This window comes from Oryx dammah, unplaced genomic scaffold (assembly GCF_014754425.2).
Source record: "Oryx dammah isolate SB20612 unplaced genomic scaffold, SCBI_Odam_1.1 HiC_scaffold_1, whole genome shotgun sequence".
Lineage (NCBI taxonomy): Eukaryota > Metazoa > Chordata > Mammalia > Artiodactyla > Bovidae > Oryx > Oryx dammah.
In genome coordinates this window covers 68,213,386-68,271,957 of record NW_024070185.1, presented here as the reverse complement: position 1 = coordinate 68,271,957, position 58,572 = coordinate 68,213,386, and the positions used below count along the sequence as shown (strand labels likewise).

At 46.5% G+C, this 58,572-nt stretch overlaps 1 protein-coding gene across 2 annotated transcripts; it reads right to left on the bottom strand.

Moving 5' to 3' along the window:
• Window positions 1–5,557: 5,557 nt before the first annotated feature.
• On the bottom strand, window positions 5,558–56,801 carry SLC39A14 (solute carrier family 39 member 14). 2 transcript variants are annotated; one of them, XM_040242793.1, is made up of 9 exons: window positions 56,647–56,801; window positions 22,164–22,441; window positions 18,666–18,852; window positions 17,714–17,883; window positions 13,109–13,231; window positions 12,203–12,391; window positions 11,845–12,052; window positions 10,580–10,764; window positions 5,558–8,675 (listed from the first exon to the last, which is right to left on the bottom strand). In XM_040242793.1, exons 2-9 carry the CDS (start codon window positions 22,425–22,427, stop codon window positions 8,529–8,531), a joined length of 1,473 nt encoding a protein of 490 aa, XP_040098727.1. In that variant the 5' UTR covers window positions 22,428–22,441; window positions 56,647–56,801; the 3' UTR covers window positions 5,558–8,528. The 2 variants fall into 2 exon arrangements, with proteins under 2 accessions (XP_040098727.1, XP_040098720.1); XM_040242786.1 differs by lacking the exon at window positions 17,714–17,883 and adding an exon at window positions 15,167–15,336.
• Between the last annotated feature and the right edge of the window lie 1,771 nt (window positions 56,802–58,572).

The window sequence follows — 58,572 nt, the reverse complement described above, 5'->3', positions numbered from 1 at the left end:
TTTTCAATATGCTATTTGAGATTCCTTGTTTCAAAGAGACTCAGCACATGTTTCTGGGCTCCCTATGGGGGGAAAAATTGTAAAAGGTGTATAAAAGGAATGATCATGGCTCACAAGAAATGGCAAAGAAAACAAAAGAAAAACCTACAAAACACTTAAAATGTATGGAGACTTGTTATGTTTTTTGACGTTTTGATGTTATGCTTATGTTTGAATGTTATGATAGATGCACACTTATGCTGTTTCCAGTCATAAAAAAGGAACATTCTGAAAACAAATTTTCTTTTCAGGGGCCTCTCCTTGGAATTTCCTGATGGCTTTCTTTTAATGTGTATACTTATAAAAACCTTTGTGGATTATTTTCTGAGTTTATTCTTAGGCAACCTCAGAAGATAAGCAAACCACAGATGGAGAAAAAATATTCAGAACCTAATGGAAGAAAGAATTCCTTCTTGGCTTCTGATCGTCAGAAGTAGAGCACTTTTGGATTACTCCTTAACTATAATTGATGCCACTGTTTCAGAATCCCACCCACTGCCAGGGTCAAAGATTGTTCTTATACAGGAAGCATAGTCTGTGAACTCCCTTCCTTCTTTTAAAATAAACCTTGAAGAGACATCTGGCAAGAACTGTGATGTTGGAGAGAAAAATATTTTGGGGCTGACAGCTCTAAACATACTTAGCTGAGAGCTGATAAGGACCTATGGATCTTTTCCAACAACCTTTTCTTTTTTTTTTTTTTCTATTTAAATAGAATGGAATTCAGTTTATTTCAGAAGGATGGAAAGGATTCACTTCCTCTGGGATTTAAACCTGTCATTCTTGAGAAGTCCAGGTATATCACATTAGATCATTCAGTTCAGTCGATCAGTTGTGTCTGACTCTTTGCGACCCTATGAACCACAGCACGGCAGGTCTCCCTGTCCATCACAAACTCGCAGAGTCCCCCCAAACCCATGCATTGAGTCGGTGATGCCACCCAGCCATCTCATCCTCTGTCGTCCTCTTCTCCTCCTGCCCTCAATCTTTCCCAGCATCAGGGTCTTTTCCGATGAGTCAGCTCTTCGTATCAGGTGGTCAAAGTATTGGAGTTTCAGCTTCAGCATCAGTCCTTCCAACAAACACTCAGGACTGATCTCCTTTAGAATGGACTGGTTGGATCTCTTTGCAGTCCAAGGGACTCTCAAGAGTCTTCTCCAACACCACAGTTCAAAAGTATCAATTCTTCGGCGCTCAGCTTTCTTTATTGTCCAACTCTCACATCCATATATGACCACTGGAAAAACCATAGCCTTGACTAGACAGACCTTTGTTGACAAAGTAATGTCTCTGCCTTTCAATATGCTGTCTAGGTTGGTCATAACTTTCCTTCCAAGGAGTAAGCGTCTTTTAATTTCATGGCTGCAATCACCATCTGCAGTGATTTTGGAGCCCAGAAAAATTAAGTCAGCCACTGTTTCCACTGTTTCCCCATCTATTTGCCATGAAGTGATGGGACTGGATGCCATCTTAGTTTTCTGAATGCTGAGCTTTAAGTCAACTTTTTCACTCTCCTCTTTCACTTTCATCAAGAGGCTCTTTAGTTCTTCTTCTGTTTCTGCCATAAGGGTGGTGTCATCTGCATATCTGAGGTTATTGCTATTTCTCCCAGCAGTCTTGATTCCAGCTTGTGCTTCCTCCAGCCCAGCGTTTCTCATGATGTACTCTGCATATAAGTTAAATAAGCAGGGTGACAATATACAGCTTTGATGTACTCCTTTTCCTATTTGGAACCAGTCTGTTGTTCCATGTCCAGTTCCAACTGTTGATTCCTGACCTGCATACAGATTTCTCAAGAGGCAGGTCAGGTGGTCTGGTATTCCCATCTCTTTCAGAATTTTCCACAGTTTATTGTGATCCACAGAGTCAAAGGCTTTGGCATAGTCAATAAAGCAGAAATAGATGTTTTCCTGGAAGAGTGTGAAAATCTTTAATAAAAGAGATGAGCATTTTGTCTTCTAGTAAATCAAAAACCCTGTATTGACATTTGGTGCCCTTATTTCTCAAAACAGATTTTGTTCAAATCAGTCTCAGCATCACTGAATGGTAAAGACAAATGTGCAGAAGCAACTTGATAGAAGGGCATTCACCTTCCACCAAAAATTAACAGTATTACAAAGAGATGGCTAAGATCAAAGTTTTAATCTTTTTAGTGACCTGTTTACTTTGCTCAGCTCTATCCTAGGTTGTTGTTTCATCACTAAGCTGTGTCTGACTCTTTTTCAACCCCAGGGACTGTAGCCCACCAAGCTCCTCTGTCCATGGGATTTCCCAGGCAAGAATACTGGAGTGAGTTGCCATTTCCTTCTCCAGGGATCTTCCTGACCCAGGGATCGAATCCCTGTCTCCTTCATTGGCAGGTGGATTCTTTACCACTCACTGAGCCACCAGGGAAGCCCACTCTATTCTATCCTGGCCACAAACTCACCTCTCTCAAACTTCTCTCTCTAAAGAAGGACGAGGAAACAAGCAATTAGCAAAACCAACACCAAAGACAGTAAAAACACAACAGGAACTGCTGCCAGTGCATAAGGAGCCCTTCTATCAACACAAAGCTTGCAGGCATTCCATTTGATCTTTTCATTCATTCTTACTGTGCGGCAGGTGCTGGAATCACAAGAGAAACCAGGTAGAGCCTCTACCAGAAGGAAGCTGGTGTATAAAGAACAAGCAACTACAATGCAAGCCCAGTAACTCATAAGCACAGGGAGGCATTAATCCCACCTGGGCAGGTGACCCGGAGGAGGCACAAGCCGAGGATGGAGTGGATATCATTTTGAATAACTGCATTAGAAGCTAGTCCAATACAGCTACTTAATGCGATTTAAAATTCCAATAGAAGCCACTTAATATATTATTCTTGAGTTAAAAAAAAAAAAAAAGGACTGAGAAACAGGCATTTGGGAATTTCTATGTAGTAATAAGACAGCATCAATTCTTTTTTCCCCAAGTCTTTATTCAATTTGTTACAATATTGTTTCTGTTTTATGTTTTAATTTTTTGGCCATCTGGCATGTGGAATCTTACCTACCAGACCAGGGATTGAACCTGCAACCCCTGCATTGGAAGGCAAAGTCTTAATCACTGGACTACCAGGGAAGTCCCTAGCATCAGTTCTTTTACCCTACTGTTCATTTTTGTTGTCGAAGATAAGTAACAGACCCCTGCTCTTTTGAATAAATTGGAGAAAGAGCAGATTTAGAATTTTAAATCTCATGACAGAACTTTTCCCTGTGAGACATTCAGCAGACATGGTTTGAATGAACCAAGTATATTCTTCTGCTTCATTGACTACACTAAAGTCTTTGAGTGGATCACAACAAACTGGAAAATTCTTAGAGATGGAAATACCAGACCACCTTACCTGCCTCCTGCGAAACCTGTAGGTAGGTTAAGAAGCAACAGTTAGAACGGACATGGAACCATGGTCTGGTTCCAAATTGGGAAAGGAGTATGTCAAGACTCTATATCGTGACCCTGCTTATTTAACTTATATGCAGAGTACATCATGCGAAATGCTGTGCTGTGTCAGGAAGCATTTAACAGGAAGCTTCCTGTGTGCTGTTTTGGATCTGTCAGGAATTAAGAAGAGAGGCAAGCCTCTCCCAGGGGCTGAGGAATCCAGACATTTCCTTCATTCGTTTTTCTATACGGTAATAAGTACCCTCTTCCTTCTTGTGAACCATGCGGTAAAATGGTTGTTTACAACTCTCTGTCTTTAATATGGATCGCCTATGTTTTTTAAGTCTGGAATTTTAATGTTTATCTTTGCTGAGAATAACTACTTTGTAAGACAGTATATATCCCCACACCACGTTGATTAAAACACCTTTGTTCCATCAGAGCTCTGGTCCCCGTGTCTTTCTTTCTCTTTTTCAGGCTGATCCCTTGGAGTGCAGAGGCTCTCTGAGTTCACTTTCCTGCCTGGGCTTCTAAGACCCTCTTGAGAAGGCACTCTGCACCTTCACCCCATAGAGAGGGCACCTAAGGCCCCGTGCAGGGGCTTTATTGGCTTTCTGCGTAAACCAAGGAATATCAGCCTCTTTCTCTCTCTTTTACTTTCTCATCGGTTGACTCCAGACCACCAGGTTCCGGTCCATTAAACGACCTCAACAGTGCTGGATGAAGCACAAGTTGGAGTCAAGATTGCTGGGAGAAGTATCAATAACCTCAGATATGCAGACACCACCACCCTTATGGCAGAAAGCAAAGAGGAACTAAAAAGCCTCTTGATGAAGGTGAAAGAGAATGGAAAAGCTGGCTTAAAACTCAACATTCAAAAAACTAAGATCATGGCATCCGGCCCTATCACTTCATGGCAAATAGATGGGGAAACAATGGAAACAGTGACAGACTTTATTTTCTTGGACTCCAAAATCACTGCAGATAGTGACTGCAGCCTTGAAATTAAAAAACACTTGCTCCTTGGAAGAAAAGCTATGACAAACATAGACAGCCTATTAAAAAGCAGAAACATTACTTTGCCGGCAGAGGTCTGTATAGTCAAAGCTATGGTTTTTCCAGTGGTCACGTATGGATATGAGAGTTGGACTATAAAGAAAGCTGAGGGCTGAAGAATTGATACTTTTGAACTGTGGTGTTGGGGAAGACTCTTGAGAGTCCCTTGGACTTCAAGGAGATCAAACCAGTCAATCGCAAAGGAAATCAACCCTGAATCTTCATTGGAAGGACTGATGCTGAAGCTGAAACTCTTAATACTTTGGCCACCTGATTTGAAGAGCTGAGTAGTTAGAAAAGACCCTGATGTTGGCAAAGATAGAAGGTAGGAGGAGAAGGGGATGACAGAAGATGAGATGGTAGGATGGCATGACTGACTCAATGGACATGAGTTTGAGCAAGCTCTGGGAGATGTGAAGGACAGGGAAGCCTGGAATGCTGCAGTCCATGGAGTCGAAAAGAGTCGGACACAACTGAGCGACTGAACAACAAATATTCTCCAAGTTTCAAATCACGGATTTGTACAAGTGAAAACAGTATGACAGAAAGTTCTTTTTAGGAGACACCGTCCATCACTGATAAAGTCATGGGCTCCATTAAAAGATAAGTTAATCATTTTAAAGTGAGCATGTTATACTATCCGAGGTTCCTTCTAAAGTGAAAGTGAAAGCCGCTCACTCATGTCTGACTCTTTGCAACCCCATGGACTTTACAGTCCAAGGAATCCTCCAGGCCAGAATACTGGAGTGGGTAGCCTTTCCCTTCTCTAGGGGATCTTCCCAACCCAGGGATCGAACCTAGGTCTCTAGCATTGCAGGCAGATTCTTTACCAGCTGAGCCACAAGGGAAGTCCAAGACTACTGGAGTGGGTAGCCTATCCCTTTGCCAGCGGATCTTCCTGACCCAGGAATCAAACTGGGGTCTCCTGCATTGCAGGCAGAATCTTTACCAACTAAAAGGTGGACCAGTAAAAGGAAGCTTTATGTTAGTGAGACATCATCGCCACCTTGTGTTCAACAGTTTTCATTACACCTACCTTACTGCAAAAGATGACACAGGATTCAACAATTATAGAATATAGCTTTATTTATAGAATCTTACAAATAAAAACATTTACAGTCCACATAACTTAAGTTTATTTTATTTTCTAATTTATCTTCATAACACCTGAGTCATTTAAAAAAATACTGTGATGGAATTGCAGAACTGTAAAATAAAATATGAATAATAAAATCTAACCTCCCTCTTGCAAAAATCAGACAACCTTTTGTTTCTTTTAAAGCAGATTTCCAACATATTGCTATCTCCATATTACCATGTGGAAGAGGATTTACTAAAAACAGGTCTTAGGATACCATAAAAGAGAAGCTTTCTTTTTAAAACCCAGGGTGAAGGACCAGTGAAAGGGAGACCTAAGTTGACATGAGACACAAAAACCCTTGGAGGCAAGGACAGAAGGAGACCTCCAAGCCACGGGAGGGTGAGAGGCAGCAGAAGCCCCCCTCTGGAGTCACGGCTCCTGCACGTTCCACATACTTTCTTGGTTATTCTTGGAGAAAGGTGGTCCACAAAGGGAGAGAGGCTGAAGACGCTAATGCCAGACGTGAAATAAGTCCTCAGAACTTGCTACTCCTCAGACTTCTAATGTGTACAAATGCTTTCTTCAAAAAGAAACTGCCACATTTTCGATTCACGAGGCAAATCTGTTGCCAATAGCAACAGGTAATCCGTTGCACAATTTCAGTGTCTCTACCCCTTCTAAGCTCCAACTGGGACTGGCCTCTGGACCAATTACAGTTTGAAAAAAACTCCCCTTTGAAGAAGGTGTCTGTAAAAGCAAATTCAGTTCTTAATATGGATGTGCACGAGAAGGGAAAACACCCTACCGCTCACATTTTATTTTTTAAATTTGCTCAAGGTTACATTTTTGGGCTCTTCTCCTAAAACTAGAAACCCACTAACGCTTACTTAGGATTCTACTCCACAGATACCAGTGTCTGTAAGGAAGGACAGATCTACAGGGAATGCTAAAATTATCAAGTTAATACATCGATGTAAATTAAGGGAAGCAAAATCGTCTATGGTCCTAAGGTTTGAGTGTTATTTCCTGCTAGCTCCTGAAAGCAGTCTGAGAAAAGTGAAACAGAAGAGACAAGGATTTGTTTCAAAACAGTTAACAGCGACAATAATAATGACAGTATAAAAAAGTTAGATTCCAACATTCAAATTGGTTCTTTGGTAAAAACTGGACCGTAATCCTACCAGGAAGTCTGTCCTGACAGTTCATCTAGAATCTTGAAAACTGAGTTTTCCTCCTCCTTCCACCCATTCTCAAATCTATCCAAGTCAACAGGCAAGATGAGAAAAACTTGTAAAGCATCACCAGCGGTTTTCCTGCTCATGTTCAAGAATAGTCCCTGTTTGAGGGATGTTTCCCAAAGGAAAAAAAAAAAAGAAAAAAACCCAGAGTCAATGCTTTCAATTACTGTAGAGTGGAAAAGCTTTCCTGTCAGAATGGAAATGTGCTCGGGTGGTGGCGACGGACCAGCGCTGGTCAGCCATGCGCACCGGTCGGTCTGCGAGCACAGCCCCTGGGCTGCGACCGTGGGCACCACTGAGGAAGGCTTCTGGAGAGGTCGGCTCCCCAGAGTGGCTGAGGAATCTTGCGTTATCAATGTGATAATAATACAGCAATTCACCTAGTGAACCTGGAGACTAGCTCCCCTCACAGCCGGAGCTCTGTGGAGAGGGCTCCACAGGGCAAGCAGGTGACCTATGGTCTCCCACACACGAGTCTATCAATTCATTTTCTGAAGAGTTATTAGCATAATTCATATTCAGTTCCATACAGGATTCACCCTTTCTGGTGTAGGGTGAGGGCCGAAGGGGGACCCAGCTGGTTGCCGCAGGAACCCCTGGGTCCCCTATTCTGTGAACACCAAGGATGCTCCCCTCCCAGCTCAGTTCTATCATGTGTACTGTTACTTGTGGCATTAGTGAGTCCTAAATGTTGCCTGCACTGACTGCACCTCCGATTACCCTTGTCAAGAAGACCCCAAGCGGCACTCCAGTTCTGAAAGTCAACTTGTCACTTGGCAGCACGAGTTGTTGTCCAGGGAGGTGAATTTGTGCGGTCTCCCCTCCAACACGGGTGTCGTCACTGTGCTTAAGAGTGTGCTGCCGGGGAGGCAGTGGAAATGTCTCTCAGGAGATGGGGGTGGGGGCTGAGGCGTGGGAATTGTAGCAAAACCACTGGATTTCTCAAAGGTCTCTTCTCTGCCCTCCCGTGTCTGCCAGTGTTCATCTGAAAGGAGGGGAGGTTCAGGTACCACAAACTACTTGCTGCTCACCTGGACAACCACAAAACACCAGGTGCAGAACCAATTTTGGCCCAGGGTCCCAGTGGGAGTAAGTGACCATCCTGACAAGACACACTCCCCTCGCCCACACACAAGGATCCTTGCCTCTCTTCCAGCCCTACTCATCTGATTCCAGCTTTGACTTCTCTTTGACAGAACAGGCAACTGAACAGACTTTGAAAATATAAGAGAGATTCCTGTCCTTTGTACTTTTTCTGTAAAAGAAACAGGCAAATTCACTTAAAAATGGGTCACCCTGAGGCCCAGGAAACACACTGAGATTTTATGAGCCCCAAACTGTAGGTTCACCTCCTACTATTACTCACCAAGCTGTGAGCCCTGGCTCTCTTTCTGTGTCACCTGGTCAAGGATTCAGAATGTCTCAGTGCTGGTTGGGAGAGAAAGTGGCCAAGGTAACCAGAGGGAAAAGTTAGGCTTGTCTTTTGAGCTGCGTTGAGAAGAGGAAGGGACAGAGGCACTACCGAGAGGCTGGTTACCAGGGCAGCTTATTCCTTGGATAGAGCATTTTTAAAACCAGCTGACATTTGAATGTAGGAATAGAGTCCGTGTCACAGTTTTTAATAGAACTGCCTCTTCCGAAGCGCTTCCTGGATGAGGCATCCTTGGGCAGCCCAGGGCCGACTGCCAACCCCGCCGGCTCCTGGCGGGGCCCTATCCGATCTGGATATGTCCCGAGTACATGGTGAGGACTAGCATGATGCCAAAACCAGTCAAGAGGCCCAGGTTCTGGATGACAAAGGGGATCAAGGCACTGCCCTTGCGTTCATCCTCTTGGCTCACCTCGTTCATCTCAGGGAACTGGGAAAGAAAAGGAGAGAACACGGGAGCTGCAGTTCCTTTCTTCTTGCAGCTGCTTCAAGTGCAGGACAGTTCAGTTATATACACTATCGAATAATCATTACAACGTTTATTATTATTATATTTTCACGTGAAAATAACACATCAGTGTATATAGCTATTATATATAATATTTAATCAAGATGCATGCATGTATGCTCAGTTCCTCAGATCATGTCTCACTCTGTGATCCTATGGACTATAGCCCGCCATGTCTGTAGGATTCTCCAGGCAAGAATACTGGAGTGGGTTGCCATTTCCTTCTCCAGGGGATCTTCCTGACCCAAGGATTGAGCAAAAAATATCCTAACCCAAACCCATTGGCTGAGGATGGACCGTGGTGGTCAGTACTCTCATCATCTCATCAAAAATACTACTTTTCAGGACTTCCCTGGTAGTCTAATGGTTAAGAATCCGCAGAGGAAGATCCCACATGCCTTGGAGCAACTAAGCCTGTGCTTCACAATTAATGAGTCTGTGAACCCTAGAGCCTGTGCTCCACAAGAAGTGAAGCAATGAGAAGCCCGTGAACTGCAAGGAAGAGTAGCCTCAGCTCGCCACAACTAGAGAAAGCCTGCATGTAGCAATGAAGACCCAGTGCAGCCAAAAATGAACACACACATGACTTTTTAAAAATAATACATTCCAAGGATACAGAAAATAATGCATTCAAACACACCAAAGAACATGTCATGCCCTTAAGGAAAGAAATCAACTGTTAGAGAAAAAGATGCAACAAATCAGATATTAAACTAGCAAACTCAAACAAACGTTAGTGGGCACAGTACAATGTACGCTTTCAGACACTGCTGACAACGTAAAGGAAGGTTAAGCCTTTTTAGAAAGCAACCTGGCAATATGTATTAAAACCTCAAACTAATGCAGCCTTTCTGAGCCAGTGATTCTTGTTCTGGATCGAGTACATTCTCTCACCAAATAATACCAGCAATGGAGATGACGCCTTTTTTGGTTTTGTTTTGGTGTGCCACTCTGGATCTTAGTCCCCTAAACAGGGATCATATCCACGCCCCTTGACGTGGAAGTGTGGCACTCTAACCACTGGACTGACAGGGAATTCCCTGAAAAGGATGCCTTTAAAGAATATACAGCATGAAAAACGTCTAGGATGTATTAAGTGAAAAAAGAAACTAGGATACAGAAGTGTATATTCAGTGTGTTTAAAAACAAACATGATGCATTGTGAAGAAACAAGAAATAAACCCAAGTGGTGGTGTTCTGAGGGAGAATAATTATGGGTAATTTTCTTTCCTTCCCTCCCTTCCTGCCTCCTTCTTTCTATTTATCTATGAATATCTAAAAGATACTTAGGTAAAGACCCTGGAGTTGAGATAGATCATTTTCTTCAGTGACATATGCCCAAGGAACATAGGCTTTTTATCCTTTAAAAATCTAATATCCCTTTAAAAAAAGCATTGTATACTTTAAATAGGTAAATGGTGTGGTATACAAATTTGGGCTTCTCACATGGCCGAGTGGTAGAGGATCCACCTGCCTATGCAGGAGACATATGAGATCTGGGTTTGATCCCTGGGTCGGGAAGACCTCCTGGAGGAGGGCATGGCAACCCACTCCAGTATTCTTGCCTAGAAAATCCCATGGACAGAAGAGCCTGGCAGGCTACTAGTCCATAGGGTCGCAAAGAGTTGGACACGACTGAAGCGACAGCACGTGCACACGCATGAACTGATAAGCGACTTAGCATGTGCACACACATGAACTGACTTGTTGATAAAGTTGTTATTAAAAACAAAGTAACTAATGCACCTTAGCTGTCATCCCACTCAATGAACTTAATAACCTGATCCAGTTTTGCCTACAAGGCATTAAAACTACGGAAGACTTACCATATCAGCCAGCGAAATATACAAGAACATTCCTCCAGCCAGTGCAAAGATCCAGTTGGCAGAGAAGTGGCTGCCGGCTAAGATGCCGAAGCCCAGGCCCACGTAACAGCAGCAGGCGGAGAGGAAGTTGAAGAAGAGAGCCTGCTGGAGACTCATGCCGGCGTTGAGCAGGATGACAAAGTCTCCTACAGCGGGGAGGACGAGAAGGGACGGTGTGGACACAAGAGTCATATTAGGTTGTGGGACACACAGCTTGATGAGGACAGACTGCCTAAACGTTGGATGGAGTCTGGGTGAAAAACCTGACAGCCCCAGACTAGAGCTCATAATGACAGACAAAGGCCCCCTTGACCTCCACACCAAGGATGCTTGCAAGCTTGCATCTATGAGGCTGGCCATGTGCGTCCAGCCTAGAGGCTGAACACAATGCACAGGATTTTCAAAAGAGAAAACCACCTAGCAATGGCTTCATTTCTCTTTTGATTGATGGTGAAATAGAAGGAGCTTCCTTCCTCAAAACAGTAATGCATGGTGTTTTTAGGAAACAAAATCAAGATAAGATGTTAAGTCATTTGCGCAAATTCACAAGCCAATAAATGGCAAAGCCGGGATATGACTTTGAATATCTGAGCCTCAAAAAAGTCTAGGCTTTTTACACTCTCCCTCTGATAAAACCAAGGACTTTCCTTCCAACTGGCTCATCTCTTTCTTCTACTCACCAGACCTCAAACATGCAGCTCAGCCTTTGGAATATTAATAGGATGTAAGAGATAACCAATACTGAAAACTTATGTCTAGTGAATGGCATGCCATAAGTCCTTTTCACTATTTTTTTTTTTCTTCATGTTTCTCAATGAATCAATGAGCTAGGTACCACTATTAATCTCAGTGTAGAAGTGAGGAAACTAAGCCACAGGTTATAGGACTAAAGGGAAACAAACTTGCCGGTAAAAACTCCATCATTTCCAATGATCAAATTTTTGGGTTTTTTTGGCCATACTGTGTGACACGCAGCACCTTAGTTCCCTGACCAGGGATCAAACCTGTGCCCCGTACAGTGGAAGTGCAGAGTCTTAATCACTGGACCTCCAAGGACGTCCTTATCCAATGATCGATTTTCAGTGACTGATTTGGCTGTTGAGAATCAGTGGTTTGATTTCACATAGCACATAGAATGTGTTCACTGAACATGCTGTGTTCTGAAGGGCTGCAGGGAGGCAGCACAATGGACCAGGCTGGGGTGGGGGCAGTGCCCGGGCCCCTACCAAGCTCATGTGGGAACTCCTCACACAGGATGGCCACTGACGTGCTGATTCCCTGGAAGACGGACACAGTGAAGGAGGCGCCGATAGCCAGGCCATCGATGAAGTTGTGGAGGCCGTCGCTCAGGGTGATCATCCAGGCCAGCGTGCCGATGTCTGAGTAACGTACGCCCTTCAGCCAGTGGCAGGCGCTCTGGGAAGCCTGCAGGTCCTGCCGGGAAGCCCAACCCCAAGGCCCCCAGGTCAAAGGGTGGATGACAGACCTTCAGGGAAGGCCTGAGTCATCAAGGCTGTTACCGTGCAAGCCCTTCCCACCTCCCAATCCCCACCTGCATCCCCCAGCAGAGGACGGCCTGCTGACCTGGACGGATAGGGAGCCCACGATGACCTTCTCGTCCACCACGGGGGCCTTCCCATCCAGCTCCCCGCTGCAGTGCTGAGGAATCATATGATCCAGATCCCCATTCTGCAGCTTCTCTGTCACCCCCTCTTCCTGGTCCTTCTGGGAGGGGAGCGTCTCAGAGGTGTAATGGCTGTGTCCGTGATAATGCTGGAGGCACCATTAGAGGGGGTCAAACCAGAGCAACGCTCACCAAAACCATCCACCCAGCACGTGCCACGAGCACCGGGAGGACCTCACTCCCTCTGTCTGGGAAACCATGAGCAGGCAATGGAGAGACAGAAGCTGAGGGCAAGGTAATGGAGAAAGCTGAAAGGGGCGGGGCGGGGCATGGGGCTGGCATGAGATGGATCTCAGAGCAGTGACTGAGGGGCCAGTGCTTATTCCTGGCAGGAGGCACAGCACAGGTGCTTAGAGAGGCTCCTCACAATGGCTGATTGTATCCCATTCAACAACTGTTTAGGGGGAAACTAGGAGCCAGGCACCAAAGGCAACTTCTGGGAACTACACCATAAAAACTGGTCTCACTTCCTTGCGGACATACTTCATATATGGTGCCCTTCCTACATCTCCTCAAAGGCTGAAAATTTGTTAAAGAAATAATCTAGAGTAAGATTAAAGAGGGCAAGTTGCTGCCTGGGAAGAGGCACACAGGCCAGACCTGGTTTCTGGTTCGCCCTTGCCCCTGCTTGTCCCCTTTCTGAGGTGGGTTTTATCTACTCAGGAAGTTTGTGGGTTTGAATCCATGGTGGGAGGATCCAGGTAAGCTCACTGGATCAGCACTGAGGTTAACAGCACGCCTGGGACACATTTCTGAGACAGATGCTCTCCCGAGAGGCACTTCCTTTACCAACAATTAGGCCTCACCTCATTTTTCTGTTTAAGGAGCATCTTCAAGATCTTCTCTGTGAAAAAGAAGAGATAAAAGCCCCCGAAGACCACTGCAGACTTGGAGACGTAATAGTCTTCCATGGGGTTGAAACCGAAAGCCTGTGGACCCAGGAAAACAAAATGAGTTGAACTACCCTGGTCCCCTCTCCTCTCTTTCACCACCTCCTTGACTCCAAGAAAGGAAGAGACTGGGACAACTGTGCCATCTACCTCATCTTTTTCTAGCAAAATCTAACCCTTGATGTTTTCCTCATGTCATGCCACCAGACCTGCTGGGTTCTCTCTAGCTGATTTTCTGACATCAGAAAAAAGACATCAGATCGTCTTCCGAATTTTACTTTCAGCAAGAACAGCCTCGGACAAGGCTGCAGAACATTTAACAACAACCCTGTCTTTATTTTCTCCTGGTACTTTGTAATAAGGGCAGACTCTGCCGGCAAATTCCGTATTTAAGAAGGAGACACTTGTGTTTATCTTTGTCGTTATCTAGTCTCCCTGGATGACGTGCATGTAAACACACAGGGAGATGGCATAATTAAACCTTCTAAAATGGGAAATCCTTTCCCTGATGGAACAGTAAGAATTGCAGCATCTTTCTGACCGCAGACCTCCCAGTGACCACAAAGCCAAGGGAACAGACAGTATTACTGCATGTATCCATCTGGGGAAGTTTGTTTTGGGTTCTTGAAACTTAGCTTATTCTGGCAGGAAAAAAAAAAATCCTCGGGAAAGCAGACAGGAGTAGAAGTTAGGAGAATACCATTCCCAGTGAAGCTCCTAACTTGTGTGCAGCAGGGGGGGAACTTGACAAAGTGTCTGCTGGCCTGCTCCTCAGTTTTCTAACAGAAAACGAGCCTCATGAGCAAACACCAGCCATCTCATGGATGGGCCCCAGATAAAAGTGGCCATCAGAAAGGAACTCTGGGTTGCTTAAAAACTAAGTGTTTTTTTCTTTTCTCTTTTAAAGAGACAAAATGCAGTCTCTACTCCTGTATAGTTTTCTAAGAGACATTAAAGGTCAAGTTCTAGAATAGAAATGACTCATTCAGGCCAACTTTCCAAGAGAGTCAAATCATCTTAAGGAAAAGTGGAGTGGACAGAGGCAACGAACAGTTCTCCACTAAAAGAACCAGGACTTGTGCAGGCCGGGTTCTGCATCTCTTAAACAGGCCAGACAGGCCTTGTTTCCTACACATTGCAGAAGCGATCTGAGGATCAACTCAGGAAACACAAAACCACAGCGTGGAAAACTAAGTGCTACAGGAGCGCGGGGCATCATCTTTCTGCTTCACCTCTGGCTGGTCCGGGCCTGTCAGACCACCCACAGTGAAGCACCTCATGCTTGCTTCCTGCATCAGCGGGTCTACAAGGAGACCACACGGCATCAGAAACTCCTTCTCGGCCCTGCTAAACCTCACAAGCACAGTGCTCCTCCTCTGCCATGGAGGGTGTCCTGGTTAGCCCAGGTGGAGGGGCAGTGGGGCCGTCAACACATGTGAGGCCAGATTGCTGGGTTCAGCTTACTTTCTGATGCAAAAGACAGAGGCTCTTTAGAAGTTTATGCCCTACTGAGAACTAATTTTTTTTCACTGAGACCTATTGATTCTGGTTTTAGAAATCCTTTGATTTCCAAAGCTCCAAACTGGGGGCCATCATGTGACCTAACTACACTATCTCTCTTCACCCGGTAGGTAGTGAGCACCAGGTGATTTATGAACATGAACTCATAGAACCCTCACGACCTCATCCTGAGGTCCAGCCTATTATTTTCCCCCTTTTCTGCATGGGGAAACTGCAGCACAGAGGGGTTAGGTGACTTGCCCTAGTGCACAAGTGGAGCTGGGGTCTGTACCAGCTCTCAAACCTATACCCTGCTCACTGCCTCTCCCTGCTCGTGTCTGCGTCCCGTCTTCACTTTCCAAAAGGAGAGATCTCCTCGCTACACCATCCATGGAGATGGGGGGGGTCCTCCCACTGCACCCCACAGTCCCCCAGGAGGCGGCGTGCTCCTGAGAGGGCCCTGGCTCGTCATACCTCAGGGATGAGCTGGAAGAGGGCGTTGGAGTAGAGGGTTCCAATCGCCAGAGCTATGAAGTAGAGCAGGAGCCTCTTGTAAAAAGTCTTCTTCATGAAGGGCACAACGCTGGCCCCCAGGAGGGAGCAGAGGGAGATGACGGTCACGCAGAGGAGACCATATCCCCAAACTGCCATGGAGTCGGGGAGCCAGCCCCACCCGGGACAGAGACAAGGGCCAACGCCCCAGGGAATGGCAGCCACCATTGAAGGAAGGCAGGTGGTGGTGGGGGTGGGGGAGGGAGTGGTCAGGAGGCGTTTGGTTGACAGATATTAACAAGGAGACAAAAGAGAAGAATCAGAGAGAGACAAGCAGGGAGGGAGAGAGAAACAGAACATTTGTTAGTGATTCAAGTCTGATGAAATTTCCTTCAATCAAGTTCAGGAGAAATGGGGGAGGAGCTTGAGGTGGTCTTGGAACGCTGTTTCTCTCCTGCCCCTGTTGCCTGGTGGCCGAGTCCCACCTGCCTGCTGCTGTGCCTGCCAAAGTGTCCCCACCTGCCTGCTGCTGTGCCTGGCGGACTTTGGACTCCAGGGCTGGCCAAGAGAGGAAACAAGGGCCCAGGAAGAGACTGTTGTGCTGCATGTGTTCGCACGTCTGACCCATGCTGCAGGCACATGGACACTCCTCGCACCTGGTCTGCACTGCACAGGACGCAACCAGGTCAGAAGTGCAGGGCAGAAAGGATAAACAAGTAAGGCCCGATGCCCAAAGAATTCACTCTCTTAGCAGCCCAGGTTTTCTTGCCATTTTTTCCCTCTATGTTTTTTGTTTGTTTTTTCTTTTGGCCACATAGCCTGTGGGATCTTAGTTCCCCAACAGGGGACTGAACCCAGGCCACAGCAGTGAAAGCCCAGAGCCCTAACCACTAGACAACCAGAGAACTCCCTCAGGTTTTGTTTGTTTCCATTTGCTTTGAGAGGGCTGCAGCATAGAGAACAGAGTTCCAAGATCACTCCACCAAAAAATATTTCCTCTTCCATTTCTCAGGGTCACACACTCCAGGCAGGACAAACCCGAGCCAGGACGAGGCCTCCCCTGTGAGTCCAGGGGTAGAGTATGCACCATTACTGTATTTCTATTCAATAGGCAACACAGCATGTCATTTCCGATCTTGAAAAAAAAATTAATAAATTTAATTTTCAGAGCTGAAAAAAAAATAGCCAAAGATGAGGCCTACCCTGAGAAGTGCTTGCTAGATTCAGGAGCAATTCTGACATAGCATCAAGATGGTTCACCTTAAACCAAATTTCTTCTCTCATCATGAAGCAGGAACAGTAAGGCAAGGCTGGCATCCCATAGAATTTTTTTTTTGGTTGCTAGTACAGCATATAGGATCTAGTTCCATGACCAGGAACTGAACCCAGGCCCCCTGCATTGGGAGCTCAGAGTCTTAGCCACTGGACCACCAGAGAAATCCCCATGAAGTCTTCTGATTGGGAAAGGTGGGGAGCTGCCTATGGAAGGCAAAGCCAACATTCTCAAAGTGGAGGTTGGGGGGGGGCACATGTCACCCACTGCCCCACTGCACATCCCTGCCTGAGTTGACAGGTGGGCAGACTGTTACCTTGGGCCTTTTTTTTTTTTTTTAAGCTCCTCAGTGGTGAAAATTAAAGAACAAAATTAACAAGTATTTCAAAACAGTCAAGTCAGGGTGCCAGGAAGTCATTCCTATCAGGAAGAAGTCAAGATGCAAGGTGTGAAGGGCTGCAGGTCACTTTCATTTTTGTTTCATAGTCTTGATTCTATATTTGGCTCTGTGTCCTGCAGATTGTTTTTGTTTAGTCCTAAGTAGTGTCTCTTTTGTAGCCCATGGACTGCGGCCTACCAGGTTCCTCTGTCTATGGGATTTCCCAGGCAAGAATACTGGAGTAGGTTGCCACCTCCTCCTCCAGAGGATCTCCTCGACCCAGCAATCGAACCCCTGTCTTCTGCATTGGCAGGTGGATTCTTTACCACTGAGCCACCAGGGAAGCCCATACTGTTTGGCTTAGGGCCTGCTTAAAAAAAAAGGATCTTTTTAAGCCAGTTCCACTTTTCAGTTGGTAACCTCTTTCCTTCCACCTCATTCCAGGTGGATCATCTCTTGGTGGCCACACCTGAGTACTGCCAGGGCCTCTACGTAGAATGGCAGGGGTCAGGAGGACCAAGGGTAGGGACAGCCACCACTGACCACTTTCCTTTCAAGCCCTGCCAACAGGGCTTAGGAAAGGCACTGACTGGGGAAGGAGGCTGATAGATCCCCAGCATGGTGATGGTGTGGTGGTGGTGATGGGGGTGAGTGCTAATAGCCTTGCATCTGACAACCCCTGAAAAGGCCAGAGGCCGACCTGGGTGCCCCAGGAGTGACAGGAGGCCCTGGAGATTCAGAGGCAGAAGTCATTCGGGTCCCTTGGCTAGAAGAAGAAGCCAATGTTTCAGGTGGTGGCTGTCCGGGGCCTTGGAGCACAGGTTGGGGCAGGGACGCCCCGGGGAGAGAGGACGCGCACGCTTCCGTTCTACTGCACCTCTGGGATGAGCTGGAACAGCGCGTTAGAAAGCAGCGTTCCAATGGACAGGGCGATGAAGTAAGTGAGCACACGGCTGAAAAACGCTCTCTCCGTGCAGGGCAGGACGAGGACTCCCAGGAGAGAGGCCAGGTTAATCAGTGAGACACTGAGAAAACCAAAGCCCCACACTGTGGAGGAACAAGAACAGACGAGGGCCGCCATTACTGCGGGTGGGGGTGCTCTTGCTGCTGGGGGTGCGTGCAACCCCTCATTCTGAACTCAGCCACAACCAGGGCAGACGGAGTTCCACCAGCCCATCAGTAAATGCTTGCTGAGTGTCTCTTGCTGGGTGCTGTGAAGAAGCCTGAAAACATACACCAAAGTTGCTATCCAAAGCAGCTTACCTTTCGGATGGAGGGGCAGGTGAACCCATGAAAAGCTAAAGACCAAGGGAGTTAAATAATGACGTGGGGCAGGACACAGGTGGCATGTGCCAGGTACCAAATGCTGGCAGCTCAGACCAGCAGGACAGGATTGCAGGAGCTCCATCCAGGCCCAAGGGAGCCACATGCACACACGTGAACCACTGTGGCTGGAGCAGAGGTCCAGGCAGAGGAGGAGGGTAGATGGATGAAGTGGGACGAGGGCAGACTGTGAAAGGCCTTAAATGCTAAACAAAAAACCAAGGCATTGGCCCCCTGGTAGTTTAATGAAAACCAAAAGGGAAAAGTGGTCCAAAAGCCTCATCCTGACTGCTCACCAGCCACACTGCCCAGCCTGGTGATGTGCTGGACTGGTCTCATGAGCATGGGAGATATCAGTTTAGACATTACTTCAGTTCACCCCTCCTGACGATGATAAGAAGAAGATAACCGGTTAATCATTCAGTGAGCTGCTCTATCTGATCAGCTCGGCGGTCCCTGTGCTGATAAGCATGGACACTAAGCCCTGCCTCCCCGTCCCGGCTCACCTTCCACTGAGCTGGGCCTCCCCTCTTCCGTCTGCTCGTTCTCCTCATTCTCCTGGTTCTCGGAGGAGCAGGCCCTGGAGTCCAGCTGCTGGAGGATGGTGGGGCAGAACTCCTGGAACTCACGCTCACCGATCTGCGACTGGTGGCTGAGGTTGTGGGCAGCAAAGAGTTCTCCAGAACTGAAGCACTGAAACCAAGAGGGAGGGGCAGAAAGCCTCTTAGGACCCAAAGTCACTTCTTGCCCCTGAGGAGCCCTACAAGATGAAGAATAGAAGACGGACCTGTCTAACTTTCATGGAATCTGCAGGCTAATTTCCAAGGATGAGAGCAAAGTAGTCCCTAAACTTAAAACACTGATAAGTAATCTTAAGAGATTACTTATACTTAAGAGATGGCCACCCAGACATGCCTTCCACACACCCATCTATGAATGGCTACCCAGAAGTTCTGGCAACAACTGAATTCCAATCATTATGACCAGGGTGCGGCTGCTGGAAAACATGCCTCTGTGAATACCTGAAGATGCAATTTCTCCCAGATACCCAATCTGGCTCCACATCACAATAGCCTTGGGAGCTATTATAGTAAAATGCAGATTTCAGATGCTTCTCCAGAGCCACTGAGCACAGGTGTCTACGGGGAACAGGCATCTCCTGGGCCATGTGCAGTAATGTCTGCAGCCTGAATAATGTGCTGGCAGAGACTGGGGAAGGGTGTAGGGGTACCTGAAGATTCAGGGTCTACCAGGCAGAGAGGCGTGGGCTGCCCAGTGGGCTTGGGCTCTCAGTTCCCTGGGAGGCATCAGCTAAGTGATTCTCACATACCATTCCCCTGAAACACTGCCATTTCACTTCTAATTAAACACTCACACGTCAGTCTTTCACTGAGTGTGGTTTTACGTGGGTCTGTGTCTAATGAGCCAGCCCTCTGGGAGGGCTGATGAAGGAGGGTTTCCTGGGTCTACAAAGCTGGGGGCTGGACTTGGTGACCCCCAAAATCCTTGTGCTGCACCAGAAGGCCACTGGGGTCAGGCTGCAAGAGCCCCCAACCCGGGGCAGGCTCCCCTCTGACTCAGAGGTGCACCACGCCCCCATGGTTCCACATCTATGCCACATGGTCCCCCACTTCTGGCCACCTGACCTCTCTGAACTCTGCTCTCCTTCAAGTGAAGCTCCAGAACCCCACCCACAAAGCTTCCTTGACCAGTGAGCCCATACTCACCCACTCCTGTCATTTCTGAATCTGAAAATGACTCTCCAACCCACAGCCTCTTAACACTTCATCTAAGTATCAGCTACCTCTGTCTTTGGTTGGTTGAGCTCCCCATCTGAACGGTAAACTCCCTGAAGATGACTCATTTTTTCTGTCTTTCTCACAACACTCAGCACAGGGAACAGAGGACATGTATAAAGACATTGCAGGGTGACTTATATTTGGCTGCCACACGCAGCCTCAGACTCTGATTAGCCAAGATGACATGGAAGACAGAAGAGAGAATCAGAAGCTAAAACACCCGAGTCTTAATCCCGATCCCTGCAGAACACACCGTGGGTCCCTTAGTATCCCAGTATATTGTTGTTGCTTAGTTACTCAGTCGTGTTTCACTCTTTGCAACCCCATGGACTGTAGCCTGCCAGGCTCCTCTGTCCATGGATTTTCCAGGCAAGAGTACTGGGGTGGGTTGCCATTTCCTTCTCCAGAGTATTGTCCCAACCCAGGGACTGAACCTGCATCTCCTGCACTGGCAGGTGGATTCTCTACTGTCTAAGTCACCACGGAAGCCCATCTCACTGTTCAGTTCAGTTCAGTTCAGTCGCTCAGTCATGTCCGACTCTTTGCAACCCCATGAATCGCAGCACGCCAGGCCTCCCTGTCCATCACCATCTCCTGGAGTTCACTCAGACTCAAGTCAATCGAGTCCGTGATGCCATCTAGTCATCTCATCCTCTGTCGTCCCCTTCTCCTCCTGCCCCCAATCCCTCCCAGCATCAGAGTCTTTTCCAATGAGTCAACTCTTCACATGAGGAGGCCAAAGTACTGGAGTTTCAGCTTTAGCATCATTCCTTCCAAAGAAATCCCAGGGCTGATCTCCTTCAGAATGCACTGGTTGGATCTCCCTGCTGTCCAAGGGACTCTCAAGAGTCTTCTCCAACACCACAGTTCAAAAGCATCAATTCTTTGGCGCTCAGCCTTCTTCACAGTCCAACTCTCACATCCATACATAACCACAGGAAAAACCATACCCTTGACTAGACGGACCTTAGTTGGCAAAGTAATGTCTCTGCTTTTGAATATGCTATCTAGGTTGGTCATAACTTTCCTTCCAAGGAGTAAGCGTCTTTTAACTTCATGGCTGCAGTCACCATCTGCAGTGATTTTGGAGCCCCAAAAAATAAAGTCTGACACTGTTTCCACTGTTGCCTCATCTATTTCCCATGAAGTGATGGGACTGGATGCCATGATCTTCGTTTTCTGAATGTTGAGCTTTAAGCCAACTTTCTCACTCTCCTCTTTCACTTTCATCAAGAGGCTTTTTAGCTCCTCTTCACTTTCTGCCATAAGGGTGGTGTCATCTGCATATCTGAGGTTATTGATATTTCTCCCGGCAATCTTGATTCCAGCTCGTGTTTCTTCCAGGCCAGCGTTTCTCATGATGTACTCTGCATATAAGTTAAATAAGCAGGGTGACAATATACAGCCTTGACGTACTCCTTTTCCTATTTGGAACCAGTCTGTTGTTCCACATCCAGTTCTAACTGCTGCTTCCTGACCTGCATACAGATTTCTCAAGAGGCAGGTCATGTGGTCTGATATTCCCATCTCTTTCAGAATTTTCCACAGTTTATTGTGATCCACACAGTCAAAGGCTTTGGCATAGTCAATAAAGCAGAAATAGATGTTTTTCTGGAACTCTCTTGCTTTTTCCATGATCCAGTGGATGTTGCAATTTGATCTCTGGTTCCTCTGCCTTTTCTAAAACCAGCTTGAACATCAGGAAGTTCACGGTTCACGTATTGCTGAAGCCTGGCTTGGAGAATTTTCAGCATTACTTAACTAGCATGTGAGATGAGTACAATTGTGTGGTAGTTTGAGCATTCATCTCACTGTATACAGGATATAATGAAGATCTGCCACCTGCACCTGGAGGTACTTTGAGGCTCACCCAGGATGATGGACAAAGGGCTTTGCAAAAACTCTATTAGAAACACAAGCTGACCCAGGAGCCCCAGCCTAGCAGCAGTTCCAGGAGCTCCCAGAACAGCTCTGTGGCAGGGTCTGGATGGCGGGCAGGCCCTACTGCATAGCTGTCCTGGGCTAAGGGCTTCAACACACCCATGGAGAAGGTTGTGAGGTGCAGCTGGAGTCTCAGACCAGCTGACCCAGACTGCAGGGCAAGAAGTGGCCCCTCTGCTCTGTCATCAAGGCTCACCTGGCCCCCACGTAGATTGTGAACCTTGAAAGGGTAGAGTCAGTGCCTGGTGGAGCTGAGGGCCTTACCGTCGAGAGGTTCCTTGGGCCCTGCATGGGCTGGGAGATGTTGCCCCGGCCTACTCCCACGTCCAGGCGGTTGAGCAGGGCCTTCAGCTGCTGAAGGGTAAGGCTGTCACCCTCCCCGTAGCGATGCATAAGGTTTTGCAGAAAAGAGGCTGCACTGATGGTGGGCATCCCTGTGGACACAGCACGAGCCTCAGAAGCAGCCGTCCATATGCTGAGCAGGGTCAGCAGGAAGTAGCTGGGGAGGGCTGGGCACAGCAGCTTCATGGTGACAGATGAGCCTGCAAGAACGAGGAGCCAGGTGAGAGACCCACCCTTTCCTTCCATACTAGACCCACAGGGCTGCTCCAGACAGGACGGTCTCTCCTCAGACTCTGGATCCAGTCAGTACCAAAGCTGACCCTTCACCCCTTCTCTAAGTCTCTGCTTAACTTTTGAGAACCGTCCTTCTTTTGTAACAGAAAATAAAAACAAATTCAACAGGTCTGACTAAATTTTTAAAAAGTAGGGACTTCCCTTGTGGTCCACGTGGCTAAGACTCCAGGCTTCCAATGCAGGGGGCCCAGGTTCGATCCCTGGTCAGGAAACTAGGTTCCACATGTCACAGCTTAAGAGTTCACACGCCACAACTAAGTTCACATGCTACAACAAAGACTGACGATCTCCGGTGCTGCAACCGGGACACAGCACAGTCAAATAATTATATGTAATTTTTTTAAAGGGAAAGAAAAACTATGTGTGTGTGTGTGTTTTTTAATTAACTTTTTTTTTTGGCTGTGCTGGGTCTTCCTTGCTACACATGGACTTTCTCTAGTTGCGGCAAGCAGAGGGCTACTCTCTAGTTGCCGTGCGTGGGCTTCTCATGAAGGTGGCTTCTCTTGTTGCAGAGCACAGGCTCGAGGGCGCAGGCTCAGTAGCTGTGGTGCACAGTTTACCCACTACACATGGAATCTTCCCAGAGCTGGGATGGAACCCAGGTCCCCTGCACTGGCAGGTGAACTCTGCTAGTGGACCACCAGGCAAGTCATGTGGTTATGTTTTTCTTTTAAAGTCTGTATCTTTTTAGAGATACTGAGATTATCCTGGATTAAGTATTTTACTTGGGATTTGCTTCAAAATAACAAAGGAGGGAATATTTGCATTAGAGTACAGATGAGATAAGATTAGGCATGAGCTGACAACTAGGCATGAGTTGGAACCAAGTGATGAGAATCCATTATACTACTCTCTCCACTTTTGTGTATGCTTGAAATTCTTCAAAGGAAAAATCTAAAAAAAAAAAGGAAAGTACAACTAAAAGGTGGGGGGCAGTAGACTGGGGAAAATATACACCATCAAACATGCCAAAGAGTTATTTCTATACTACCTAAATTAGGGAACCAATATGAAAACGACTAGTCTTGGAGTTCCCTGGTGGTCCGGTGGCTAAGAATCCTCCTGCCAAGACAGGGGACATGGATTTTTGATCCCTGGTCTGGGAAGATTCCACATGCCTCAAGGCAACTAAGCTGGTGATTCACAACTACTGCAGCCCGCGTGCCCTAGAGCCCATGCTCCGCAACAAGAGAAGCCACCACACCACAACTAGAGAGTAATTCCACTCGATCCCAACTAGAGAAAGCCACAAGAAGACCCAGTACAGCCAATTAAAAACAAAACCCAAAAAAACCCCAAAACTTGGTCTCCTTGGTTTAATATAAATTTAAAAGATGGAGGATGCTACTTTGCTACTTATTAAGATAGCAAAACATTTTTTTAAAAAGATATAAAATCAAATGTTAGTGAGGTTAAACAACCACTTCCACTGCTATCTAAATGACTCTGGAAAAGTTATATGATAATAAATGTATCTCAATCCTTTAATAATTCTACTTCTGCTAGAATTTACACTGATAGAAGCAATCCCAAAATAAAAAAGCCATTGGTAGAAAGATGTGTTGTGGTCAAGTGAATTATATCAATTTCACGCAACAGTATGCAGCGATTAAAAAGCAGAATCATGAGTTTAACATTAACTAAAGAAGTGGAACAATTATGTAAACAGAGTTAAGAATGAGAAAGAACAGAGAAAAACGAAACCTTCTGGTAGCACAACTGACAACTTTTCTTTAGTTAATCATTCCCCCTTTAGTTAATCATTTCCCTTAATCATTTCACATAATTTAATTTGTGAAATACCAGGAGGGGGAAGTGCACCTCCTATTTAATCTGGGGCCCAGGAACCCGGGTGCTTCAGTCACTTCCACATCTCCCTGGGCACCCAGGGCTCTGGCACAGTGCCTGGTGTGGATAGAGGCACCAGAGCAGAGTGGGTAACGGCAGGCCTGTTGGCAGCCCAACTCTGCCATTTACCAGCTGTGTGATCTTGGGCAAGTTATTTAACCAGAGTCAACATTCTAGAATCACTGTGAGCAGTGATGTAGTATACTATGGCCCTCAGAGTCAAAAGACTTCGCTTGAATTTTCATGCCGCTGATTCCCAGAAGTGACCTTGGCCAAGTTATGTAGCCTCTCTCCACACCTCGGTTTTCTCATCTGTAAAATTGGTACCCACATCATTGGACTATTGTGAAAACTTAATGACATGAGCTTTGGCAAGCGACTAGACGCAAGACAGCACTCGATAAAACAGGGCTATGATGATTATATGACTAATCATTAGCAGGGTCCCCCACTTCGATTCCCTCTCAGTCAGATACTAAGCTGCCAAAGGAAGCACTGTGGCTGGCTTTGCACCAGGCCTGCAACACACACAGGACACAAGCTCCAACTGCAAGCACAGCTGGGAGATTCTAGGCTCTAGGTCCCACACATGAGGCACACAACAGAATCTGGGACGTAAACCATTACTCCAGTGAATATATACCAGTGAATGGATTAGGCACCAGCCAAGAGGGTAGTTTATAAAAGTGCTATTTTGGGACTAAAAACTCTCAAATCTTTACCAAGCACCAAAGTTAAATCCTGGTTAGTTAGCAGGGTGGATCTTAAGTCTAAAACAGCTAAACCTCGCTGTACAAAGAAGTCTGTTCTCTGCGGGACCATAGTGGGATTTGTCTAAGGCATGTGCTGTGCTGTTAAAACGAAGTAGGGGAGGGCTGCATGGTTTAGGAAAGGGGAGGCAAATAGCTGATGAGATAAGCTGCTCGCGGTCCCGGTACTTTACTGAAGCATCTGACATTCACCAATGCCTTTAAGAGAAGGTAGAACACTTATCTCTGCCTAACAAATGAGGGCTTCCCTGGTGGCTCAGCAGTAAAGAACTTGCCTGCTAATGCAGGAGACATGAGTTTGATCCCTGGGTCGGGAAGATTCCCTGGAGAAGGAAATGGCAACCCACTCCAGTACTGTTGCCTAAAGAATACCATGGACAGAGGTTGACTAAATCACGACCAGACTTTAGCCACGACATTAAGTTGCTCCATCTTACTCAGTCTAGAGAGTTTACCTCAAGGAAATGGGAACAAACTGACCCTGGAATTGAAAATTAACTGTACTTAAAACAGTCAAGGTGACACTGATGATCAGAGCACCACATGAACATTTCAAGGTGACTGTGCCCCTCTGTATGTAGCCACCCCTCTGTACCAGTGCATTCCTGAAATTTCCCCTTTAAAATCTCTTGCTCCCTGATCAGCAAATGGGGATTTGGTTCTTTGGACCAGGAGTCCAGCCTCTCCCCAAGACTGTTGGCTTCCCCAATAAAGTTATCTTTGCTTTTGGCTCCCCCACCCCCAAAAAACCAAGCAATCCAATTAATCTGCAGCAACTTCAGAATACTTAGAAACGACAGAGACACAGGACCTCCCTGGTGGTCCAGTGGCTAAGACTCCATGCTCCCAATATAGGGGTCTGGGATTCAATCCCTGGTCAGGGAACTAGATCCCACATGCCTCAACAAAGATGGAAGACCCCATGTGCCACAACTAAGACCCAGCACAGCCAAATAAATAATAATAATTTTTTTTTAAAGAAAGAAATAAGAGACATGCAAAAACACTTCAAGGATGAGAAGCTCAAGATACTGTAATTGTACCTGGATGGGCATGGATGTGAAGGTAAGCATCTACTCAGCATCTGCTCTTTAAGGAACCCAGTAGACCCCCAACCATGGCAGCCAAGAGTGGGTGATGGCAGAGCCCTCCTGCCTGGCCCTCACGTCAGACATACCCTCCCACCCCGCTCCAATCCACCTGAGAGTCAGAGGAGAATCTATAAACAACTGGAGGGTAGTAAGAAGTCTTGGTCCAGGGATCCTGGAGTCACTAAAGACACTTCAAACCCCAGTGACCCTGGCCTTTTGGCAGACACGTGAGGGGAGCTTTCTGCTCCAATGGACACTGAAGTTATTCTAAGGTGGGGGGTGGGGAACTTTATAAGTGATTCTTAGGAGGAAACAAAGAAGAAAGGAAGAAAATATATACACTCTTGGAGTGGCTGGATGGTAAGGCTGGGCAGGGATCCTCGATGCGTGGCCCTGGCTGCAGGAAGAAGCTCAAGCCCGTTCTATTAAGGGCATGGAAATGGGCGGTCCCAGGTGGGCTGCTCCCCTCCACCGCGCCTTCCCCCCAGGGAGCTGAGCCAGCTGCCCCAGGGTCACCTTCCTTCCAGGAGGAGCAAGAAGAGCAAGTGGGGCCAGGCATTAAAAACAAGCTGCAGAGACAAAGGCTTGAGTGTGCTGTTGGCTCAGAGGACCAGGCTCCCCCTCTGAACAGAAGCTGGAGTCACTCCACCCCTTTGTTCACTTGGCTCAGGTTCAAAGAAGTAAATTACTTTTTAGTGCTTTAGGTCTGTCTTCAAGGCGCCAGACCTAACCCGCCCCCCAGCGGCGGAGGCGGGGGGAATGAGAGTCAACAGGACACAACCCTCCGTGGAAGTTCAGAAGTTCCTTCCCTCCTTGGAGGAGGCTCAGTCAGGATTTTACCTGCCCATCCATCTCCCTTCATGTGGCCCAGAAGCACCTCTTCCTGGATGCAAAGCACTCTGTCCTGTAGCATACATTGCTGTTACATTTACCATGCCACACTTTCTCCATGCCCACTCCGTCTCAGAGATGAGCAAACATTTACTTCTCCTTGTGTGGAAAGAGTAGTGCCTTGCCATGTTGCTTGGTCCAGAGGCTGGACACTGATGTGAGCAAAATGGGCAACAGAGACCTGGGGGGCCTGGGAGCCACTGGCCCTTCTAACATCCACTCCTTTCCCTGACCACGAGTTGGCCACATGGTCCACTGGTCTCCTTCTCTGATTCCTCTGGGCTGAGGAATGGAACATGGAAGATAAGATCTAGTGCTCCCAGAGACAAACTTGGCTAAGGCACAGCGATTTCCAAGGCCACCAGGCGAGCCCCAGGGAACAGGCAAAGGATGTGTTTGGGACCCTACCTGCCCTATGCCTGCTTGGTGCCCGCTAAAGCACAGGCCGTGTGGGAGCACAGTGCACCGTAAGACAGGCCAAGGGGCAGCACGTGTGCAAGGGCAGTCGGAAATGGGCTTTTACAAAGCACTTCAGTTAAAACTGGGAGAAGATGGATGGTTCATACCAAAGAAGGACCAAGGCGGTTGGAGAGATAAAAAGGAAGTGCAGGTGAGGGAGCAGGGGAAAGAGGGAGGAGACAGTGACAGGAAGGATGGCTCCCAAAGTCCTCGGCTGCACCACTGACTGGCCTAAGTGAATCATCTTTAGTCATCTCAATTGTCTCCTTCTTGTCTGAAATTCAAAGGATGTAAAGACAGGCATTGAGCAGACTTCCCCGGTGTTCCAGCGGCTAAGACTCCACATTCCCTGTGCAGGGGGCCCAGGTCTGATCTCTGATCAGGGAACTAGATCCCACATGCAGCAACTAAGACCCAACACAGCCAAATAAAATAAATACATATTTTTTAAAAAGAAGAAGAAGAAAGGCATTGAGTTCTCTTATATTCCTCTTGCAGATAAACAGTAGTCGGGGTGAGGCAGGGGGCGGTGGCGGTGCGGTCTCTGAGGTATCTGTGGCCTTAGCACATCCTCCAGGGCTGTGAGCATTAGCGACTGACTAACCATAAGACAGCTGCCACCAAACCCCCCCTTCCCGGGGGTTCTCCCCACCACTGCCCTCCACTGCCAGGTCTTTGCTATAGAAAATGGTCACATAGACTGTTCTTCCTCCAATCCCCCTCCTCACCCCATTCTAGGACTGTGGCCTGTCAGCCTAATAGGAATGTCTCCCCAGAGGACAGTCCTCACAAAAGGCTAACTATTGAGGGGTGAACAGACGCAGGTGGTCTGGGTGAGCCACAAGGACACATATACGACTATGTATGTTTTATACGCCTATACCTCAGGACAGGCGCATAAAAACCCCTGAAGCCTGCAGACCAAAGACAAAGCCAGGCTTCAGGGTGGAGGTGGAGGCTCTGAGGACTCAGAAACCCTGGCGTTTGTCTTCCGAGCCACGGGTGCTAGTAACCAGGAGAGTGCCAGCTTCAGCAACAGAAAGACCACTGGGCTTAGGGGAAGGGATCCAATATGCAGTGACCCCAAGTACCTCAAGTAAAAGGCAGAGACATCACTTTGCCAACAAAGGTCTGTCTAGTCAAAGCTATGGTTTTTCCAGTAGTTATGTCCTGATGTGAAAGCTGGACCATAAAGAAGGCTGAGTGCTGAAGAACTGACGCTTTTGAACTGTGGTGCTGGAGAAGATTCTTGATCTCCTTGAACAAAAAGGAGATCAAACCAGTCAATCCTAAAGAAAATCAACCCTGAATATTCACTATATGGACTGATGCTGAAGCTCCAATATTTTGGCCACCTGATAGGAAGAGCTGACTCACTGGAAAAGACCCTGATGCTGGGAAAGACTGAGGGCAAGAGGAGAAGGGGACAACAGAGGATGAGATGGTTAGATGGCATCACAGACTCAATGGACAGGAGTTTGAGCAAACTCCAGGAAATAATGAAGGACAGGGAAGCCTGGTGTCCTGCAGGTCATGGGGTTGCAAAGAGTCGGACACGACTGAGCAGCTGAACAAGTATCTCATTGATCTCACTAAGTCAGTTTCCTTATTCTGGACAGAGGAAAGCAAATCCAGAGCTTTGTGTATTAGGAAAGCTAATGTATGTTGAAACACTATATAAAAATAAAGATTTCTGAATTAAGATGGGGAATTGAAATGGAGTCATGATTTTTCCTCCCCCTGATAATTAACTTTTGAGTTAAAAAATAATAAATAGATAATAAATAAAGCCTCCTTCCCCACCCTCCACCAAAGTTACCAAAAGCAAGCAAACAAGGAAAGAGGCATAATCTGATATAATAACTTCCAAACCAGAGGCAAGGAAAGGAACACAGGAGGCACCACTTGTGGCTCCTCTCCCGGCCCTGGCTGGGCCCGGAGGAAGCAGGAGGATTCTAACTAACCCTCCCCAGATGCAGAGACAGGCAACCTGCCACCAAGTCTTCTTCCCCTTCCAGTGGGGAGTAGTGGGAAAAGGTGCTGGAAAACAAAGAAGCGGGTGACAGGGCAATGAGAACAATGGGCTGACTCCCCCGAAGGGAAGTAAGGGCTGCAAGGCCACAGGATGAATTGGGGAAACTGTCCAACGGCAGTGGGCCCTCTTCCTCCTTCAGCACGACGGAGCACTTCCCCAAGTAACTCAGGGTTGAACCCTGCCACTGGAGCGCCACCAAAATCCCAGAACAGAGGCCCAATCCAGCCGCCTGTCTAACTCAGGCTCCACAGAGAACACCCCACAAATACTCGGCCCCTAGTACTGCTGTCGTTGAGGAGGGGGACAAACTCGCTTCAACGTGGTGGGAAGAAAGTCACTACCTTATTTTAGAGCCAACAGAGCTGAAAAGCACTGGCATGAACACGATGAGAAGAGACAGCAGGCCAAAGATGGCAACAGAAAGGAGACCACCACTCCGGAGACAGCAATCCCTCACTACAGCCTCACTCTGTGAAATTACTCAATTAGAACACTCACGCAATAAAGCCAGGGCTCAAAGGTGGGAAGAAAACAAAAGGAGATGCAGGCTTAGCAAAAAAAAAGACCAAGAAAACATCACTGATGAACTAGTACACAGATTATAATGAATAGAGAACCAAATTCTGCCAGGAATTGCAAATGGAAATACTGACAAAAGGTTTGAGGTAAGCAAGGTGAATGTGGATGGAAAAGACAAATGAAAGCATGTAGTGACATGACACCAATGTTTGGATAACTGTTGTTCCTGATGTGCCTGAAATAGAGAACCCAAGACCACAACCGAAGATATGTTCAAAGATAAAAAACCTCAGGATTTCCCTGAAATGAGAGGAAAAACAGAATCTGATGATTGAAATAACACACAGTACTTCACAAAAAGTTTACACAGAAGGTTCAATACTGGGACTTTGCCCAGCTAAGTTACTGAACTTAAAGAAGCTTTTTCCAGGCCACCAGAAGAAACTTCCCCCTGCCCCAAGTATTTTCTTCCAAAAATTGTGAGATATACGAAAACTTAAGGGGTAGAAAATTCAGACTGCTCTCATCTTCTCCATAGTGACATTTAGTATAAGAAGTATAACAAAGTTTATAGAATTCTTAGAGAAAGAAAATACAAACCAATGAATATTATTCCCAGCTGTGATGTCCAGCATCTTACAAATTTGGTAAAAACAACAAACAGAAATTGTCAAGTATGAAATAAGTCAGAGATTTCGGTCCCCTTCCTGGGGTGGGGAGTGGGGAAATGACATGATAATGAAATGCCGCTAAATGTTGCTGCTAAACAATGACAAAAAGAAAAATTTCACTGGAGAAACAAAAATGAAGGGCTCCAGGAATACAAAAACCATAGGTAAGCTTTAAAATCCTTCAAATAAGAATTAAAAACTATGGGGATTACAGTTACAGAACAGAATCTAAATGTTATAATTATGGACAATTTAATAATAGAATTAACACAATTAAGAGATGGAAAGGAGATGGGAAAACTGTGAAAATGCTGATGCCCTCATTTTTCATAGCAGAGTCAATAAATACTGTCTAAAATGGAAACAAGTAATTATAGATATGACTCACAAGTTTTTGTGTTTAATGCCTTTTTTGGGGTCTTTTAGCAAATCATCTCTCTTGTGAAAGACACAAGACTTCACAAGTCTGTGAAGACGTTTCTTCACAGCTTAAACTAGTACAGCCATTATGGGAAACAGTGTGGAGATTCCTTAAAAAACTGGAAATAGAACTGCTTTATGACCCAGCAGTCCTACTGCTGGGCATACATACTGAGGAAACCAGAATTGAAAGAGACACGTGTACCCCAATGTTCATCGCAGCACTGTTTATAGTAGCCAGGACATGGAAGCAACCTAGATGTCCATCAGCAGATGAATGGATAAGAAAGCTGTGGTACATATACACAATGGAGTATTACTCAGCCATTAAAAAGAGTACATTTGAATCAGTTCTAATGAGGCGGATGAAACTGGAGCCTATTATACAGAGTGAAGTAAGCCAGAAAGAAAAACACCAATATAGTATACTAACACATATATATGGAATTTAAAAAGGTAGTAACAATAACCCTGTATGCGAGACAGCAAAAGAGACACAGATGTATAGAACAGTCTTTTGGACTCTGTGGGAGAGGGAGAGGGTGGGATGATTTGGGAGAATGGCATTGAAACATGTATAATATCATGTAAGAAATGAATCACCAGTCCAGGTTCGATGCCGGATACAGGATGCTTGGGGCTGGTGCACTGGGATGATTAGGATGGATGGTATGGGGAGGGAGGTGGGAGGGGAGTTCAGGATGGGGAACACGTGTATACCTGTGGCAGATTCATGTTGATATATGGCAAAACCAATACAATATTGTAAAATAAATAAATAAATAAATAAATAAACATTTACAATTAAAAAAAAAAAAAAACCACCCTGGGTAATTTGGATGCACACGGTCAGTAACCCACTCTTTGAGAAGCATTAAGATGGTTGGATATTCCTCCTACATGATAAACAGCTGTAAAAAAAAAAAATAATAATTCCTTTAAATTTACTACAGTTTCTTCGGTTTCATTCAGGAAAGTTTTAATACTCTTTTTATAGGAGTATTTTAAAAATTTATTGGAGTATCATTGACTTAATGTTGTGTTAGTTTCAGGTGTACAGCAAAGTGAATCAGTTATATCAGTTATACATTATATATAAAGAATGGATATTCTTTTTCAGATCCTTTTCCCATACAGGTTATTACAAAACACTGAGGAGAGCTCCCTCTGCTATACAGTAGGTACTTATTAGTTATGTTTTATATATAGCAGCCCATATATGTTTATCCCAGTCTCCTAACTTGTCATTTCCCCTATGTTACAGGAGCATTTATGTCTATTTCTCTATATCCATTTATCAGTAAGCATGCCTGGAAGACTGTCTGGAATAATGTTCACCTAATATTAGTTATGACTATTTCTGAGTGGTGGGACTTAAAGTGTTTGGGTTTTTCCCCTCACTTTTTAAAAATGCATCACTGATGTGTCCCAATGCGTTGTGTAGGTACAACAATACAAGAAAACATGGGTAATTATTTTTATAATCAAGGAGTTGGATCAAATTTTCTAAGTATGGCACAAAACCTAGAACCTGTAAAATTAATCATTTGACTACAAAAACTGCTCAGTGTTCTATAAATAATGAGTGTTCTCCCAGTACTCATGGTCAGGCTAATAATGATACAGTCCTCTGTGTCAGTCTCACTAGACTTCATGAAAAAAAACCCAACAGTCTCACAGCATGGTGCTCAAGACCCCTACAGGGTGTCTGGAGTTCTGAGAAAAACTACCCAGCCTGTGGTCCTTCCCACCCACCAAAAGAACATCACTCACGAAGCCGTTCCCCTCTCGGACAAGCCAAAACCCCCTCTGAAATATAGTGCAAATATCACAGCCTAAAGCCAGTCCCTGGCCTTGCCCAAGAGGCCCAGGGCTCAACAGGCCCGTTCTTCTCCAGCCTCCCCTGGCCCTCCCACGTAACCACTCTCCTATATCCCTAAAAGGATGTGCTCTCTGCTTCCAGCTCACACTCCCAGAACCTTAGCCTCAGGCTGTGGCTCAGCCAGAGGCCACCCAGGGTGGGGGATTTCCAGAGACAGTACAAGAGAGCCAGCAGGGTGGAGGTGGGGCAGGGGGTACCTAGAATTGGTGGCCCACTTACTGTCCCCATGAAACCTCATGGTGCTGGGAGAGGCAGGATGAGAAAAGTTAGAGAAAAAAAAAAGTGGTGACCCAGAAGCAGAGAACAAAATTAGAACCAGCAGCCTGCCGCGCATCGACCAATATTTACTGAGCCCCCACTGTGTCAGCGCCTGTGGGGGGAGGTTGGGTAGGGCAGAGACCGGCATCGGGGCCCTGGGCAGCCAGCACAGGCAGCTGGGATGGCTGATTTAACCACACGCTGAGCCCTGAGGGCTGGACCAGCAGAGGACTGGGACGGCCCCCCCCCCCCCCCCCCCCCGAGCCTGGCAGATGCACAGTCCTCTGCTGGTAGCCTTCCAAAACCAACGAAATGAGTCAGACAGCCGGGTAAGGAGGAGCCTGCAGGACCCCCACCCTCAGCCCCACCTCTCTTCTCATCATTCATCCATTAACATTTCCCAGACACTCCATTGCAAAATTCTGACCTGTTGTCCTCTAAGTCTACTCCTGTTTGTCAGACCACGGGGCCCAGCATGTGGCTTAGGAAACAAGGTGCTCACAATCACCGCTTACATCACCCACTTAAAGCAGAACTTCCCAACTTATTACTGAGGGTCAAATGCATAAGTAAAATGTATGTGCTGGTGGCTAGATCATCAGACAGCATGAGGAGTCGGGCAGGCCTGGGTTCAAATTTGGGGCCTGCCACTAACCTACCATGTGCCCCCAGCATGATTAGGCTATGAAATGCCCAGCCTCTCAGGGGCACTGATAGATGAGAGAGAGCTTAAAGGTCATAACACAGCATGGACTTAGGTCTCTTCCTTCTGCTCCCTGTCCTCCAAGCTCTCAGGCCAATCCCTTCACCTAGACTTGAACCTATCGAATATCAGATTACCTCTTCTTCCAGGAAGCCTTCTTGGACCACTCTCTGAGAACTCATCTCCAACTACTTTGAACTCCTAATGATCTGGTCTCTTAGGGAGCCTTCCCAACAGAGTTTTCTTCCATTAAGGCAAGGGGGTCCTCCCCTTATGCTTGACTAGTGCTGGGCATGCAAGAGGGCAGAAGTAGAAAATTTCAGCTAGAAGATGCCAAGTCCAGCCTCCCACCTAACTAATGTCAGCTTGCACCACCCTTACAGCTTGATGAACATAGAACTTAGTGCCTCCTTTCAGACATTCTAACCCCTTCCCCACCCCTACAGCCTTGGGGCCTTCATACATTATCTGAAGTCAGATGTCCAGAGCATTTATTCCTCTAGACTAAACAATTCCCATTCCTTCAATATGATTTATATTCATTGAAGAAAAAGCTAGCTACACCTGCAACTTGAAAAAACTCATTCCAACAGTTCATTCACTCAACAAATATTCATTGCCTACAGATTTCATACCAAGAATAATGTTGGAGAATGCCTGGTACCTGCCCTCACAGAGCTGCAAAGCAAACAATTCAACAACCAACTTATAAGAACAGTGATGACGAGGGTTGTGTACTGACTGGGGTTCAATTAGACAATTTAAGCAGAAAGAGATTTTGTACAACATATTAAAATGGCTCAGAGAATCATGGGAAGAGTGGAAGAAACAGACTGGACTGAGCCTCCAGGAGCTAGTTCCAAAATCACAGAGTGGAGTCAGCCCTCCAAGGAGCTGCTGCCCTGACCTGCCACCATCAGGAAGCTAATGGCACAAGGAAGCTACCATAATCTACACCAGCACGTGGACGTCCCAGGTCCATCATGAGGAAGAAGATATCCACATATTCAAGACTAGATCCAATGTGGCTCATTGGCAGAATGCAAGTCACACTGGGAATTCCAGTGGAAAGATGTCTGTAGAAAGTGTTGTTTTTTTCTCTACATTTAGTGGCTTAGACCATAATTATTATCCAAAGTAATGTACATAATAGTGAAAGAAAGTGCTGTTAGTAAATACACCAGGACCAGGGCTGCCTCAGAGTGGATTCCTGGGGAACAAGCCAATCGACACCATCCGCCACAGGTCATAATGAGGAGCAAAGGAAGCTTGAAGAACACAGCAGGATGCTCAAATCTAGCGTCAGGGGTCAGGGGAGGCCTCCAGAAAGAGACGTTATTTTAGCTGACACCTACAGGACATGTTCTCAAGGCAAGAATGCTGAAGCAGTTTACCATTCCTTCTTCCAGTGGACCACTTGTCATGAGTTTAAGCAAGCTCCGGGAGATGGTGACGGACAGGGAAATCTGGTGTGCTACAGTCCATGGGGTTGCAAAGAGTCAGACACAACTGAGTGACTGAACAGAAGGATGTGTAAAAGTGGGCCAGGTGAAAAGTGATGGGATGGGGATGGGGCGGGATGTTCCAGGAAGATGGCACATCCTTTGGAATGCTTCGGCCAAGATGCCGCATCCAAGAACTTGAGCGCGGTGTGGCCAGGGCGTACATGAGAGGATGTGGCAGGGGCCAGGACAGGGAAGGGCCTGTAGGCCATGTTAAGGTGGCTGAACCCATCTGAAGGGCAGTGGTGATCATCTTCAGCTAAGGTGCCAGCAGATCTGTGTTTTTATTATCCTGGTCAGGCTGCAGTATGGAGAACAGACCAGAGGTGGGCAAGAAGAGAGCTGGGACCCCAGGAAGGAGAACTCAGTACCCAGTCTGGTCTAAATAGCAAGACTTTGTTCTCTCAACTTCAACCCTGCCTGGGGTGCTTCCCTGCCTCGTGGGGCTGCTGGCTTGGCAGTTTCCATTAAAGACCTGAACTGTTGTTGTTGTTCAGTTGCTAAGTCGTGTCTGACTCTTTGTGACCCTGTGGACTGTAGCCCACCAGGCTCCTCTGTCTATGGGGTTTCCCAGGCCAAGAATAAACTGTCATGGGTTGCCATTTCCATCTTCCTGACCCAGGGATCAAACCCACATCTCCTGCACTGGCTGGCGGATTCTCTACCACTGAGCCACCAGGGAAGGGAAGCCTACAAAGACCAAAAAAGGCTCCGCTTTAGCAGTTACCAGGAGAGAAACAAGTCACATCACTGTCCTGGTAACCAAAGGTGCGAGTGAGTTTGAAAACAATCCTCCCCAAACCTGTCCTACACCATTTCCTCAATCAGGCTAAGACCAACTCTCTTGCTGTAGCAGGAGGGCCATTTACAAAGGCCAACTCCAACTCCTGGGCAGCATCACTTGTGGGCAGAATGTGCCACCAAGGGCCTCTCACAAGAAGTCTCCTATGTTCCCTTCTTCCCAAAATGCGTAAGAGGAGTGCTCTGAGCCCTCTGGGCAGTGAGGTGGGCTCTTCCCAGACAGTGAGCCTTCACAGGACCTGTGGCTGCAGCAGGCGGAGGTTTCAGGGCTGAGTTTCCCTGGTGCAAGGAACCTTTCTCTACTAGAAGCCAGGCCCCCGGTCAGCTCCGCTACTCGGCCTACACAAAGACTCTCTGTCCTGAAGCCAGCCCACCCTTCCTCTGACCCTCATGTCCTTGTTGTTTGTTGTTCAGTTGCTAAATCTCATCCGACTCTGTGAGCCCATGGACTATGGCAGGCCAGGCTCCTCTGTCCTCAACTTTCTCTCAGAGTTTGCTCAAATTCATGTCCATTGAGTCAGTGATGCTATTTATCTCATCCTCTGTTGCCCCTTCTCCTTTTGCCTTCAATCTTTCTCAGCATTCCTGGGCTTCCCTGGTGGCTCAGATGGTAAAGAATCTGCCTGCCAAGTGGGAGGTGTGGGTTTGAACCTTGGGTTGGGGAGATTTCCCTGGAGAAGGAAATGGCAACCCCGTCCAGTGTTCTTACCTGGAGAATCCTATGGACAGAGAAGCCTAGTGGGCCACAATCCATGGGTTGCAAGAAGTCAGACACAACGGAGCAACTAACATTTTCCAGCAGCAGGGTCTCTTCCGATGAGTTGGCTCTTCACATCATGTCCTGCTATACCACTATCTCCCCCTACCCACATCCTTAAGCCAGGGGCAAGTCCCCTCACTCTGCCTCAGAAACTCTGACTATGACAGTCTCTACAGCTGAGATGCTGAACTGGGCGTGATAATTTCTCCAGGAAAGTAGTTCTCAGAGCATGGTTCCACAACCAGCAGGCAATACCATCACTTGGGAACCTATTGAAAGTATAAATTTTCTCTCCCCTACCCTTCAGACAATTTTTTTCTTTTTTTCAGTTCAGTTCAGTCGCTCAGTCGTGTCCGACTCCTTGCGACCCCATGAATCGCAGCACGCCAGGCCTCCCTGTCCATCACCAACTCCCGGAGTTCACTCAGACTCATGTCCATCGAGTCCGTGATGCCATCCAGCCATCTCATCCTCGGCCATCCCTTTCTCCTCCTGCCCCCAATCCCTCCCAGCATCAGAGTCTTTTCCAATGAGTCAACTCTTCTCATGAGGTGGCCAAAGTACCGGAGTTTCAGCTTCAGCATCATTCCTTCCAAAGAAATCCCAGGGCTGATCTCCTTCAGAATGCACTGGTTGGATCTCCTTGCAGTCCAAGGGACTCTCAAGAGTCTTCTCCAGCACCACAGTTCAAAAGCATCAATTCTTCAGCGCTCAGCCTTCTTCACAGTCCAACTCTCACATCCATACATAACCACAGGAAAAACCATACCCTTGACTAGACAGACCTTAGTCGGCAAAATAATGTCTCTGCTTTTGAATATGCTATCCAGGTTGCTCATAACTTTTCTTCCAAGGAGTAAGTATCTTTTAATTTCATGGCTGCAGTCACCATTTGCAGTGATTTTGGAGCCCAAAAAAATAAAGTCTGACACTGTTTCCACTGTTGCCCCATCTATTTCCCATGAAGTGATGGGACTGGATGCCATGATCTTCGTTTTCTGAATGTTGAGCTTTAAGCCAACTTTCTCACTCTCCTCTTTCACTTTCATCAAGAGGCTTTTTAGCTCCTCTTCACTTTCTGCCATAAGGGTGGTGTCATCTGCATATCTGAGGTTATTGATATTTCTCCCGGCAATCTTGATTCCAGCTTGTTTCTTCCAGTCCCGCGTTTCTCATGATGTACTCTGCATATAAGTTAAATAAGCAGGGTGACAATATACAGCCTTGATGTACTCCTTTTCCTATTTGGAACCAGTCTGTTGTTCCATGTCCAGTTCTAACTGTTGCTTCCTGACCTGCATACAGGTTTCTCAAGAGGCAGGTTAGGTGGTCTGGTATTCCCATCTCTTTCAGAATTTTCCAGTTTATTGTGATCCACACTGGAAGAAAAAATTCTTAGCACCACCCAAATCTGCTGAATCAGAAACTCTAGGTGGAGCCCAGCAATCTTTGTTTTAGGAAGCTCTCCAGGGGACAACAATGTACACAGAGGTCTGAGGACCTCTACTCCCAGAGGAAGGTCATCAGGTTGCCAGTTTTCTTCCCCAAAGTGGCGTCATGAGCACATGCCCAGGGCCCCAGCAGGAAGGCCCAGGGCTCCAGCAGGAAGGCACAGGCTACACCTTGGGTCTGAGATTTCTCAGTGACCATAAACATTTGCCAGCATGAGTCACAAATGAGCCCTAATCTCTGGGGAAAGAGGGTAATTGGGAAAAAGAGGGGAAAAGTCCATATTTCTAAATCAGAGAGAAAAAGGTGATGAGACAGGGGGAAGATTGAGTAATGACATTCCTGAATCATATTCCTCCACTTTCCCGCCCACTTCCCAAATTTCCACACGGCTCATTCCCTGGTCCAAGGACACTGGCTGTCCCCATGAGATCACTGAGGTGAGAGGCCTTCTCCCATCCTTTACCTCCAGTGTGGACTCCTCTTCTTGGGATTCAGAGGAGAAACCACTGCACCAGTCTCATTGGTCCCTAACACCCGCTCCATCCCATTCCCTCCAATGATCATATCACTCTCCTGTTAAAATACCTACCTTCCATCACTCCCCCTAACCAACAGCAAAGTCCAGTCCCTCTGCCTGGCAAGCAAGGGCTTTCCTCCAACTAGGCTCCCATCGCCCCTCACCCTCTGCTCACTGCTCTCTGGCGGGGCCCTGGGCTCCACCCACAGCACCTATTACCTCCGCTCACTGCTCTCTGGCGAGACCCTGGGCTCCACCCACAGCACCTATTCCTGGTCCCTTCCACCCCTGCACCCTCCATCTCCACACTGCCCAAAGAGCCAGGCCTGGGAAGGCTAACTACCATCTGATTCTACCAAAAGTCAGAAGGCTGAACACAGTCCGCCTGTGTTCCAAGCACTTTCTCCACAAGTGTGAAGGGCTTGGATGTGTTTTTTGTTTGTTTGTTTTTTTAAAAGCATAGGGCTTCCATAATGGCTCCGTGGTAAACAATTTGCCTGCCAAGGCAGGAGACCCAGGTTCAATCCCTGGTCCAGGAAAATCCCACATGCTGCAGGGCAACTAAGCCCCTGCATAACTACTAAAGCCCAAACACTCTAGAGCCTATGCTCTGCAATGAGAGAAGCCACGGCAATGAGAAGTCCACACATTGCAACTAAACAGTCGCCCCCACTTGCTGCAACTAGAGAAAAGCCGGAGCAACAAAGATCCAGCACAGCCAAAAATAAAAAAAGGATGAACTGTAGGAAAAAGCAGCATCTCTGGACCATTCCAAATCCTTCCCAGCACAAGCCCCACCCTGCCCGTCTCTCACTCCAACCTCTCTGTCTCAGTGCTGTAACTGTCTCAGAATGACACTCCAAACACTTTCAGTTAGTTTCCTCAGCTGTTTCATAACAATCCTAGGAGGCTGGGAGGATCTGCTGCACGAAGATGTAAATACCAATGCATATGTACACAGACATCACCTCACTTCTCTAGAGAGTACAGGGTGATACACTGCACTGAAGATGCACCATCTAGGGCCAGGGGGTCGAGAGCAGGAAAGGACAAGTGTCATCTCAAAGCTCTATCTTCTCAAAGTTGAGAAGGACAGCATAAGGACTCCCATACTTTGCCCTCCTGATTCCCCATCTCTGCCCGACCAGAGCTCAAGAGAGACTGTCAAGAGTATACTCAGATGGATTCCAGAACAAAGGCAACCACATCTCTGGCTATCATCCTCAGATATGGATCAGGGCCAAAAGACCCACATGGACAAGCTCCCCCTTTTCAGGAGGCAATCTCTGGACAACCCAGTACGGTAAGTGACTTCCCTAATGTCACGATGAATTTCCACTTGCCCTCCCCAACCCCCTACCAACTGCTTCCCTATTAAAAAGGGATCAACATTCTAACCAGACTTAAAGGCTTATCCTCTACTGCCAACCCCAACCCCAGGGGGACAATCGGAATGCCACCTGGAAAGGGTTTCTGACTTTAGTTTGCTTAGATGGTAAAGAATCTGCCTGCAATGCAAGAGACCTAGGTTTGATCCCTATGTCGGGAAGACCCTCTGGAGAAGGGAATGGCAACCCACTCTAGTATTCTTGCCTGGAAAATCCCATGGACAGAATAGCCTGGCGGGCTGCAGTCCACAGGGTCGCAAAGAGTCGGACACAACTAATTGACTAACATTACTACTACAGACATCCTCTAGTTTGGGTGACTCTCAAACCCAAACAGAGAGGGGAAAAAAAAATAATAAAAGACAGATATGAGAAGTCTTGTGGTAGCACTAGTCACAATAACAAAAACTTTGGAAGCAACCCAAAAGCCCATCAGCAGGAGAGTGGATAAATAAACTAACCGACTCTCACAACAGAATAGTACATGATGTGAATGAACTACAGCGACGGTAATGCCAAGTGTATACCACAAACTTTCAATAACTGCTTTTTGAATGCCATCTGCTCAAGGACAATTCATTCTTCAGGACTTCTCCAGATGATCTGGAAGGATTGCCTGAAGCTAAAGACAGGGAATCTGAGTGAAAGACATGCCGGAATGCTGGTGGAATAAAAATACTAAAATAAAATCAAATCTCTTAACCAGATTTCAGCTTCCTCTGGGCACTGACTCCCAAACTGTCAGAGTCCCTTCTCTCTTCTTAAAGTATAACATACACACACGTAACACACCCAGGTGAAAGTGTCATTTTTTAAAAATACAAATCTGATCACAGCATTTTCTTTGCTTTGAACCCTTGATGGCCTCCCAGCACAAGTGAAACCCTATCTGGGACTTTCTTGGTGGTCTGGTAGTTAAGACTCCATGCTTACACTTCAGTGGGCATGAGTTCAACCCCTGGTCAGAGAACTAAAGTTCTGCATACCACACACTGCAGTCAAAAACCAACCAAACAAAAACAAGTGGGATCAAATCTAAGTCCCTTTTCCCGGCCTAGGAGTCACTGTGAGATCTGGCCCTGCTGACCCCACCAACCTCATCAGGATCCAGTACCCTTCTTTCTGTCCCTTTAGCACATCAAAAGCATTCTTACCCCAGGGCCTTTGCACCTGCTATTCCCTCTGCCAATAATGCCCCTCCCCTAGATTTTCATATCAAGTCTCAGCTCAGATGTCACCTCCTCAAAATGCAGGGCCACCTGGTTTAAAAAAAAAATAGCCTGCTCCCAAGGCATTCAAAGTCCCAACACTCTGTTTTATTTGCCATATATCACTATCTAACAGTTTTCTTTCGTTTTGTTTACATGTTTATTATCTGTCTCCTCCTACTGACTGTAAACTCCACAACAGTGGAGACAGACTCGGCCTATTTTCTTCCCCGAGCCCAAAGAAGCCGGTGCCTGGCACCCAGACAACCCCCAGAGAATAACTTTTTTTTTCTTTAATAACTTTTTATTTTTTTTAATTTTTGATTGGCGGATAATTGCTTTACAATATTGTGCTAGCTTCTGCCATACATCAACTTGAATCAGCCATCGCTATACGGATGTACCCCTCTCTTGAACCTCCCACCCATCTCTCTCTCCATCCCACCCCTTTAGGTTGTTACAGAGTGCCAGGTTGAGCTCCCTGTGTAATACAGCAAATTCCCACTGCTATCTGTTTTACATATGGCAATGTACACATTTCAGTGTTATTACTCTTTCAATTTGTCCCTCCCTCTCCTTTCCTCCATGGCCACAAGTCTATTCTCTATGTCTGAGTCTCCATCCCAAAGAATATCTGCTGAATGATGTGTTAATTTCCCATGCCCTTCCTTGCAGTGTCCTCAAGTTTAGAACCTTTTTGTTCTTTGGCCTCAACCTTCAGTTAAACTACTATTAGCAATTTGAAGGGAAGAGACACCCTCTTCTGCAGCATCAATAGAGCTGAAGACACCCCCAGAGAGCCAGAGAAGTCTATCTGGAGTTGGAATATTAAAAAAAAAGTAAAGTTAAAAAAAAAAAGAAAGAAAGTAGAACACTAGGTGGAACGGAGGATCCAAAAGGAAGGTGGGGGGAGAGGCGCAGACAGGCAGCCTTCCTTCCCCACCCCAGCAGCAAACGTGCCAAGCACAGGCCACCCAAGAATACCATGTTAACTTCTCTCCATGGCAGACAGAGAAAAGGAAAGGAAACCCCCAAGTACAGGCGGTTTCTAGAATTTCTCAGCTGGTCATGGAAACTCGAGTCTGGTCCCGTTGCTCACAACCTCTCTTTTTGTGCCAGCTGCACACATCCTGAAACGCAGGGGGAGGGGCTCGTGGCCACCGAAGCCAAGAAGAGGGAGTGGTGTGAGCAGCCGAGGTCAGAGGCGCAATCTGGCCAGCAGAGCCGTGCACACCACGGTTTACCCATGGTCAAGGCCTCTGCTGCAGGAGGCACCCCTGGATGTCAGGAGGCGGCTGCGGCGGGAGCAACAGGAGCTGGGACAGAATCTGCTCTGAGAGCTGGTCAGGCTGCCCCTGAGGGCACTCTGGCTAGTGGCCCGCGTCTGGAGGAGTGGGTGACTTTGTACATTTTGTGCTTTGCTGGGAACGGTGATGAGAAAACAGCTGTGGTTTGCTACCCCCTGGAAACTCCCGAGTGGCCTGGTATACTGAGGACTTGCCCAGCCTCTCCGATAGGAAATGGTCAGCGTTGAAATCTACATACACTCATCAGTATCACTGGTGTGTCTTCTGGGAGCAGGGGGTGAGGTGGGGAGGGAATCCAGGGCCTTCCACCAGGGAAAGCTGGGCCAGCTCCCCTGCCAGCCAGCACAGCTCCACCTCACCCCAAGCCTCTCATACTCTGTGCTCTGAGAAGACCAAGTCCCCAGGGCTGGCCAGGAGCCCTCTGGTTTCCAGGAAAGGAAGAGGGTAGCCGGCAGTACAGCTTGCTCCCTGGGACTTACAATGGCTTCCCCTGACTAGCAGGACACACATGCCCACCTCACTTGCTCCCACACAAACCAACTTTTCAGGCGTCCAGTAAAAATGAGAATAAAACAGTGGGTTTGGGTTCTGGTCTGCCCCCTCACCCCAGCATTGAGAGAGCAACACAGAAATTTTGGGAGTCACAGAACATGGGGTCACAAGAGTAGGATATGACTTAGTGACTAATCAAATATATCCCACTTTTCTTATAAGGTTTCTGCTTTTAGTAGCATGCTTGAAAAACCCTTTCTCACCCTGAAATTATAGAAATATATACCTGCTTTTTTCTGGCATTAAAAAAATTTACATCTCTAATTTATTTAGAATTTAATTTGACATAGTGTGAGAAAGAGAAACTCACTTAAACAACAAAAAAACGAGTTAGCCAATTACCCCAGTTGTTTTTCAATGAACAGTCTATTTTCCCAGTAAACCTCAACAGTAAAGTCTATAAAAGATAAGAAACAGGGGTGAAGTCAACGACATCCTTTGTGTAAAGAAAAGCCACAGGGGACCACTCTACCAGTGAAATCTAAGAGCATGGCTAGGGTGCCTTCTCTTTCCCTTCCTCTTTCCTGTTCAGAAATATAGGTTCAAAGATCACGAGAAGGAAGTCCTACTTGCAGAGCAGAATGATCCACTGAAGAGACCCTGGGTTCCTGCAGGCACCACTGAGCAGGAACCCAGCCTCATTCTATGGCTAATCGCCAGATGCTTTATATGCTGTTGCCTAAACTAGCCTTGTTGGACTCTGGTATTTGCATCTGAACACTCCTGTAACTCATCCACAATTCTTTCTTCCCTAATTTTATAATAATAGGAATTGCTAGGATTTCTTGTTGCCAGGCACTGTGCTAAGCAATTTGTTTTCATTAGCTCATTTAATCTTCTCAATAACCTTACTAGGATAAGATTCTGCAGTACTTCTCTAATTGTAAGTAGCAATGGCAGGTTTTCAGAGTTGAAAAAGATACTACATTAAAGGCACACATCACTGAGACACCTCCCTAGTTCAGAAACATGAAAACAGAACAAAAAGGCATTTTAAAACTGAGGAATAAAGTACACATTCAACAACAAATATCTATCAAGTACCAACTGTTGTGGACACAGGGAATACAGCAATGACCAAAAAGACAAAAATCCCTACCCTCTTGGAGCTTGCTCTAGTGCAAGGCTCGTAACAGTGAAAAATTGCAAGCAATCTAAGTATACAAAAGAAGGGAATTGCTGGGAATTCCCTGGTGGTCCAGTGGTCAGGACTCCACACTTACACTGCCAAGAGCTCAGATTCAATCCCTGGTAGAGGAACTATGATCCCACAAGCTGCACAGTACAGTCAAATTAAGGGGAAAAAAGGGAGGTGATTGCAAAAGTAAAGTAATCCACATAACAAAATATATAGTTCAACTACAGAGATTCAGAGTTTGGGCTCCAAGTGCAACAGACCTCAGTGTGGATCCTGAAACACACATTTACTAGCTTAAGGCTTTTAGTCAAGTCACAACAACAAGGACACTTCCTTCAGGAAAACAAAGCTAATAGTCTCCCTTGGAGCAAATGAGAAAACTGAATAAGATACTAAGTATAAATACAATGCTAGATATACGGTAATGGCTCAATAAATGTTAATATTCAGGGAAAAAATGACATGGAAAGACATCATATGCTAAGTGAAAAGAGAAAAAGAGGCTACAAAACTCTATGTATAGCAGAACCTGTTTTCCTTACAAAGTATGCATTCACAGAAAAAGATGAAAAATATTTAACAAATTGCTAGTTCTTGGTGGTGAATTTAATGGTGACTTCTGTTATCTTTTTTACCCTATATTTCCTACAATGAACCTGAATTACTTTAAGAAGAAGGTTCAGAGGGTTCTCTGGTGGCCTAGTGATTAGGGTTCCACACTTTCACTGCCATGGCCTGGTTCAATCTTAGATCGGAAACTCGGATGCAGCCAAAAAGAAAAAAAAGAAAATTCACTTTCGAGTTCAATTAGGAAATGGGAAAGGCTTAATGATGACCAATTGGAAGGCAGTTCTCTCCCCTTTTTTAAAGACCTTCACTTAAGAGTCTGGCAGTGGATTCCAGTCCTAATCTGCATGGGCAGGACTTCCTGTGTGTCTGGTCCCCTAACCTGGGTGCCCCCATGAGCAGATTCTCACCATGGTTCTTCTGAATCAGAGCTTCCTAGGTGAGACTCAGGTAACTGTACACACAACTCTGATAGATCAGCCTGCCTCTTGTCTCGGGTACTGGTCTGACATTCTGGTCTAGTCAGGACTACTGGACTAGACTAACTATAACATCCTGTGATTCATCTAAACTCTCTGAAGTCAGTTCCCCCTCTGGCCAACACGTACCACCATTTCTGCCGTGTCCTTCCTACAGGGAAACTAACTCTCAGTGAGAACTCCTTGTACAGAGACAAGTTGTTGGCATTACAAAGAGTCTAGAATGTAGGGACTCTGAGGCCAGAGTCCTCAGTAACTGATACCCACCTGGTTCTCAGACGTGTAGCAACGTGAGGGGAGCAGGTGACCTGAGGCTAGGCCCTGGTGTCCCCAACAGCCAGGACTGCCTTCTGTCTTTAAAAACAAATCCATCTTTTTTTTTGTAGCTCTGTGAACCAGAGTTTACAAAGGACAGTTCCCCCAGTCCTGAGTGTAGTGGGTAGATTGTGTATGCTTGGGTGTTAAGTCACTTTAGTCCTATCCGACTCTTGTGACCCAGTGGACTGCAGCCCGCCAGGCTCCCCTGTCCATGGGATTCTCCAGGCAAGAATACTGGAGTTGGTTGCTGTGCCCTTCTCCAGAGGATTTTCCAAATCCAGGGCTCAAACCTGCTGTCTCCTGCAACTCTGGCATTGCAGGCAGATTCTTCACTGCTGAGCCCCTGGGGAAGCCCAATGGGTTGAATTCAGTTCAGTTCAGTCGCTCAGTCACGTCCGACTCTTTGCGACCCCATGAGCTGCAGCACGCCAGGCCTCTCTGTCCAACACCAACTCCCAGAGCCTACCCAAACTCATGTCCATTGAGTCGGTGATGCATCCAACCATCTCATCCTCTGTCATCCCCTTCTCCTCCTGCCCTCAATCTTTCCCAGCATCAGGGTCTTTTCAGATGAGTCAGCTCTTCACATCAGGTGCCCAAAGTACTGGAGTTTCAGCTTCAACATCAGACCTTCCAATGAACACCCAGGACTGATCTCCTTTAGAATGGACTGGTTGGATCTCCCTGCTGTCCAAGGGACTCTCAAGAGTCTTCTCCAACACCACAGTTCAAAAGCACCAATTCTTCGGCGCTCAGCTTTCTTTATAGTCCAACTCTCACATTCATACATGATTACTGGAAAAACCATAGCCTTGACTAGACGGACCTTTGTTGGCAAAGTAATGTCTCTGCTTTTGAATATGCTGTCTAGCTTGGTCATAACTTTCCTTCCAAGGAGTAAGTGTCTTTTAATTTCATGGCTGCAGTCACCATCTGCAGTGATTTTGGAGCCCCCCAAAATAAAGTCTGACACTGTTTCCACTGTTGCCCCATCTATTTGCCATGAAGTGATGGGACTGGATGCCATGATCTTCGTTTTCTGAATGCTGAGCTTTAAGCCAACTTTTTCACTCTCCTCTTTCATTTTCAACAAGAGGCCCTTTAGTTCTTTACCTTCTGCCATAAGGGTAGTGTCATTCGCATATCTGAGGTTATTGATATTTCTCCCGGCAATCTTGATTCCAGCTTGTGCTTCATCCAGCCCAGCATTTCTCATGATGTACTCTGCATAGAAGTTGAATAAGCAGGGTGACAGTATACAGCCTTGACGTACTCCTTTTCCTATTTGGAACCAGTCTCTTGTTCCATGTTCAGGTCTAACTGTTGCTTCCTCACCTGCACACAGATTTCTCAAGAGGCAGGTCAGGTGGTCTGGTATTCCCATCTTTTTCAGAATTGTCCACAATTTATTGTGATCCACACAGTCAAAGGCACACTTTGGCATAGTCAATAAAGCAGAAATAGATGTTTTTCTGGAGCTCTCTTGCTTTCTCAATGATCCAGCAGATGTTGGCAATCTGATCTCTGGTTCCTCTGCCTTTTCTAAAACCAGCTTGAACATCTGGAAGTTCACAGTTCACGTATTGCTGAAGCCTGGCTTGGAGAATTTTGAGCATTACTTTACTAGCGTGTGAGATGAGTGCAACTGTGTAGTAGTTGGAGCATTCTTTGGTATTGCCTTTCTTTGGGATTGGAATGAAAACTGACCTTTTCCAGTCCTGTGGCCACTGCTGAGTTTTCCAAATTTGCTGGCATACTGAGTGCCACACTTTCACAGCATCATCTTTTAGGATTTGAAATAGCTTAACTGGAATTCCATCACCTCCACTAGCTTTGTTTGTAGTGATGCTTCCTAAGGCCTGCTTGACTTCACATTCCAGGACGTCTGGCTCTAGGTGAGTGATGACACCACTGTAATAACTGGGTCATGAAGATCTTTTTTGTACAGTTCTTCTGTGTATTCTTGCCACCTCTTCTTAATATTCTCTGCTTCTGTCAGGTCCATACCATTTCTGTCCTTTATTGAGATCTCTAGTCTTTCCCATTCTATTGGTTTCCTCTATTACTTTGCATTTATCACTGAAAAAGGCTTTCTTATTTCTCCTTGCTATTCTTTGGAACTCTGCATTCAAATGGGTATATCTTTCCTTTTCTCCTTTTCGCTTCTCTTCTTTTCACAGCTATTTGTCTGGCTTCCTCAGAGAGCCATTTTGCTTTTTTGCATTTCTTTTTCCTGGGGATGGTCTTGATCCCAAAATCCATGTCTATTCCAAAACCTCAGAATGTGACCTTATTGAGTCTTTGCAGAAATAATGATTTAAGGATCTAGAGATGAAGTCACCATGGGATTTCAGTAGTCCCTAAATCCAATGATTAGCATGTTTGACAAGATAAAGGAGAGGGAGATTTGGTCACAGACACACAGAAAAGACCATGTGGAGATGGAGGCAGAGAGGAGAGTGATGCTGCCCCAAGACAAGGAACAACTGAAGGCACCAGAAGGTGGAAGAGCCAAGGAAGCATGTACCCCAAGAGCCTCTGGAGGCAATGTGGACCTGATGACCCCTTGATTTCAATCTTCTGGCCTCCAGAACTGAGAGTAAATTTCTGTTCTTTTAAGCCACAGAGTTTGTGGTCATTTGTTAGGATGGTCATAGTAAACTAATACTTAGATGCTGGAATTAAGGCTTGATATCTTTTATCTGGGGCTTCCCTGGTGGCTCAGTGGTAAAGAATTCACCTGCCAACGTAGGAGATTTGGGTTCAATCCCTGGGTCACAAAGATCCCCTGGAGAAGGAAATGGCAACCTACTCCAGGATTCCTTGCCTGGGAAATCCCATGGACAGAGGATCCTGGTGGGCTACAGTCCATGGGGTCACACACAACAACAACAATCTTTTATTTGAAACTCTCCTGCTAGAGTTGGCAGAATTCCAAGATAGGCCTCAATGACCTTCTCCTTTGTATGTGGACAGGAGCTGAAAATATGAGATATCACTCCTGTTATTAGGTAACATTATCTGCCAAAGGGATTTTGTTGGTGTCAGCTGACCAAATCAGTTGACCTTAAGACAGGGAAATTGATCTTGTATGAGTCAGAACTAATCAGGTGAGCTCTTAAATGGGATAGGCTCCTCCTGGCCAAAGGGGTTTGAACCGCGAGAAGGATTCAACATGAGAGAATAACTTTTCCAGTGTGGAGGTCCAGCAGACACCAAGTAACCAAGTGATTCAGAAAAACATCACCATTAACACCACAAATGCCTTGATATGATGCTTTTAAAAGGATGCAAAATCATTTTTGTTGATATTCTTGCTAAAAATGTGTGACCTTATCCTAAGGGAGAAAGATATGGGATGGTTACAAACTGGAGCAGAGAAATGACAACTGAATGCAACGTGGGATGGCAGACTGGATCCTGGGACAGAAAAAAGACATCAGCAGAAACAGTGGTGAAATTTAAATGAGGCCTGCAGTTTAAAGTTTTGTGCCAATATTGATTTCCTGTTCTTGATAATTATACCACAGGGTGAGGGGATATAAAGGAACTCTGCTATATTCTTTGTGACTTTTAAGTCTAAAGTAAGTTGAAAATTAAAAGTTTACAATAAAAGGAAATAATTGAGCAGAGTAACAGAGGTTGCCTCACAGCCTCAGGATTACACTTTTTTCTCCCATACTTCTTTATCTTTTCAGTAAGTATGCATTACTCTTGATAATTAAGGACACAAGGTTGGCTGGAGTAAGTGGACTGGTGCAAAGGATGTTGATTTGGGGCCAATGGTGTTTTTCTGGAAAAGAGCAGACTGACCCCAAGACAAGGCTGAAAAGACCAGCAAGTCTTTGATAAACAGCTAATACCTACCAGAGATTATTGGTACCTTAGACCCCAGAACCCCGGTGATCCAGGAACATACATCTTAGTGCCACTACCCATGGTCTTCCTTGATGGGGAAGTAAAAGAAGTCTCTCTGCAATGCAGAAGACGTGGGTTCGATCCCTGGGTCGGGAAGATCCCCTGGAGAAGGAAATGACAACCCACTCCAGTATTCTTGCCTGAAAAATCCCACAGGCAGAGGAGACTGGGGGGCTACAGTCCATGGGGTCACAAAGTGGGACACGACTGAGCAACTAACCACACACACATCATTATTCACACAGCTCCCCTGTCAGGAACCCCCTGGCTCAATTCCACCTCTAGGAAGCCTTCCCAGATCATTCCTAACCCCCCCCCCCCCCGCCCCGTCACCTCACCTTCGACTGGCCTCTTTCAGTGTCTCTTGGCTGTTCCACTCAATGGAGCCTAAAGAATGCCACAGATAGCATGTGATGCTTCCAACATGTACTCAGCTCATCTCAACACATATTTTACAAGCCTCCTTGGAACAGAAACAGTGTTTTGCCTGTCTTCATGGAGTGGGTACTCTCTTAGCTGAGCTCTGCTGGCTGGGCCCATCCCTGCAGCAAAGAGGCCCTCTCTGTTGTCACTGTCCAGGATTCATTTACTGAGAGTCTGCTGTGCCTCTTTTCAAACTTCTTTATACCAGTTCTGTTTGGTTTAAACAGTAACTGAAACATAGATGCAGAGAGGAAAACTTTTGATTCTACAGAAATGAAACTAAGTGCTCTAGAATGGCAAATCCCAATACTGTGGTCTTAGATGACACCTGGATACACTGAGACTGCATGAGGAGGCTGGAGAGGTAAAAACTAGTTTTATTAGAAAATTAAGATGTTAAAACCTTCTTCACTCTCATTTTTCAGCAGCTATGTGAAGTATGATGAATGTAGTTTCCTGAAACTTTCGAGGTAGAAGTTTAGGGTATAAATATGTGTTTTTTCAGAGATTAACTCAGTTTGTTCTCAAGACTTCCACCGAGTATTTACCAGCAAAATTATTCTATACCTACTATAATCTGTTATATCTAATAAATCATTATTTTGAAGTCCTGAAGATATGCAAAAATGTAAAAATAATGCCACTTTTTGGACTTTTTAGAAGTTATTTTCCATAAAAACATGCATTTTATGTTACCATGTAATTATCTTATTTCTATTATTTTAAATGAATAAACAACTTTTTATATTTGCTTTAATTTTTAACATGGTAAACAGCAGGTTTAGCCAATAAGTGGAAGACTAAATTAAGGAATCCTAGGATCAAAAAGTTTGAGAACTGCTCATCTCGAAAAAATGTGTTAAAAATGGGGGAAAAAAAGATTAAATTCAGTTGAGTTCAGTCCAGTCACTCAGTCATGTCTGACTCTTTGTGACCCCATGACCTGCAGCACACCAAGCCTCCCTGTCCACCACCAACTCCCAGAGTTTACTCAAACTCATGTCCATTGAGTCAGTGATGCCATCCAACCATCTCATCCTCTGTAAATTAGGTGTGTGCATTAAAAAAGTAGGATTCTGCACATGGACTGACTTGCAAATGTCTTAAATTCTTGCTCTATCATTATTTTTTAATGGAGACTAATTAACAGATGTATATATCCTGTCACCCAGCAATCTCACTTCTGCGAATTTCTTCTGTAGTCATACACGATGGAAATGCCATTTAGTAAAGTTATTCCCTGTAGCACTGTACATAATGACAAAATATTGGAAACAACCCAAACTGGGGGAAAGAGGGAAGCAACACATGCTGGTTTAAAAACTATCGTGCTTCCCTATCCTGGAATAATATGCAGCTATAGTAAAAGTGCTCCCTGGGCTGATAGGGAAAGATCCAGAATAGTTGCTAGGTGAAAAAAGCAAAGTGCTAAACAATGCCTAAAATGCTAACTTAGAGCATTTCTAAAACTGGGATGGGGTGGGCAGAGGTGAGACTTTTTACTGTACTGGGTGGGAGTTTGTGGGGGTGCAGTTAATGTATGTGTAATTGCTTTTTAAACTTTTTTATCCTTCTAATCTTTGAACTATGGACTATATAGCATAGGAAAAATTTTTTCCTGTTAAATTTTTTTTCTTCCATTTTATTGAGACATAATTCACATATGGTTAAAAAAAATGTAATAAAAGAAACCAGAAATCACAGGTCATACATGCAGATGTGATTTTTATATACAATTTGCAAGTGTAATTAGCAGACCTAGACCCAAAGACAAAGCCTCAGCCCTAAATCAAAATTTTGGCAAATAGAAATATATATGCACACAGAGGTTGTAGAGAGGGGGAATTGGATCAAGGCAGTCAAAAGGTAGAAACTTCCAGTTATAAGATAAATAAGTACTAGGGAAGTAATGTGTAACATGCTAAATATAATTAACACTGCTACAGGTCATATTTGGGGGTTCCCTGGTAGCTCAGCAGTAAAGAATCCGCTTGCAATACAGGAGATGTAGGTTCCACCCCGGGGTCGGGAAGATCCCTTGGAGAAGGAAATGGGAACCCACTCCAGTATTCTTGCCTGGGAAATCCCAAGGATAGCAGAGCATGGTGGGCTACAGTCCATGGGGTCACAAAGGTTGGACACAATTGAGCAACTAAACCACCACTAAACTTTCATATGTGAAAGCTGTGAAGAAAGTTAAATCCTAAGACTTCTCATCACAAGAAAAAAAAATTTTTTTTTTCTATTTATCTTTTACCTCTGGGATGATGTAAGTTCATTAAATTTATTGTGGTACTCATTTCATAACTATATAAATTAAATCATTATGCTGTACACCTTAAACTTATTCAGTGTTGTCAGTTATATCTCAATAAAATGGGAAGAAAAAAATGCATGCACATGCTTTTAAGAAAAAATGAAATGTTTAAAACATGGATTTTAAAAACATCCCCAACTTTTAGCTGACATTTTAATTACTAACACTGCTAAGAGCCTCTAGGGACCCAATGGTAATAAATTCAGGACAGTCACATTCTCATTCCACCAAAGCCCAGAACTGTCCCAGGCCTGAGGTTGGAGAAAGGTTAGGAGGCCTGATAATGCAGTCAGATCAGAGGCAGGTAAGTTGGTTTTCCATGGACAGACATGCCAACAGCTCTCTCCAGGCTGATTCTGTGGCCACCTTCCCTGTCGCCTGTGGGAGGGTCCACAGGGATCTCTGCTTTTTCTTACCCAGGGCCCAATAAGGAGTCCCCTCTGGGAGCCTCGATGGCCACAGTAAGGGTGAAGACAGCTGGGCCTCCGAGACCTTGTGGTGAGGCTGTCCTGCTTGCCCCGGACAGCACATGAAGCCCCTGGCTGGTGCACTCTGGACTCCTTATCTGGCCGGCAGTCTGCCAGCCCGCCAGCCTCAGAGTTCAGAGAAGTTCCACTGTATCCAGAGAGTCCAGGCTAGGGCCCTAACAGCATGACCCTTCCTCACTCACTCCCCATTCTCCTGTGTCGCCAGGAAGTCTGGAAAAAGAAGGGAGAAGAGTCCTCCATAATACATTTCTATCCACACAAGCCGAGAATTCCCGTCCCCCAAATAAGCACAGGGAAACTGGCTCCTTTTTCTTCATGTTTTCAAGGAAATGTCTGAGATTTCCAGCAGTTTTATCATCACACTTACGAATAAAAGTTGCACCTCTTTTTCTGGCGGGCTACAGTCCACAGGGTCACAAAGAGTCGGATGCAACTTAGCGAATGAGAACGCATGCACGCTGGCCCTATCGAGCCTCTTGGCCAGTAGCAAGTAATGTGACTTGGAAACACCAGTTAACCTCTCTAGATCCAGTTTCTTTAGCTGTAAAACAAAGGGTCTGGACTCGAAGATTTCCAAAGTCCCTCCAGTTCAATATCCTATCACCATCGGCGGTTCTGCAAAAACGCCTAAGCGTTACTTTCTTCAGGCATCAAGCGCGAAAAGCCTGGATTATTTCGGAGGTCCCGATTTCCAGAAATATACATTTATTCACGGCACTAACTCTTAGATCTCAACATCCTGTAAATACTGGACCCGGATTGAGGCTTCCTCCTGGAACTGAGGCGTAAACAGGTAAGGAAAAGAGGAAGTAGGTGGAACAGTTCTAAAAAACAACCCAGTCCAGTCACCGATCTAGCGCGTGCGCATGCGCACACATGCGCGCATGCGTGCAGATACCCGTACATCGCTAGTCCTTTCCGCCTATTACCGGTCCAGAAAAACAGTACTTCCATTATCTGAAAGAATCAGCATAGCTTGCAAAACTAAAGGTGGGGGAAAAAAGGCTCTGTGGAACTGTGAATATGCCAATGCCTGGCACACCACAGAAAAGGAGCCTACCCAGAAAGGCACGGAGGTTGCCTCCACATTCCCGAGATGAATCAACCTGAAGCCTGGACTCACACTATTCCTACAACCCAAGCTACCTATCAGCTCCTAGGACCCCTAAATCATCCACTTCACCCCAGAGAAGATAATGTTGATTCAGATGATAATAAACCTCTACTACGCTCCAGGTACAACCACGATATGCTGCACAGCGGTGAGGACAGGTCTGCAGAAGTAATGTCTCCTGCTGGAGAGTGACGGGGCAGGATTTGAACAGATTTATAGGCTTCCCTGGTGGCTCAGAGGGTAAAGTGTCTGCCTGCAATGCAGCAGACCTCGGTTCCATCCCTGGGTCAGGAAGATACCCTGGAGAAGGAAATGGCAACCCACTCCAGTACTCTTGCCTGGAAAATCCCACGGACAGAGAAGCCTGGTAGACTACAGTCCATAAAGAGTCGGACTCGACTGAGCGACTTCACTTTCTTTCACTTTCATGTGGCTCAAAGGGCTCCCCAGGTGGCTCAGTGGTAGAGCCCACCTGCCAACGCAGGCAAAGCAAGAGACCTGGGTTTGCTTTCTGGATCAGGAAGATCCTCTGGAGGAAATGGCAACTCACTTAAATATTCTTGCCTATAAAATCCATAGACAGAGGAGACTCCTGGGCTATAGTCCATGGGATCACAAAGAGTCAGACACAACTAAGCAAGCACACACGCATGTGGCTCAAAAGCTGGTAATTCTTCTGCCACCTTGTACCATCTCTAGTAGAGGGCTGTCTTCTCTGAACTTGACCAAACACAACAATGTGACCTCTATTATGTTGCTACCTTATTCTTCATGTAAGGATGGATGTTCTTTCTCCCTCCAACAAGTGGAGCCAGGAGCCAGATCCCATACCCTCTTTGTACTCTCCAGTGGCCAAGTGCAGAGCCAAGCACAGATCAGGAACTGCGTATTTACAAACTGAAGTGATGAAATACTGAGAGTCATAGGGCTCTGGTACCTCAATGCAGTGTTCTTGCCTCAATGACAGGGCCAGTCATTCTGTTTGGTGCTCTCTAGTCATACCTGCAAACCAGGAAGCATACCACTATATAGTGGTTATCACAGTTTATGAAAAACCTCTGAGCATCCAACAGGAAATGGATTGTATAGTTTTTAAAATTTCACCTACTAAAGTTATAATTCTCGACATTCTTTCTCTTGCTTCATCAAGTTTCTCTCCGTTTTTATGGCTCTTGTTTTAAGAGTTAAGGATTCACTGTAGATGCTGTGGATAAGAAACCACAGATCTAATCTGCCCTTAGCACTGACTCCATTCACAAGACATGGGGCAAGTTAGGAGCAGAGGTGGGACAGAAGCCAGGTAGCTAGGCCAGTACTCACCAGGTTACCACCACTTCGCAAACAGGAGACCTAAGCAGCCTGGGGTTTCTAGAAAAGAATGACTCCAGGCAAATCCCAGCCCAGGCAGGCTCCAGGAAGAAAAGTCAGGTCAAAGCTGCTCCTACCCTCACCCTATCTTAGGTTCCCAGGAGAGGAGTCAGCCCCTCACCAAATCATGCTCACATGCTCAGGATACCCAGACCCTAGCCGACTCTAGATCCTCCAAACGGAAGCCACAACCCAGAGCAGAGGAAAATGTGACTCAACTGGACCTCCGGATCACACGGTATAACTGTTTGGATGGTATTTTATCCCATTGCTCTAACCCACCAAGAGAGGGCAGCCTGTGCCAGACCACCTAACCCGGTCGGTAGGAACCAAAAATAGCTAAAAACCCATGCCCACAGGATGAGCCAGGTCAGAGTTTAGTTAGTCCCTCCTTTGCTATTCAGCTCTTGCTCAGGGCCAGCTGGGAAGCACCGGGCTTTTGTCTTCAGCTGCGAGTTGGTCTGGCCCAGGTGAAGTGGGCACTCAGCTCCTGGAAAGCCAAGTCTAGATACTACTGTCCCATCAGAACCATCCCGAGAGCTGCCCACCAGATCTACTCGTCTACTCTCTGCTTTTCTCCGTGCTCGAGTCCATGGGCTCCAGGACACCTCTCTCAGCCTTTTAGTGCGGCTACCGACATCCTCTTTTGAGCCCAGATCCCGCGCTCTCCAGTCCAAGGGGCCGTAGCTGCACCTTCCCCTCCCCTCCCTCGCCACTGAGGAACCCTCGTCGTGGCACCGCGGCCAGGTGGCCAGGTGTCGCCTCCGTGTAGCGTCCGGGCCCGCCCGAGCGACTTCCGAAACCGTGGCTGGGCTCCGGGTTCTCTGAGCAGCCGTGCCCCCACCCCCACTCGGTGACCCCGAGCCCCGGAGGCGCACTGCTCCTCCGCGCAATGCCCCATCCCCAGGGCACGGAACTGCCCCTCCCGCATATCCTTCCCCCCTCACCTGAAGCTGGGCCGACGTCACCTGGCCCCGCGCACCCTCACAAGCCAGGTCCCCCGGGGGACCCGCAGCAGCAGCGGTAGCGGCAGCGCAGCTAGATCGGCGTGCCAGCGGAGGCAGCCCGCGCGCCCTCAGTCCCTGCCGGCGTCCTTCCTCGGCGTGGCGCGCATGCCCCGCTATATACCCTGCACGTCACGGCCGGGCCCGCCCCCGCCCTCGCCCCGCCCCACCCCACTGTCCCCAGGGCTTGCCACGTGGGCTCCGGCCGGTGGTAGGGCGACTTGTGAGTGCTGCCTGCCAGCCACCCGCTAGACCCGACAGGAGCTTGGCTGGCCCAGGCTTGCGGGTCAAGCCAGAGTCTTTCCGCGCCGTGGGGCCTGAGCTCGAGCCCCTAGCTCGCCGAGATCCTAGCTCACCTCCTAGCTCTATCGGCTTCATCTTCTAACCCTACTGCAAATTCCATTCATCTTTCACTGAGGTTTCCTCGGGAAAGCTCCCATCAAGAGCTTTCCCTCCTTCTGTGGGAAGCTCTCATAAACTGGTCTCCATCCTCTCGGAGTAACACTGCCACCCACCTGATGTGTGTACGTGTGTCTTAACACATCTGATTAATATAAAAAGCTGCTTTTTCCTCCCCAACTCGATTCTGAAATACTCCTGGGGGTGGGGGGAACGCACCCATAGGTAATAATGTTTCTTCTGCATTTCGCCACCAAACAAAAGAACAAAAAAATTCCTGTTCAGGTTCCAAATATGCCATATCATACTCACTTTTTCGAATAAGATGTCTCACCACTCTACCAAAATGATCAGACTCTCTAAGAAACCATATTGCTTAACCGAGGCTGGGAGGAATGTTAATTTTTGTGTGAGGAGTGTCCTAGGACTCTTTTCTGATGTGAAGCAGTTCTATTGAGATGGATATCTAGCCTCGGAAATGCAAATTTCTTGGGAAAATAAGCCACCCATTAAACCCCCATTGTTCTAGTCTGCTGGACGTCATGATTATTTCCTCTGCAGCTAGGCCAGCTGCCACCTGTGTCTAGGGAACCCAAAGGAAAGGCCTTCTAAGCAGAACTGCAGCCTGTTAGTACCCAAGGCCTTGTTCCAGCTCAGTGACTGGTGCTCAGTAGACACCAAGTGTCTCTGAATTTGCACAGAGAAGGGAAACTGCATCCCACTCTGCAAGTCCTGGGGAGAAGGCGGCCCAGGACAGCAATGCTTGTGATGAAAGGAAAAGGATTCAATCCCTGCAGTGGATGGCAGAAGAATCCAGGCCTTGGTGGCAGCCTGTTCTTCCTTAGGAGGAGGGTAGAGAGGGAAAAAGAGAGAAAGCACTGAACCAAAGCCAGAGCAGGCCCCAGTGTTTATGCCACGTGAAGAGACAAGCTGGGCTGTGGGGTTTTTCTGAAATTTAATTATGCTTACCCTGCAATTATAGTCCTCTAGTGGAGTTAATGGTTGGGGTGATACTCCTCTCATTTTCCAAGCGACTGCAAGGTAATGGTATCCCTGCAGAATCTCCTTCAGAGCCCCTTCATCTCGGTAATAATCCTTTATGTTTGTCTTCCCTGATTAAACTCAAGTATTTTTCAGACATGAGGTCATCCATTTGGGACTCTCAACCCCATCTCCAGTGGGCTGTCAGAAATGGCCCAGTCTCTATCACGCCTTCCTTTTCTTGAAGTTCTGGAAGAGGAATGTGAAACTCACCCAGTGATTAAGTAAAACAAGCATGCTTCTAACACAGGGAACTCTGAACAGTTTGAAGCCCATAAATACAAATTACAAAGAGGTGTTACACTGTTTCTAAAACTGAGGTCTCAAAGCAATTCCCATGCCTCTTCCAGGCAATGTGTCAACAGTACAGGCTAGGGGGGAAGGGTACCTGTCACAGAGACGGGAGGGGAGGGAGGGCACTGACACCCT

What these genes read in the sequence shown, in the direction of transcription:
- SLC39A14 (XM_040242793.1), bottom strand. Translation starts at nt 22,427, where the DNA reads ATGAAGCTGCTGTGCCCAGCCCTCCCCAGCTACTTCCTGCTGACCCTG. An exon ending in GCCCAAGGAACCTCTCGACG is followed by an intron (nt 18,853 to 22,163) that starts GTAAGGCCCTCA and finishes TCTTGGTTTCAG; the next exon opens with TGCTTCAGTTCTGGAGAACT. An exon ending in TCCTTAAACAGAAAAATGAG is followed by an intron (nt 12,392 to 13,108) that starts GTGAGGCCTAAT and finishes TGGTGCCTCCAG; the next exon opens with CATTATCACGGACACAGCCA.